Source organism: Hordeum vulgare, chromosome 1H, assembly GCF_904849725.1.
Source record: "Hordeum vulgare subsp. vulgare chromosome 1H, MorexV3_pseudomolecules_assembly, whole genome shotgun sequence".
Taxonomy (NCBI): domain Eukaryota; kingdom Viridiplantae; phylum Streptophyta; class Magnoliopsida; order Poales; family Poaceae; genus Hordeum; species Hordeum vulgare.
In genome coordinates, this window is record NC_058518.1 from 91,916,319 (window position 1) to 91,988,407 (window position 72,089).

Consider the following 72,089-nt stretch of genomic DNA (forward strand, 5'->3'; position numbering starts at 1 on the left):
TCTCAATGAGATCTTAAGTCGACACAATGGAGGTGTCGCAAAGGAAGGGCTTGGGTTCAACCCAAGTACTGCCAAGAAAAGTACATCTCCTCTGAAGTGTACCACTCCTCTTAAGGAAATATTTGTACCAGAGGGACACACGGAGAAAGGTAAGGTTGTGAGTGGATCGGCCACTAGGGGTCCGTCTTCTCACAACAAGACAACCGAATTCATGTCGCCATCATATGTACTACGCAAATCAAAGGAAGGAAAGGTCTATGTTAAATTCGTTGGTCCCCGTAATGCATTTCGATTCTATGCTATTTGGGTCCCTAAGACTCTTGTAACTAATGTGAAAGGCCCCATGACAAAATGGGTACCTCAAACCAAGTCTTAATTCTTTACAGTCTATTTTCTCCGGTGGAGCAAAATGGGTGATCGACAGTGGATGCACCAATCATATGACCGGAGATAGTAACTTGCTCTATGACTTCATGCAAGCCATTCGACCATACATGAGCATTGTATTTGGTGGAGGGTCGAAAGGGCAGGTAATTGGGTTGGGCAAGGTGGCAATCACTAATGACATGTCTATTGCAAATGTCATGCTTGTTCAATCTCTTTAATATCATTTACTTTCAGTTTGCCAATTGGCTTCCGTCGGTTATGACACACTATTTGGACTAACGGATGTGAAAGTCTTTAAGAGAGACACTCTTGAAGTGGCTTTTGTTGCAGAGTTGGATGGCAACCTTTACACGGTTGATTTCTCGAAAGAGAGCACTTTCCATACAACTTGTCTAATGGCCAAGGCCGACATGGGATGGATGTGGCATCGCCGGCTCGCCCATGTTGGCATGAAAAATCTTCAAAATCTCTTAAACGGTAATCACATCCTTGGACTAAGAAATGTATCTTTTAAGAAAGATCGTGTGTGCAGTGCATGCATAGCTGGGAAGCAACATCAATCAAGACATCCACCCAAGATAGTTGTATCCACTTCGAGGCCGTTAGAGCTCCTTCATGTGGATCTATTCGGGCCTCCTTCATGGGCAAGTCTTGGAGGGAAAAAGTATGGCCTAGTCATTGTTGATGATTACTCAAGATATACATGGGTGTTCTTTCTCAAGTCCAAGGACGAGACAAAGGTCACTTTCATTGATTTTGCCAAACAAGCCCAGCGGAAGTTTGACAAGGACATTAAGGCAGTAAGAAGTGATAATGGCTCTGAGTTCAAGAACTACACCCTAGAAGAATTTCTGAGTGATGAGGGGATTGAACATCAGTACTCCGCACCCTACACTCCCCAACAAAATGGTGTGGCAGAAAGGAAGAACCGGACACTTGTGGAAATGGCAAGGTCCATGTTAGATGAATACAAGTCACCACATAGCTTTTGGGCTGAGGCCGTCAACACAGCATGTCATGCATCAAACCGGCTCTTCCTCCGATCAATATTGGAGAAAACTCCGTATGAGCTCCTAACTAGGAACAAGCCCAATGTTAAGTACTTTCGTGTGTTTGGATGCAAATGCTTCATCCTCAACAAACGGGAACGGTTAGGCAAATTTCAATCCAAAACAACTGAGGGGATTTTTGTTGGCTATGGATCAAACTCTCACGCCTACAGAGTCTACAACAAATCCACTGGATGTGTTATAGAAACCTGTGACGTGATGTTTGATGAATTTAACCGCTCCCATGGGGAGCAAGTTGATCTAAATGATGCAGGTGAAGAAGACTCCCCACAAGATATCTTAAACATGGGTGTAGGTGCACTTTTTCCTATGGAACAAAGACCCCATGATGATGATGAAGATGATGAGAACATCTCGCATCCTCAAGACGGTTCACTACCCATACCTCCACAAGATACTAGCACACCCATCATGCCAGTTGTTGAGGATCAAGTAGGAGATGACACTCAAGAACAAGTTGATCCTCAAGAGGTAGACCAAAGTATGGGTATGCTTGATGATGAACCTCAATAGGTGCAACGCGAAGAGGAATATCTTCCTCCGCACATAAATGATCCATATGTTGAGGACATTGATGATGGAAACGAAGTTGAACCTCGTGAAACCTTGACCTCCATCATGCCACGTGTGGCCGGTCGTGTTGATATTGATCAAATCCTCACAGGCGTATTGGAAGGTAGAGTGACTCGTAAACAATTAACAAACTTTTGTGCTCACTTTTCGTTTGTCTCTAGTACCGTGCCACACAGGGTTCAGGATGCACTATGTGACAACGACTGGTTACTTGCTATGCAAGAAGAGCTAAACAGTTTCACACGCAATGAAGTATGGTCATTGGTAGAACGACCAACTGAAGAACATAATGTTATTGGAACTAAATGGATCTTCAAGAACAAGGAAGATGAGAACGGGACTGTTCTATGCAACAAGGCAAGGTTAGTAGCACAGGGGTACTCCCAAGTTGAAGGTTTGGACTTTGGTGAAACTTTCGCCCCTGTTGCTCGTCTTGAGTCCATTCGCATTTTATTGGCCTATGCTGCTTTCAATGGTTTTACCTTGCGTCAAATGGATGTGAAAAGTGCTTTTCTTAACGGTCCTCTACAAGAAGAAGTATATGTATCACAACCACCTGTGTTTGTTGACCCTCATCACAAAGAACATGTATATAAACTTCACAAGGCACTTTATGGTCTTAAACAAGCACCCCATGCTTGGTACGATCATCTTAAGAAGTTCCTACTCGATGATGGCTTTGTGGAGGGGGTGATCGATCCCACTCTTTTTACTAAGAGGGAAAATGGTGATTTGATCTTATGCCAAATCTATGTAGATGACATCATTTTTGGTTCTCCTAACATCCATTTGTGCAAGAAATTTGCGGCCTCCATGACCAAGACCTTTGAGATGTCACTCAACACGGACTTGAAGTTCTTTCTTGGTTTTCAAATACAACAATTTCAAGAAGGGATTTTCTTGTCTCAAACTAAGTATCTCAAGGACATTCTTGAGAAATTTGATATGACAAATGCTAAACCAATGAAGACACCCATGCCCACCGATGTAGTTCTAAATGAAGACTCAAACGGTATTCCTTTTGACCCATCTACTTATCGCTCCATGATTGGTTCGCTACTTTACCTTTGCGCATCTAGACCGGACATCATGTTAAGTGTAGGAATATGTGCTAGATTTCAAGCTTCCCCTATGGAAAGCCATCACACGGCGGTTAAGCACATTCTTAGATACCTTGTTCACACCCCAAAGTTAGGCTTATGGTACCCTAAGGATGCAAAGTTTGATCTTATTGGGTATTCTGATGCGGATTGGGCTGGTGATAAAGTGGGATGGAAATCCACTTCCGGTGCATGTCAGTTTCTTGGACGCTCGTTGGTAAGTTGGTCCTCGAAGAAGCAGAACTGTGTTTCTCTCTCCACGGCCGAGGCCGAATATATTGCAGCCACAAGCTATGCTACTCAATTGCTATGGATGAGGCAAACACTAAAGGATTATGGTATCATGTATCAACACGTTCCTCTTCTCTGTGATAATGAAAGTGCCATAAATATCTCCGTAAACCCCATTGATCACCCTCGCACAAAACATATTGATATTAGGTATCATTTCTTGAGAGACCATGTGCAAAAGGGTGACATTGATATTACCCATGTGGGTACCGACATGCAGTTAGCCGACATTTTCACCAAGCCACTTAGCGTAGCTAGGTTCTGTCAACTTAGGCGTGAACTTGGTATCTTGGAGCTTGACAACATATCTTGAAATCTTGCACACATACATACACTCACATTATGGTTGTGTCTTGATGTGCGCATATATTTAGGGGGAGTGCGTCGTAATTCTATGTGTTTTTAAGCTTACAATGTACGCAAAGATCATTTCATGCATGTAATGCTTCTAGAAAACCAATGCTCATAGTTTGTTTTATATATATACCATGAAAGTCATCATCATCACAACAAAATTACCAGAACTGCCCCCCCCCCTCCTCTCTCTCTCTCGGACGACCGGCTCCTCTCGGACGTCCGGCGCCAGAAAACCCTCCGGACGTCCGACGCCTCTCGGACGTCCGGATCCAGAACACTCTCCGGACGTCCGAGGCCTCTCGGACGTCCGACGCCTCGGGGCCCCTATATAAAGCTAGGCGCGGGGCTGGGCCTTTAACCCTAATCCCCTGCGCCCCATTTTCCCCAGCCGCCGCCGCCAGCCCTGGGAGCAGCTCGAGGAGCTCCTCCCCACAGCCGCCCTCCTCAAGATCCAACCGATCTCTTCCGCGGATCCCCTACTCCTCCATCCGTACCCTTCACGGGATCCATCTTAGGTTGCTCCTCCGTCTCTTCTCGCGTGGATTTGATTTATCCCTTGTCTCTCCTTGTTCGTTCCTCATTTGGGGATTCTTCATCCGCGTAGGGCTCCATGGGCAAGACCAAGCACACCGCTCGGAAGAACGTGGCCGGCTCATCCTCTCGCATCCCTATGAACACGGGGTCGGAATCGGATGAGCCACACCGTCCCTTCAAACGGGCTGCCCGGCGTTCTCCGCCCCGGTGGTCGCCGTCTCCATCACCGTCTCATGATGCTGACCCCGACTTCGAGGAGGAGCTTGCAGCCAAGGAACTTCCTCAACCCGTCGCTCGCAGGTCCAAGCTCGGGTCTCGCCGGGCCTCCTACATGCCACAACCGCCTCCTGCCCAGCCTGAAGGTGAAGCTCGCCGCATCTCTTTAGAGCCCCCTGCCACGTTAGGTCGTGATATCACCAACTTTACCACTCTTGGGGCTGCTTCCTATTTTACTTTCCGCCGCGACGTAAATCAATACGAGGTCGGCAGTGATTCTACGGATTCACGTTTTCGCACAAACGTCCAGGCTGACGTCTTTTCCACGGTCATAGTTCCTAAGGGCTTATCTAATCATCTTTACATTGATATAGAGCATATTCGCAAGCACCCGGCGAAATATCCGGGTGCCATTGAGCTTATTGAGTCTTCAGGGCTTGCCGCCCCGTTTGCTTTTCATTGCGACTATAATGCTGTTGCCATCCACCAATTCTATGCCACATGTCATTTTGGCTCCGACAACACTGTCACCTGGATGACCTCTGATGTGCGCCTCAAAGCCACTTATGCTACTTTTGTTGCCGCTCTGGGTTTTCCCCATACTGGTCATAAAATTCATAAGGATGATCCTAACCATGCACCTAAGAATATTGAAGTGTGTGGACACCTCCTCAAACCACTCCGTGAGCTTGATGAGGATGAGCACCAGAAGGACCTTAACCAGGTATCCATCTGGCGCTCACCTTTCTTCATTATCTTTCAGTGTGTCATCCGCACCATCTATCCCAAGATGGGTGATAAGGGTTCTTGCAGTGGCTATTATATCGATATCATGTACCACTTGTTCGAGAACCCCAAGACCAAAATCAATGTGCCCCATTTCCTATGGCATGAGATTCGGCTTGCTAGCTTTCAGTTCAAGCGAGCCTTTCCTCATGCTCCTTTCATTCAGGCACTTATTAACCACATTGCTGATTTCTCTGTGGCTACCACTCACATCCATCGCAAGTGGACCATTCCCGCTCACATGGCGAATGATTTTCCTCCCAAGCACGCCCCTTCTTCCTCTACTACCACTCGCCGCACTGCTGCACGTGCCGCCACCCCTTCATCTAGCTACGCGTCTCTCGGTCGCATTTCCAAATTCCTTCGCAAAGCTCACTCTGCTTTGATGAAGGTCTTCTCCTTTCAGTGTGGTCAAACCCATGATGTGGTTTCCCGCTTAGTTTCCTCTCAAAATGCCCTCAAGGCTCGTCTGAGAGCCTCGGGCGATCTTACTGTGAGTGATGATGAGGCCCCTCCTGCTGCTCCTTCCATTGATTTTGGCTTCCCTTCTGATCCTGAGTGGTCTGAGTTCTTTGACGAGGCTGGGGGCAGTGGTTTGGCTGATGATGCTGATGATGATGATGAGCTCTGAGCTTGGTTGGTGTTATTGGTGGCTCCCTTTTTGGTCCTTGGTGACAAAGGGGGAGTAATGTATCGTAGTTAAAATTTTATTCTCGTCATTTTTAGTCTTTGGAGATTTAATGTAATGGATACAATTCATGTATGGCTACTTATGAATGGTTGTGATTTGCTATGATATCATCATAGACTATTATGTCTTGCTCTTTTATTTCTATGATGATCTATTATTCTTCCATGTTGATCCATTTGGAGCTTCGATTTTCTTATCATGCATATCCTAAGGGGGGAGCTCCGTACAAAAAAAATCTCCTAGACTATAATGTATGGTTAATATTTTTGAGACCTATGTATATGTTGTCATCAACTACCAAAAAGGGGGAGATTGAAAGTGCATTCTATGCCCCTAATTGTCTTTTGGTGTTAATGACAGCACATACATAGGAAACTAATCCTATTTGTTGAGTGTATCTCAGGACGGCGAGTGCTTTAGTAGATTAAGATTTCTGTGCCAAAGGCTGCCTGAAAAGATTGGTGAGTTATATTTCGAGAAGACTCGGGATTAAGAAGAGATGTTGTAGAATAGTCTTTTGAGTTTACTGATATTGAGTATAGGGATCCCGCACTATTAAGAGGGGATCACAGGCTTTGCGAGAAACATGCTCATACCACATCTCCACAATCATATCAAACATCACATATTTTCCACTCTCTACAATTCAACATATGTCCAATCTCCTCGGACATCCGGCTCCCTCCGGACGTCCGAGGGCCGGACGTCCGGCTGGCTTCGGAAATCCGCAGCCAGACACCAGTAGTTTGTAGACACTATATCTCGGAAATCCGGCTCCCTCCGGACGTCCGAGGGCCGGACATCCGGCCAAGCTCTGGAAATCCAGAGGTCAACACCAGTAGTTTGTGTCCACCATAGTTCGGAAATCTGGCTCCCTCCGGACGTCCGAGGGCCGGACATCCGGCCAAGCTCCGGAAATCCGGAGGTCAACACCAGTACTTTGTGTGCACTATATCTCGGAAATCCGGCCACCTCCGTGTTGGAATTATGCCCTAGAGGCAATAATAAATATAGTTATTATTATAATTCCTGTATCAAGATAATCGTTTATTATCCATGCTATAATTGTATTGAATGAAGACTCATTTACATGTGTGGATACATAGACATAACACTGTCCCTAGCAAGCCTCTAGTTGGCTAGCCAGTTGATCAAAGATAGTCAGTGTCTTCTGATTATGAACAAGGTGTTGTTGCTTGATAATTGGATCACGTCATTAGGAGAATCAAGTGATGGACTAGACCCAAACTAATAGACGTAGCATGTTGATCGTGTCATTTTGTTGCTACTGTTTTCTGCGTGTCAAGTATTTGTTCCTATGACCATGAGATCATATAACTCACTGACACCGGAGGAGTGCTTTGTGTGTATCAAACGTCGCAACGTAACTGGGTGACTATAAAGATGCTCTACAGGTATCTCCGAAGGTGTTAGTTGAGTTAGTATGGATCAAGACTGGGATTTGTCACTCCGTGTGACGGAGACGTATCTCGGGGCCCACTCGGTAATGCAACATCACACACACAAGCCTTGCAAGCAATGTGACTTAGTGTAAGTTGCGGGATCTTGTATTATGGAACGAGTAAAGAGACTTGCCGGTAAACGAGATTGAAATACGTATGCGGATACTGACGATCGAATCTCGGGCAAGTAACATACCGAAGGACAAAGGGAATGACATACGGGATTATATGAATCCTTGGCACTGAGGTTCAAACGATAAGATCTTCGTAGAATATGTAGGATCCAATATGGGCATCTAGGTCCCGCTATTGGATATTGACCGAGAAGTCTCTCGGGTCATGTCTACATAGTTCTCGAACCCGCAGGGTCTGCACACTTAAGGTTCGACGTTGTTTTATGCGTATTTGAGTTATATGGTTGGTTACCGAATGTTGTTCGGAGTCCCGGATGAGATCACGGACATCACGAGGGTTTCTGGAATGGTCCCGAAACGAAGATTGATATATAGGATGACCCCATTTGATTACCGGAAGGTTTTCGGAGTTACCGGGAATGGCGAATGGGTTCCGGGAGTTCACCGGGGGGGCAACCCACCCCGGGGAAGCTCATAGGCCTTGAGGGTGGCGCACCAGCCCTTAGTGGGCTGGTGGGACAGCCCAAAAGGGGCCCTATGTGCATTGGAAAAAAAATCAAAGAGAAAGAAAAAAAAGGAGGTGGGAAGGGAAGGAAGGACTCCCACCCACCAAACAAAGTCCAACTCGGTTTGGGGGGGGGAGACCTTCCCCCCTTGGCTCGGCCGACCCCCTTGGGGCTCCTTGAGCCCCAAGGCAAGGCCCCCCCTCTCCCACCTATATATACGGAGGTTTTAGGGCTGATTTGAGACGACTTTTCCATGGCAACCCGACCACATACCTCCACGGTTTTTCCTCTAAATCGCGTTTCTGCGGAGCTCGGGCGGAGCCCTGCTGAGACGAGATCATCACCAACCTCCGGAGCGCCGTCACACTGCCGAAGAACTCTTCTACCTCTCCGTCTCTCTTACTGGATCAAGAAGGCCGAGATCATCGTCGAGCTGTACGTGTGCTGAACGCGGAGGTGCCGTCCGTTCGGTACTAGATCGTGGGACTGATCGCGGGATTGTTCGCGGGGTGGATCGAGGGACGTGAGGACGTTCCACTACATCAACCGCGTTCTCTAACGCTTCTGCTGTACGGTCTACAAGGGTACGTAGATAACTCATCCCCTCTCATAGATGGACATCACCATGATAGGTCTTCGTGCGCGTAGGAAATTTTTTGTTTCCCATGCGACGTTCCCCAACAGTGGTATCAGAGCTAGGTTCATGCGTAGATGTCTTCTCGAGTAGAACACAAAAGTTTTTGTGGGCGGTGATGTGCGTTTTGCTGCCCTCCTTAGTCTTTTCTTGATTCCGCGGTATTGTTGGATTGAAGCGCTTGGACCGACATTACTCGTACCCTTACGAGAGACTGGTTTCATCGCTACGAGTAACCCCGTTGCTCAAAGATGACTGGCAAGTGTCGGTTTCTCCAACTTTAGTTGAATCGGATTTGACCGAGGAGGTCCTTGGATGAGGTTAAATAGCAACTCATATATCTCCGTTGTGGTGTTTGCGTAAGTAAGATGCGATCCTACTAGATACCCATGGTCACCACGTAAAACATGCAACAACAAAATTAGAAGACGTCTAACTTGTTTTTGCAGGGTATGCATGTGATGTGATATGGCCAACGATGTGATGTGATATATTGGATGTATGAGATGATCATGTTGTAATAGATAATATCGACTTGCACGTCGATGGTACGGCAATCGGCAGGAGCCATAGGGTTGTCTTTATACTAACGTTTGTGCTTGCAGATGCGTTTACTATTTTGCTAGGATGGAGCTTTAGTAGTAATAGCATGAGTAGCACGACAACCCCGATGGCGACACGTTGATGGAGATCATGGTGTGGCGCCGGTGACAAGAAGATCGTGTCGGTGCTTTGGTGATGGAGATCAAGAAGCACGTGATGATGGCCATATCATGTCACTTATGAATTGCATGTGATGTTAATCCTTTTATGCACCTTATTTTGCTTAGAACGACGGTAGCATTATGAGGTGATCTCTCACTAAAATTTCAAGACGAAATTGTGTTCTCCCCGACTGTGCACCGTTGCTACAGTTCGTCGTTTCGAGACACCACGTGATGATCGGGTGTGATAGACTCAACGTTCACATACAACGGGTGCAAAACAGTTGCGCACGCGGAACACTCGGGTTAAGCTTGACGAGCCTAGCATGTGCAGACATGGCCTCGGAACACATGAGAGCGAAAGGTCGATCATGAATCATATAGATGATATGATTAGCATAAGGATGCTTACCACTGAAACTATACTCAACTCACGTGATGATCGGACTTGAGCTGGTGTAAGTGGATCATGAACCACTCAAATGACTAGAGAGATGTACTTTTTGAGTGGGAGTTTAGCGAATAAATTGATTAAGTTAAACTCTAATTATCTTAAACATAGTCTAAGTCCACTTTGAATATATTTGTGTTGTAGATCATGGCTCACGCGACGGTCACCCTGAATTTTAATACGTTCCTAGAGAAAGTTAAGTTGAAAGATGATGGAAGCAACTTTGTAGACTAGGCTCGTAATCTTATGCTAATCTTAAAAGCTGGGAAGAAGGATTATGTCCTTAATGCTGCGCTAGGAGATGAACCACCCGCTACGGCAGATCAGGATGTTAAGAACGCTTGGTTAGCACGTAAGGAGGACTACTCAGTAGTTCAATGTGCAGTCTTGTATGGCTTAGAACCGGGACTTCAACGTCGCTTTGAGCGTCATGGAGCATTTGAGATGTTCCAGGAGTTGAAGTTTATCTTTCAGAAGAACGCCCGGATCGAGAGGTATGAGACCTCCGATAAATTCTATGCTTGCAAGATGGAGGAAAACTCGTCTGTCAGTGAACATGTGCTCAAAATGTCTGGGTACTCAAACCGTCTAGCTGAGCTGGGGATTGAACTCCCGCAAGAGGCCATCACTGACAGAATCCTTCAATCACTGCCGCCAAGCTATAAAGGCTTTGTGTTGAACTACAACATGCAAGGGATGAACAAGTCTCCCGGCGAGTTGTTTGCGATGCTGAAAGTCGCAGAGTCTGAACTCCGTAAAGAGCATAAAGTGTTGATGGTGAATAAGACCACTAGTTTCAAGAGAAACGACAAAGGCAAGAAGGGTAATTCAAAGAAGAGCGGCAAGCCTGTTGCCAATCCGACGAAGAAACCCAAAGCTGGACCTAAGCCTGAAACGGAGTGTTACTATTGCGAGGGTATGGGTCACTGGAAGCGCAATTACCCCAAGTATCTGGCAGATAAGAAGGCGGCCAAAGAAAAATCAGGTATATTTGATATACATGTTATTGATGTGTACTTGACCGGCTCTCGTAGTAGTGCCTGGGTATTCGATACCGGTTCTGTTGCTCATATTTGCAACTCGAAACAGGAACTGCGGAATAGACGAAGGCTGGCGAAAGATGAAGTGACGATGCGCGTAGGAAATGGTTCCAAGGTTGATGCAATCGCCGTCGGCACAGTTTCACTTCAGTTACCATGAGGATTAGTTATGAACTTAAATCATTGTTATTTAGTGTCTCCGTTGAGCATGAACATTATATCTGGATCTTGTTTATTGCGAGACGATTACTCTTTTAAGTCACAGAATAATGGTTGTTCTATTTCTATGAGTAACATCTTTTATGGTCATGCACCCAATGTGAGAGGATTGTTCATATTGAATCTTGATAGCGATACACACATACATAACATTGAGACCAAAAGAGTTAGAGTTAACAATGATAGCGCCATATTTTTGTGGCACTGTCGCTTAGGTCATATTGGTGTAAAGCGCATGAAGAAACTCCATGCTGATGGACTTTTGGAGTCACTTGACTTTGATTCACTTGACACGTGTGAACATGCCTCATGGGCAAGATGACTAAGACTCCGTTCTCCGGAACAATGGAGCGTGCAAGTGACTTGTTGGAAATCATACATACCGATGTGTGTGGTCCGATGAGCGTGGAGGCACGCGGCGGATATCGTTATTTTCTCACCTTCACTGACGATTTGAGTAGATATGGTTATGTCTACTTGATGAAGCACAAGTCTGAAACATTTGAAAAGTTCAAGCAATTTCAGAGTGAAGTTGAAAATCATCGTAACAAGAAGATCAAGTTCCTACGGTCTGATCGTGGGGGTGAATATCTGAGTTTCGAGTTTGGTACTCACTTAAGACAATGTGGAATTGTTTCACAGTTGACACCGCCTGGAACACCACAGCGTAATGGTGTGTCCGAACGTCGTAATCGTACTTTATTAGAAATGGTGCGATCTATGATGTCTCTTACCGATTTGCCATTATCGTTTTGGGGTTATGCATTAGAAACAGCTGCATTCACTTTAAATAGGGCACCATCAAAATCCGTTGAGACGACACCATACGAACTGTGGTATGGCAAAAGGCCAAAGCCGTCGTTTCTTAAAGTTTGGGGATGTGATGCTTATGTCAAAAAGCTTCAGCCTGAAAAGCTGGAACCCAAAGCGGAAAAGTGCGTCTTCGTAGGTTACCCAAAAGAGACAGTTGGGTACACCTTCTATCTCAAATCCGAGGGCAAAGTGTTTGTTGCTAAAAACGGAGCTTTTCTCGAGAAGGAGTTTCTCTCGAGAGAATTGAGTGAGAGGAAGATAGAACTTGACGAGGTTGTCAAACCTCTCATCCCTCTGGATGGTGGCGCAGGGCAAGGGGAAACCTCTGTCGTTGCGACGCCGGTTGAGGAGGAAGTTAATGATAATGATCATGAAACTCCGGTTCAAGTTTCTGTCGAACCACGCAGGTCGACGAGACCACGTGCTGCTCCAGAGTGGTACGGTAATCCCGTCTTATCAATCATGTTGTTGGACAACAATGAACCTGTAAATTATGAAGAAGCAATGGTGGGCCTAGATTCCAACAAATGGCTAGAAGCCATGAAGTCCGAGATAGGATCCATGTATGAGAACAAAGTGTGGACTTTGGAGGTACTACCTGAGGGACGCAAGGCTATTCAGAACAAATGGATCTTTAAGAGGAAGACGGACGCTGACGGTAATGTGACCGTTTATAAAGCTCGACTTGTGGCAAAGGGTTTTTCACAAGTTCAAGGAGTTGACTACGATGAGACATTCTCACCCGTAGCGATGCTTAAGTCCGTCAGAATCATGTTAGCAATAGCTGCATTTTTCGATTATGAAATCTGGCAGATGGATGTCAAAACGGCGTTCCTTAACGGTTTCCTTAAGGAAGAATTGTATATGATGCAACCCGAAGGTTTTGTCGATCCTAAGAATGCTAACAAGGTGTGCAAGCTCCAGCGATCCATTTATGGACTGGTGCAAGCATCTCGGAGTTGGAACAACCGCTTTGACGAGGTGATCAAAGCATTTGGGTTTATACAAGTGGTTGGAGAATCTTGTATTTACAAGAAAGTGAGTGGGAGCTCTGTGGCGTTTCTAATATTATATGTGGATGACATATTGTTGATTGGAAACAACGTAGAGTTTTTGGAGAGCATAAAGGATTACTTGAATAAAAGTTTCTCTATGAAGGACCTAGGAGAAGCTGCTTACATTCTAGGCATTAAGATCTATAGGGATAGATCAAAACGCCTGATAGGACTTTCACAAAGCACATACCTTGATAAAGTTTTGAAGAGGTTCAAAATGGAACAGTCCAAGAAGGGGTTCTTGCCAGTTTTATAAGGTACGAGATTGAGTAAAACTCAGTGCCCAGCAACTGATGAAGATAGAGAGCATATGCACTCCGTCCCCTATGCTTCAGCCATAGGTTCTATCATGTATGCAATGCTGTGCACTAGACCGGACGTTAGCCTGGCCATAAGTATGGCAGGCAGGTTCCAAAGTAATCTAGGAGTGGATCACTGGACAGCGGTCAAGAATATCCTGAAGTACCTGAAAAGGACTAAGGAGATGTTTCTCGTGTATGGAGGTGACGAACAGCTCGCCGTAAAAGGTTACGTCGATGCAAGCTTTGACACAGATCCGGACGACTCTAAGTCGCAAACCGGATACGTATTTATTCTTAATGGGGGTGCGGTAAGCTGGTGCAGTTCCAAGCAAAGCGTCGTAGCAGATTCTACATGTGAAGTGGAGTACATGGCTGCCTCGGAGGCGGCTAAGGAGGGTGTCTGGATGAAGCAGTTCATGACGGATCTTGGAGTGGTGCCAAGCACACTGAATCCAATGACCTTGTTCTGTGACAACACGGGTGCCATTGCCTTGGCAAAGGAACCACCGTTTCACAAGAAGTCCAGACACATCAAACGACGCTTCAACCTCATCCGCGACTACGTCGAAGGAGAGGACGTAAATATATGCAAAGTGCACACGGACCTGAATGTAGCAGACCCGCTGACTAAACCTCTTCCACGGCCAAAGCATGATCAACACCAGAACTGTATGGGTGTTAGATTTATTACAATGTAATTCGCATGATGATGTGAGGGCTAGATTATTGACTCTAGTGCAAGTGGGAGATTGTTGGAATTATGCCCTAGAGGCAATAATAAATATAGTTATTATTATAATTCCTGTATCAAGATAATCGTTTATTATCCATGCTATAATTGTATTGAATGAAGACTCATTTACATGTGTGGATACATAGACATAACACTGTCCCTAGCAAGCCTCTAGTTGGCTAGCCAGTTGATCAAAGATAGTCAGTGTCTTCTGATTATGAACAAGGTGTTGTTGCTTGATAACTGGATCACGTCATTAGGAGAATCACGTGATGGACTAGACCCAAACTAATAGACGTAGCATGTTGATAGTGTCATTTTGTTGCTACTGTTTTCTGCGTGTCAAGTATTTGTTCCTATGACCATGAGATCATATAACTCACTGACACCGGAGGAGTGCTTTGTGTGTATCAAACGTCGCAACGTAACTGGGTGACTATAAAGATGCTCTACAGGTATCTCCGAAGGTGTTAGTTGAGTTAGTATGGATCAAGACTGGGATTTGTCACTCCGTGTGACGGAGAGGTATCTCGGGGCCCACTCGGTAATGCAACATCACACACACAAGCCTTGCAAGCAATGTGACTTAGTGTAAGTTGCGGGATCTTGTATTACGGAACGAGTAAAGAGACTTGCCGGTAAACGAGATTGAAATAGGTATGCGGATACTGACGATCGAATCTCGGGCAAGTAAATACCGAAGGACAAAGGGAATGACATACGGGATTATATGAATCCTTGGCACTGAGGTTCAAACGATAAGATCTTCGTAGAATATGTAGGATCCAATATGGGCATCCAGGTTCCGCTATTGGATATTGACCGAGAAGTCTCTCGGGTCATGTCTACATAGTTCTCGAACCCGCAGGGTCTGCACACTTAAGGTTCGACGTTGTTTTATGCGTATTTGAGTTATATGGTTGGTTACCGAATGTTGTTCGGAGTCCCGGATGAGATCACGGACGTCACGAGGATTCCGGAATGGTCCGGAAACGAAGATTGATATATAGGATGACCTCATTTGATTACCGGAAGGTTTTCGGAGTTACCGGGAATGACGAATGGGTTCCGGGAATTCACCGGGGGGGCAACCCACCCCGGGGAAGCCCATAGGCCTTGAGGGTGGCGCACCAGCCCTTAGTGGGCTGGTGGGACAGCCCAAAAGGGGCCCTATGTGCATTGGAATAAAAATCAAAGAGAAAGAAAGAAAAAGGAGGTGGGAAGGGAAGGAAGGACTCCCACCCACCAAACCAAGTCCAACTCGGTTTGGGGGGGGAGACCTTCCCCCCTTGGCTCGGCCGACCCCCTTGGGGATCCTTGAGCCCCAAGGCAAGGCCCCCCTCTCCCACCTATATATATGGAGGTTTTAGGGCTGATTTGAGACGACTTTTCCACGGCAGCCCGACCACATACCTCCACGGTTTTTCCTCTAGATCGCGTTTCTACGGACATCGGGCGGAGCCCTGCTGAGACGAGATCATCACCAACCTCCGGAGTGCCGTCACGCTGCCGGAGAACTCTTCTACCTCTCCGTCTCTCTTGCTGGATCAAGAAGGCCGAGATCATCGTCGAGCTGTACGTGTGCTGAACGCGGAGGTGCCGTCCGTTCGGTACTAGATCGTGGGACTGATCGCGGGATTGTTCGCGGGGCGGATCGAGGGACGTGAGGACGTTCCACTACATCAACCGCGTTCTCTAACGCTTCTGCTGTACGGTCTACAAGGGTACGTACATAACTCATCCCCTCTCGTAGATGGACATCACCATGATAGGTCTTCATGCGCGTAGGAAATTTTTTGTTTCCCATGCGACGTTCCCCAACACTCCGGATGTCCGACCCCCGTCGGAAATCCGGAAGCCACCACCAGAAGAAATTATGTTGTATAACACGGACTTCCGGGCCACTCCGGACGTCGAGCTGCTGATGCATTCAAACATGTTCAGACACATCTACAGGCCTCGGACGTCCGGCCCCTGTCGGACGTCCAGTCATTCCTACAGGTCTAGGACGTCCGACAGAGGTCGGACGTCCGGCTCCTCACGGACGCCCGGACGTCCGGCAAGTTTCGGACGTCCGGACCCTGTGTGACTTATTGCACCTCCAACGGCTGGATTTCACTCCACACTATATATACTCTTCTCCCACCTCGTGAAAGGGTGTTCAACACAGCTAAGATACATCCAAGAACACCTTTCCTCTCACTCACTCTTGTCTACACTAAATCCTAGATCTCAAGAGCATTTGTGAGTCCTTTAGAGTGTTGTTCCAATCAAAAGAAAGATCGTCTCCCTCTCCTCCTTCCCACCAAAGTGATTTGTGATTTGAGCAAGTTTTGAGCAATCCCCGTGATCTTGTTACTCTTGGAGGTTGGAGACTCCTAGGATGTAGGAGTCTTCGGAGAGGAATCAAACCATTGTGATATCCCCCGAAAAGTTTGTGAAGGTTTGGAAGCCACCTCAAGGCTTACCACTAGTGGTTGAGAAACGCCTTCGTGGAGTTATCTCAAAGGGAGAATAGGGTGAGCCTTCGTGGCGTTGGTGTGCCTTCGTGGTAACATCCGCCCCTCTAACGGTGACGTAGCTTCCCTCCAAGGAAGTGAACATCGGGATACATCCTTGTCTCTCTCGGAGTTTCGGTTATTCCTAACCCTAACTCTCTACTTGTGTTAATCCTTATTACATACTTGTATTTGCTTATTGCTTACCGCTTGCCTTGCTTCACTCCTAATAGCTTACTCTTTGTCATAGCAATTATTAGGCTTACACTTATATTCCGCACTTTAGCCTAAAAATTGCTAAGTAATTGTTAAAATTTGGATTTGTACCTATTCACACCCCCCCCTCTAGGTCCATCTCGATCCTTTTCACTCGTCGAGACGGATTTAATGATGAAAACAGATTTTTAATTATATTTTTTTAATTAGGAGATAAAACATTTTTAAACCAAAAAACAAAAAAGATTCCTGATGAGAAAGAAACGGGTATGTGGACGAAGTGGTTAAATGCCCACACATCAACCCAGTCCTATGTGGCATAAAAACTACCTAAAAATATTAAGATTAGTACAAAGCACAAAAGGGCATAGATGCATGCGTGCGGACGGTTTGCATACGCGCACACGTGTGGGTGTTATTTTTTTCCAAAACCCTGCTGAGAAAGAAACGGTCGTGTGGATAAAATGATTAAATGCCCACACATCAGTCCAATCCTACGTGACACAAAAAACTGTCAAAAAATATCAAAATTAGTGCAAAGCATAAACAGACGTAGATCCATGCATGTAAACGATTTGCAAACGCTCATATGTGTGGGCGTTATCTTTTTCTCAAATCAATTAGATGCCCAAAGGCCTCATTCAACACCTGCGAGGGCCTGAAGCCATTCGGAGTGGACTGGATCAAAAACACTTTAAAAAAATTCCATACGTTGCACCTCCATTGGTATTGGACAGACTACAGTCGGTATTCTTGTTGCCCTTATACGTTAACAACACAGCCAATGAGCCAAAATACATGTACCGTACAGAGTGAAATAAAAATACCAGTGGTTGAGGTTAACATAGCAGCAAACTTAAACCGGCTACCAAGCTACGGTCAATCTACTTAAATTTTACTACACCAGCCACACATGGTTCAGATTAACATAGCAGCAAACTTAAAACCAGCTACCAAGCTACTTAATTTTAGCTACACCAGCCACCTGAATTGCACCAGATATTATCAACCAAACAGACACCATTCTAGGCAGAGACTCGTGTTGGCTGGGTTTCGCGCTGCTTCACATCTGGCCTCAACATCAGTGGCTCTCCTGTTTCCATTCAAAAGCTCAAAGTTACTAGCAGACAGGAAGGCTCAATGGATGGCTATAAAATGACTCCCGTTTATATTTAAACTGTCCACAAAACAAACTTTCTTGTTCAAATTGAACACTAACCAGGACGTAGTTCAGTGCTCCTAGTGCAAATTTGCTACCATCTATTGAACGGGATGCAATTACAAACCTAGTGGTGTTTGATACTTTGATTAATAGCCAATGAATAAGTCTACTGGAAACAAAACAAATCTCTCCCTAATAATAAAGCAAATTGGGTTTCTGGTCGTCCGTCTAAAAATTACCCTTAAAGTTGTCCGAAATTACCCGCTATGCCACCTATAAGTCAGAAAAAACGATTCGCTTTTATGTAAAGTCGCTTTGTCAAAGTGTGTTCTATTACGTAGCGAACCACTACTGGTCAACAAAGTTTTTGTATCCTGCTGGCTAGAGAACGCCCCTGGTAACCGGGACACCCGGGTTCAATCCCAACCTTTTCATTGTTTTTGTTTATTTTATTTTTCTTTTCTTGTTTACCTTTTCTTCTATCAGGCTGATTCAAATCAAAGATAGGAATTAAGAAGAGAAGATGAAATTGACAATTTTTGGAAGAGGCCAACTATCTACAATGGGATGCCAGATCATATAGCAGATTTTTTTAACGAAAATATCCTATACCAGTAACTAAGACTGTGAACAAAAAAGATTACTCCGATGGCCTCTAGATTAGTTCATCTTAATTTTTTCCAGTCGCGTACGACAATGCGCGTGCATGCCCGACGACGCCCGACGTACACAAACTCGACCAGATATGCATACGCAGTGGTTGACGGATTTTAAATCTATTTTCTGCTCTCATGCGACATATGGCCACTGGTAGAAGATTGTTTGGCAGTGCGGCGAAAGAGGCAACATGGGAAGTGATTGATCCATCAAAGCAATATTTTCTTTTTTTCCATAATAATCGTAGTGATCTGGTATATGGTTGTCGCGTTCGTCCTCGACCTCATCCTTCACCCGTGCAAGAGGTGATGAGCACTAGCGGCGGAAGAGGGAGTTGTGCTGCATCTGATTTGGAAGGCCCAGCCGAGGTGAGATGTGAGGAGCATCATCGCTGATACTCCTCCCATACCGTAGCTAACGGGCGTCGGTGCATCCAGCAGGAGGCACATCTTGCGGAGTTAGTGGGCGCATCCGCCAGGCTGATTGTTGCGTGGTGCTGGGATGGACGCCTTGCCGATGGACCAGGAGGCTTCCTTGATGGTGAGTGCAAGGTGTTCTGGAATAAAAATTATAGGATAGTTAAAAGTGTACTTCTTTTATGAAAGACAACAAAAATAGAAGATAAGTTTGCATAGATAACAACTTCATACCATAAATGTTTTTCTTTGTTAAAGTTATTATAAATATCTCAGTAGGTGATAAGGCTTGATCAATGAATAATATCCAAATACGATCTTCTTTAGATCACAAGAATTATATGACGTTGTAATTAAAATGCTTTATCAATCAATCTATATGGCTACAATTCACTGATATAATTTGGATATGCAGTACCAGAGACCAACTAATTGAATTTAATGTTATTTTTCTGATGCAAGTCTGTTCATAATAATGCTTAAGCCAGATGCAATTATCAGATCTTTTTTGTCCTGTTATCAAGATGATCTTTTATCGTGTCAAACAGATGGTTATTTACTCGAGGAGAGAGAGGGAGGGAGGGAGAGAGAAACCTTCGGACCACATTCAAACATGTTTTCGTTGTGTGAGTACTCAGGTCATTGTCGGCAACACACATGTGATGCCATGTGAAACTAAATGACGTGGACCTATTAAGATCTTGAGTTGTGGTTATTGAGTTAAGAATGTGTGTTATTTTCTCTCCCGTTACAACGCACGGGCTTTTTTCTAGTATTAACAATAATAAGATCTAACGCAGAACATAACCATAGAAATAGCAAGATCTGTCTTTTCTGAAAAAATCGAACAATCCAGCTAAGAAGTTGGTACAGGACAGGACGGTGAGCATGTTCAAGCTAGCGTTACTACGGGGAGGGAGAAAACAGCATAACACTATTTAGTGACGAGTGTATGGTCCTTGGGAGTTGAGGTACAGTATTGCCCCGCGTGTTGGGGGCAAAACCGATAAATTTAACCCCTAGATCTAAAATATTTATATACTGGACTACGTTCGAAAAAAATTCATCCAACTGACCCTTTTGTCCGGTGCCTTAACCCCAACTGGACTACATTGTGTGACGTCTTAGCCGTAGACGTCACACCTCCGACCACGCTGACGCTGCAGGCCTCACCCCCACCGGTGTGACGCCTAAGCCTTGAACGTTGCACTTGCGGTAGTGTGACGTCGAGCGCTTAGGCGCCACACCCTTAGCGCTGGCCGGTGCCGGCTTCCACGACGCACAACACGAAGCTGGTGAGGCGGCTGAGCACGACGCAGGTGACGGGTGGCACGCCCTCTTGCTCCGCGAGCCGCCGCGCCAGGTCCACCAGCGGCGGGCCGCAACTCCTACGCGGCGACAGGTACAACCTCACCGTCTTGTGAGGGGCGGCCTTAACTTCAAGCTGTTGCTTGCACTCCTCAAGCTGCTGATGCTTCAAGCTGCTGCTTGCGCTCCTCCGCGATCTAAAATATTTATATACTGGACTACGTTCGAAAAAAATCATTCAACTGACCTTTTTGTATGGCGTCCGACAATGAAATATCACACTATAATGTGTGACGCCTAAGACAAAAATGCCACACATACTGCCATGCCGGCGTCTCCTGTCAAGGTCTGACCCCACTCCTACAGTGCCGGAGACGTTACACGATGTTCGTCCTCTTCATCAGCTTTCTTCATCATGTCCGTCCTTCTCGTCTCAGCCGCTTCCTTGGTCGTCGATGGTTGCAGCATCGTCAAGAAGACCTGCGCCAAGGGGCCGCAGCCAAGTTACTGCGACTCTGCGAGGAGCTCCTCAAGTTCAGCTCCACGTCAGATGCGCGCGCGCTAGCCCAGGCCGGCGTCGCCGCCGCCTCTAAGGCGGCCACCGAGGCTGCTACCGCCGCCAAAGCGGAGCGGGACAAACTCACCAACAACAAGACACAGTGGCGGTGCATGGACATAAGGGTGTAAGCGGCGCGGGCTGCCCGCCAATCCCGCAAGGCCGCCCCGCTAAACACGTCGTAAGTGGGATCCCGTGGCTGAACACAAAAGTCAAGCGGGTTTACGCGGATGTCCGGCGGTGCCCGCAATTTGCCCCGCGTCCATGTACATTTATACGTATGCGTCATTCATTCCGTGGCCGCAGCCGAGCTAGCTGCTCATGCTGAACGTTGGCCCCGATCTGGAAGACCTCATGGTGCAGTACGTGCAGTCTTTCTTTTAGGGGATGCAGTACTGCAGTCGGAAGATAGAAATAGTAAACACTCCCTTCGTTTCTAAATATAAATTTCATTAGAGGTTTTACTAGAAGATTACATACGGATGTATATAAATGTATTTTATAGTGTACATTTATTCATTTTACTTCGTATGTAGCTTTTAATGGACTTATAGTATTTAGGAATGGAGGGAGTATTCTGATGCACGTATGCATATTAGCTCGTATCGATCAGTCGGCGAGCAGGAAACTTGGATACATGCATTTAAGTGCATCCCGTCCTTCATGCGGCTCTACGCCTGTGTCCTAGCTAGCAAGAGTGTTGGTTTGCTACTGCTGCCTGGATGCATGCGTATAGATGGCGGGCTGGCGGCGTCGCGGCGGCCTGCGTATCCCGAATACGACGACGCGCGTCTCCCGCGTGGCCGCTCGCGGGTTAGAGCGCAGGATGCGGGCTGTCCGCAACCCGCCCCACTTGCATTCCTACATGGACAGCTGCGCGTCGGGGTTCGATGAGGCGACGAACAAGTTTAAGCCGGCCGCTGGCGGGAATGCTGCGGGAGTCGACGCGGGTCTCACGGACGTGCTCGACCTCATCGTGGTGGATGAAGATGTGGAGAAGTCCAAGGACTGGGAGTGGAACTGGAGCTGCAACGAGTGCAAGGCGAATCCTGTTGGAAATAAACCCAACGCCCGATATGATTGGTACGTGTCCATTGTTGCCGTGTAGGATTAGTATCCTATACCGATTCATCGTGTAACTAGGCAGGCTAGCTGCTATTTATACCCGTGCAATCCCTGTAAACCTGAACCGTGAGATAGATCAAAGCAATACAAAATAATAACGGTAGCCATTCAAAACTCAGTGTCTCTTAAGGTGTGTTTGGTTGGGGGGATATCCTCCCAGGGACAGGGATAACCACTTTTTTCTATGATTGCCATGCGTTTGGATCTGGAACGAGGAGGGTTAGAGTCAACCAGATGCTAGAAATATTCTCCAAAAAAAAGGATGTGGCCAACCGTCAAAAATGAGCGGGCGGTGGCAACCACTCTGGGGCGGCCGACGCGGCAGCGCGCGGGAGGCGACCGACTCGGGAGGGCGGCCGGCGCGGCCGGCGGCCGCCGAGGGAGGCACGGCCGGGGCGGGAGGCGGCCGGCACGGGAGGCGCGGCCGGCACGGGGGGAGGCGGCCGGCGCGGGTGGAGGCGGCGGAAGCCGGTGGCGGCCGGCGCGGGTGGCGCACGAGGAGGCCGACGCGGCAGGATTTCATCCTCCTAACCAAACAAAAAAAGATAACCCTACTCTTCCAACCAAACAAAAAAAAGGCTATCCCCAGCCAACTGGTTGAAGATACCCACAACCACCGTAACCTATCCCTCCAACCAAACACACCCTTATATTCTTGCGTGTGTGCGTTGCCTGCCGGCGACTCGATCTAGCTAGCATACGAAGCTAGCTACCTTTGCAAATCCATCCAGCTACTTGTATGTCTGGTTAGCTACGACTGTTACATACGATATGTGTCTCCTCGGAAAGTACTCGTAGAAGTTAGTACGTACGGGTCTAGGCCAACAGATCCCATCGTGCCGACAGGACTCGTCGCCAAGAACAAGGGATTCGACAAAATCATAAAGGTCCTGCCTGCCATCATCAAACAGGCAGTCGAGGGCAAGGACAATTCCGCCAAATCCTAGGAACTGAACGCTTCGTTATGACTTTCAACCTGATGCATCTATGGCCTTTACCTTGCATGTGATCCATCAATGTGTCAATGTAGGGCGTCTAAGTTCTAGGCATCACACACACTACCAAAAGAGCTATAGATAATAGAAAAAAGTTCATTTTGAATCCTGAATTTATAGAGGTTTGGCGAAATGAACCTTCAATTCAAAATCTCTGTCGATTGCACCCTAAACTATGCAATCCCGGTCTGAAAAGAACCCTGGGTTCGTTTGGCAAATCGGGATTGTTCATTTGACCGGGATTGGGCTACGCTGCGAGGGACACGCGCGAAAATGACGGGGCCAGCCCAGTCAAGCCCATCTCGCTCTCGGACTTCACAATATTTAAATATATTTTGAAATGCCACGTACTATTTTTACAATATTTAAATATATTTTAAAATTTTAGGTACTATTTTATAATATTTAAATAAGTTTTGAAATGCCATGTACTATCTTTATAGGGGCCTGCTACGCATCCACCGGTAGATGTTTATTAAACATCCATCACTTGGTAGGCCGTCCGATCTGCTCCGGCCAGGCACCCTATAATTTCTGAAACGATGGCTGAGTTGCAGAAACTTTTGCTTTGTTGCAAGAAATAAATTTTGAACCCGTTAATTCCTGAAACAATGGTCGAGTTTCAGAAACAATTTGCTTGTTGCAGGAAAAAAATTTCTTCGTCTTTCTGCAACATAGGTACTTTTGCGGAAAGATTTTTTTGTAACAAAGGTCATGTTTCAGGAATTTTTGCAACAAAAGGTTAGGTTGCAGAAATTTTTGCAATGTTCATGATACGGCTGGCGGCGACCGGATAGCCGGCCGGCGGCGCGGCTGGCATGATCGAGCGGCGGCATTGGATGGCTTTCTTGGAGCAGCACTTGCGACAATGGCGTATCGTGGCAAATCCTGGAGGGCCGTTGCAAGTTTGAAGATACTAGAAAGATGGAGAGAGGATGAGACGAAGCGGCGATCCGGGTGGTGAAGCATCAGGTGTAGATAAGGATAAAGCAAGCGCATTGTTCAGTTGGTATTATGGACACGTGTTGAACATACGAGCCGACGGACAGGAAACCCGTGATCAGCTGATAGAACGTGATCTTTTTCCATCTTTATAATATTTAAATATATTTTGAAATGCCACGTGCTATTTTTATAACATTTAAATATATTTTAAAATGACACATACTATTTTTATAATATTTAAATATGTTTTGAAATGGCATGTACTATTTTTATAATATTTAATTATATTTTAAAATACCACGTACTATTTTTATAATATTTAAATATATTTTGAAATGCCACGTACTATTTTTATAATATTTAAATATATTTTGAAATACCACGTACTAATTTTATAATATTTACATATATTTAAAATGCCACGTACTATTTTCATAATATTTAAGTATATTTTAAAATGACATTAGTGTCTATTTTTATAATATTTAAATATATTTAAATATTATAAAAATAGTACATGCCATTATAAAAATAGTACATGCCATTATAAAAATATTTTTATAGTGTCTATTATAAAAATAGTACATGCCATTATAAAAATAGTACATGCCATTATTTTTATAAAATTAGTGAGGAGAGGTCGATGGCGCCCATGGTCGCGCCTCCGGCGACGGTGACGCCTGCTCGGACTTGGCCGCCGCGCCGCCGAGGGAAGGAGGGGGGAAGCCCTAGGAGAAGCGGGAGTTGGACGGGGAGAGAGCGACATGGCATGTTTGGTTCGTGAGTAACTTTGTCACAACTAACCTTAGGCAAAGTATGGCTGCCACAAAAAGTATGGCTAACAAAATGAACACCATAAGTATGGTAAGATTGACAAAAAATTGAGTGTATGACATGTGGACCATATAACTAGAAAAATGTGGCAAGCCACAAGTGTGACAATGAACCAAACACATGCCTAAAGTATTGTGGCACGACTAAGATTAGGCGTGGCAACCTTAGGCTGGGAACCAAACAGCGCCATAGATTACGTGGTGACCGAACTTTGTTCGCGACGGAATGACACACTGCTCCTTTCAAAAAGTAAAAAGTGAACGTTCACATCATCGGCCCGAATGCAGTATGAACAAGGCAAGAAAAGTCAAAAAGGATGAGCATCCTGTCCTGCTCGCCCTTTCCTCACCCCCGGGCCCCGGCATTGATCTCAGGGCTTGGTGGTCCCTGCTTTCCGTCTCCATGAATTGTCACGTCCGTCGCTGCTTCGCCTGCCACCGTCCGTCCATGCCGCGTCAGCTCCCGACTTGCCCGTACTGTCGCCGCGTGCTTCTCTCTCTCTCTCTCTCTCCCCCCTTCCCCTCCCACTTCGCCCCATCGGACTTTCTTGGCGGCGGCGCCGGCTCTTGATCGGCGGCGGACATTGCCTCCTTCTCGGCGTGCACCGGTGAGTTCCACTGGCTATGTGCTCTGCTTCCTGTCCTATGGCATCCAGTTGAGCCAGCCTCTGTTGCATGATCTGCAAGCGACAGAGTTGGGATTTACAGCCAGAAACTGTAAATCTTGCTTCAACCTTTTGCAAGATGCGCTCAGTTTAGCAGATGAGCGTCATGATTGTCCAACAGCTCACCTGATCTTACTCTTCATTCCGCAACCAAGACATCACAGATTGGTTGCTTATTCTGGGACAGCACAGCACAGCACAGCACAGCCCATTAATTAATTGGTTGAGTGATGCATCGGGGTCGGAGCAATCCCAAACTAAGCTCGCCTTGCTCCCCGAAGGCCGTCCACAAGGTCATCTCCCGCTTCTCCCTCGACAAGAAGCAGCTCGTGCGGTCAATCGGTTTCGGGGGCTTGCTGGAGCTGCCACTGCACAGGAAGATTGGCCACAGGTTCTCCCTCTGGCTCCTCACCAAGGTAGTACCAGACAGCACTGTCGCTAGCCATCCTGCAGCAGCCGGCAAAGTAGCCGGCATGCCGTTCTACCCAAACGACGTCAGCAAAGTGTTCGGCGTACCTTCCGGAGGATGTCCGGTGCCCAAACTGGTTTCCGACGAGGCCAAGGCGATCCTGCGCGGGGCGCTCGGCTTGGGCGAAGGAGACGACAGCAGACCCAGAATCCTGCATGCCGCAAAGCATGTACTGAAGAGGAAATTTGGTCGGGAATGGCGGAGAAGGACCAGGCTGCATTCAAGATCGCGTTCGTGGTCTTCGTTGTGGAGAATCTGCTGGCTCCGAGGGAGACAGACTCTGTATCCCTGGACTACTTCATGGCCCTGCGGCGTCCCGATGAGATTCACACGTATGACTGGTCCGAGTTCGTCATCCGTGTCGTGCTGGACTCTGCCCGCCAAGTTCAGGCCGCTTTCGCTCAGGGGCGGCCCGTGGAGAATCTGTTTGGATGCATCCTTTTCTTACAGGTAGAGCCTTACACTTCTGGTTTTTCATATCAGGAGGACGGTAATAATGGTATCAGAATGCAGCCTTTGCTGATTGGTTTTTATGACTAGCAACTTGCAGATATACTATCTGGATAACTTGGATTTCGGTCATGAGAAGAATCTGTTGCATGACCACACACCACGATGCAAGGCGTATGACTACGACACGATTAAGAAGCTCGCCAAAGCGGATCGCACCAGTTCTCGTGTTGGTTGCTTACGGTCCTTTGGAAGAAAGTTGGTACGTTGAGTCAAACTGTCAATGAGATTATTATTTTTGTTTATCTCTGATAGGTGAGTGTTTATGGAATTATTGGTTCAAATGATTGCTTGACAGGCACGAGAGGCATCTGATGTTTGTTATGAGTGTTCTATCGCTCGATGCGGTTGCCATGTGAACGGTGTTGTGGTTGGTTCAGCTGACGGTGGAGATCAGGATGGCCACTCTGATGATATAGTCTTCACGGATGGTAGAGTTTACAATCAGGTACTGTATTAACTACCAAGAGGAAATCTGCTGGAGCTATGAGGTGTATATTCTCATGGACATTTTCATACATTCAGGTTCAGTGTATGAGAACAATCTTACAAAGAAGAATTGTTCGTCAAAACAGAAATGGGCATACTATTGTTTTCACAAAAGAATTATTATGCGCATTTTTAGTGTGTGCATATTAGTGTTACATGCTTTTATTAACGCTTTTAAGAACATGCTCTTATTTTTGTGATTTTGCAGAAAATTTTATGTGACGTGTGTGGAGATGTTGGTATGGAAGATCTGGTGATGTTCTGCGCTTGCGGTGCTACTGTGCATCAGTACGTTTCTCTATAATATAATCATATACTTCATCTATTCATTTGTAAATGATCTTAGACTGCACGCTGAAGTTTGAACAGTCTGAAATTTATCTTCATCATATCTATCACTAAAATAGATTTTGTAATACTGTAATTTTAATAATTTGCACTAACTTGAGAATTGCAAATCTAATGTTGAAGTAAAGTCCGAGAAAACTATGAAAATTCAAAACATCCTTTACTTCTGCAAAAAGAAAGAAATAACTTGAGAGTATATCTTTTACATCTTTATTTGACAAAACATAGATGTTCCAAGCCTCTCACTACTGATATCCATCTTTGGCCAAACTATGTGTTGTTAAGTGAGGACTCTACTCTCACTGGGAAGTTATTTTGGTGATAATTTCGTCAAACTATGTGTAACTCCATGGTAACTCAATTTACTTTGATCATGGCCGAACCAACCTTAGTAGTACTACATTAAAATGTGTTTTGACTATTTGGTCTTTAATCCTTGTTTGCTCATTATTGTCTGCTGCTTGATCGATGTGATCCATTGTTCTGCAGATATTGTTCGGACCCGGTTGTTCTTGATGCAACATTAGTACAATGGTCATGTGATGAATGTCAGGCAAAGCAAGACAATGCTGCTGCTGACAAATTATCAGAAGAGGTGCTGAACCGTAAGCGGCCAAGTCATTGTCTAACGGACTGCGCCACAAGGGATCAGTCAAGCAACAAAATTGCAGTGGCAACAAACGGTATCTCGAGAAAGGCCTATGTGCAAAAAGGAGATCGGGAAGAACATTTCGCGTAAGAAGTCCAGCTCATGTGTTTGCTGACGTTGACAGGTCAAATTCTTTGTACCCCAAGGGATTGTTTAGAGGAACATATGTCACATGTGTGCGTCTATTAGTGCACTTTTGTTTTCAGATTAAACCTTCTGGTTAAACAAGCTCACGTCTAAGAACATATGATCAGATTAAACCTTCTGGTTTCCTTGCTGCCTTTCAACTAGTACTAGAATCATGGCAGTAACGAGGTGGATATATGTCTCAAAAAGGTTTAGTGGTAGTATTTCTGAAATTTTTAGATGTTGACGAACTGGGTTGTGTCCCTCGACTTGTGCTCTTTCTTACGAAAGATATTACCTACTCCCTCCGTCCCATAATGTAAGACGTTGTTGCAAGTTTACATTATGGGATGGAGGGAGTACATGTTTTGAGTATCATGTACTATCAACTTTGGTTCAAAATTATTTGTGATTACCTATTGCTACTTCTATTTTGTTACTCTTTACATGATGGGACATATCTTCGGACGAATGTATTGTCATAAGGGAAGACAAACGTCCATGATGGGTTCTTTGTCACATGATAGCACTAGCAGAGTTGTCGGCGAATCATGGGAGCTAAAATATTAGAGGGTGTTTGTTTTCAGGGACTTATTGGTTTAGGAATTTAAAAAAGTCCCTATAAGTCCCACCTAAACCAAACACAAGGGACTTATTGGGACTTATTGTGGTGATTTGGGACTTATCAAATAAGACTCTCCGAGAGGAGCTTTTTAGGACTTATGCTCGTTCGGCCGCGTCGTTTCCTGCATCGATCCAGTGGCCGCCGCCCCACCACCCTACCCCGCGTCGCTCCCAGGCCCCAATCGCCGCCGCCCCGCATCGCTGGAGGCGCCGCCCCGTCGCCCCGTTTCTGCGGTTCGTCCCCCCGCCGCCCCGTCCCGTCGCCCCGTTTCTGCCTCGGTTCGTCCCCACGTCGCCGTTCGTTCCGTCGCCTGGTCCCATTCGTTTCCTGGTGATTCGTCAGCAGTTCGTTCCGTCGCCCGGTCCCGTTTGTTTCCTGGTGATTCGTCAGCAGTCGTTTCCCGCAACAGCACATGATTCATGAAATTTGTACATGTCTCCCAGGGTCAAATCCGTACATGAATTTCACTGATGATTCACTGAAACCTAGAAGAGTACCAATAGAGTCTGGGCATGATTGGGTTATGACAACACTACGCAACGAAACTGCATGTTACAACATGTTTAGAATGCACAGACCAGTGTTTGAGAAATTGCATAGTGTGCTTGTTGATTCCTATTGTTTGAAGTCCACTAAAAAAATGTCATCAGTTGAGTCTCTAGGCCAGTTTCTGCGGATAGTAGGTTCCCCTCAATCTGTAAGACAAGCAGAAAACAGATTTGTTAGGTCATTGGAGACAATTGTAAGGAAGTTTGATAAGGTTTTGGCATGTCTGATCAAGCTTGCAAAAGACATAATCAGGCCAATAGATCGTCAATTCAGGACTGTGCATTTAAAATTAAGATCTAGAAAGTATGCACCGTTTATGGATAATTGCATTGGTGCAATAGATGGTACACACATACAAGTTGTGGTACCAGTTGCCACTGCTGCCCAACATAGGAATAGACATAAGGAGAAGAGTCGGAATGTGATGTGTGTGTGTGACTTTGATATGAGATTCACATTTGTCCTATCTGGTTGGCCAGGATCAGTGCATGACATGAGGGTCTTCAATGATGCCCGATCCAGATTTGGTGACAAGTTTCCAAAACCTCCACCTAATAAGTTCTATCTTGTGGACTCAGGGTACCCAAATAGACCGGGTTATCTTGCACCATACAAGGGTTTAACCTATCATTTCCAGGAGTACCGTGATGGCACAATGCCTAGAAGAAAAAAGGAACACTTCAATTTCACCCATTCTTCACTTAGAAATGTCATCGAGAGGTGTTTTGGAGTCCTGAAGAACAAGTGGAGGATTTTGTTTCACTTGCCTAGTTATCCACAACAGAAACAAAGCAAAATAATTGTGGCTTGCATTGCACTGCACAATTTTATTAGACCAAGTCAACTCGCCGATATAGATTTCGACTTGTGTGATCAAGATGAAAATTATGTACCATTGTCTATGCCAACGACTACAACAAATGATTCAACAAATGAGATGGACAGTGCTGCTATGAATCAATTCAGAGCTTGGGTCGCTGATGGGTTATGATCCTTGAAACAACAATGATATGAAGAAGTGTTCTTCGCTTATGTAATTTCTGTTATCTCGGTTGTTATGTACTCTCTCTTATTTTGGTTCTTATGAACAAGTGTTAATTCGTTTGTATGAACAAGTGTTATGAACAATTGTTATTTCGGTTGTCACTATTCTGCAATTCATTTGTATGAACAAGGGTTATGTAAACAAGTGTGTTATTAGGTGCAACATGGACTTATAAGTTCCTGTAAACAAAAAGGTAGGGACTCGGGACTTATAAGTCTCTGTAAACAAACAGGTAGGAACTTATGACTTATAAGTTGGGACTTAAAAAAGTCCTAGGACTTATGAAACAAACAGGGCCTTAGTATTGTATATTCCCTTCATTCTTACGTTTTGCGCGCCGGCCAAATGCTTTGGACATCTTCTCGCATGCACGGGTATTCATCTCTCTCCTTCCTTATTTCAAAGAAGAAAAGGCATTGCAGTTCATTTATAGCGACGCCGGCCAAATGCTTCGGTCGTCTTCTCGCATGTGTGGGTATTCATCTCTCTCCTTCTTTATTTCAGAGAAGAAAAAGCATCGCAGCTCATTTATAGCGACGACAACTTTGGCCCACCGCCTCGTTGAGTGCCTCCGGATAGATCCGCGTTGTTCCTTCAAGCCAGCATGCCTCCCTTGTCAGATCTCGTCCGTCGGTCGTCATGAAGTCGATGGCCTTCCCTTCCCGTCAGCATGGGGGCGATCCCCTTTCCTATTTCCTCGCCTGTTTCTCCTCCGGTGAGCAGGCCGCCGCCTCCCACGCCACTTTCTCAACAAATTCGCCGCATCAGATGCCACCGGTGTTGGAGACGAAAAGCTATGACCAGAGACGACGATGTTGCAACCAACAACGAGAAAAGCTATGACCAGAGACGACGATGTTGCAACCAGCGACGAGAATGTGGGCCGGTCGTTGCGCAACATTTATAAGCTGCAACCGACGATTGAAAATGCTACAACCGGCATTGTCGAAAGCTTCAACAGGAGACGGTGGGAATCGAGGGCCACCCACTATGCAACCGCGGAAGTTGCAAGCGCTGATGAAAAAAGATTCAACCGGCTAGAAAAAAGCTTCAATCGGCTAGAAAAAAGCTTCAACCGGCGATATAAAAAGCTTCAACGGCGACAGCGAAACACAAAAAGGTGTAGAGACCTGCAGGCATCGGTACTGGCCAGCAGTACACACTGGGCAACAACCGCCCAGGAGGGGTACTTCCGCCGACAGGGGCGGTAGTACCGATGATAAGAGGTAGTACCGCTACCAGGAGCCATAGTACCGCTTGAGTCCTTCTGGGCAGAGAAGGGTAAGGACAGAGGATCCATTGAGGCGGAAACGATGGTGCGAGGAAAAGTGTGCGTGATGATTTCGCCCTGAGTTTTTTTGATGCGAACCCCCTCTTAATAGTATGATTTTTCCTACGAGTTAAGTCCACCGACAACGAAACGTAAGAGAAAACGTCGTCTTCATATCAATACACCGAGGGGCATAAATCGTCTTTATGCAAACAAAGAAAGTACTTGAAAGACTTAGTGCACACGATTAGTCTGCAAGAGTATTGACATCAATCACCAAAACCACTCGGGTAGAAATATGCCCTTACAATTGTGAATCTTGATTAGAGAAAGTTTTCAAAAATAATAATTATCCCTTGTATAAATACCATTGTATTATAAAAATAATATGCCAAGATTTGCCTTTCGGATAATTTGATTGCTTGTTGGTATGTGTGGTGCAAAAACAGAAATTTTGGCTGTAGTGCGTGAATTTATATTTTTTTTATTAGAACGTCGAAAGTTTCTGAAATTTTTACACAGTAATGCTATGCAACTTTTTTATTTCGTTCTATTTTTAAGCATTTTTAGGCTACATAAGTATGGTCAATGTTCACATTACTACAGACTGTCCTGTTTTTGACAGACTATGTTTCTGATGCATTGTTTTGCTCGTTTTGATGAAACTACCGATGGTATCGATGATATAAGGCATGGAAAAGTTATATTACAGTAGATATAATGCAAAAAAAATGAATGAATTTGCAACAATACTTAAGGTATTAATCTGCATTATTATACTAACAAATCTCATGAGTTTTGTGTTAAGTTTTGTCTGGATGAAGTGTTCAAAGTTCGAGGAGGTCTCGATACGAGGAGAGGCAAGAGTTCAAGATTTGGGATGCCCAAGGAACCCTAAGTAAATATCCAAGGAGATTCAAGCATCTAAGCTTGGGATTCCCCGGAAGGCATCCCATCTTTCTTCAACAAGTATCAGTATGTTTTCGTCTTCGTTTTATGCACATGATATGCGTAAATCTTGGAGCGACTTTTGTTTTTAGTTTTCATTTTTATTTTATGCACCATGCTAGTATGAGATAGTCCATGATTTAATTATAAAACGCCGATTGCACTTTACTTATATCTTTTGAGTATGGCTTTATAGAATGCTTCATGTGCTTCACTTATATCATTTGAAGCTTGGATTGCCTATTTCTCTACATATACAAAACCGTTATTTGTAGAATGCTCTTCTACTTCACTTTTATTAGAGTGTGGTCTTTTGTAAAAGTAATTAAACTCTCATGCTTCACTTATATCTATTTAGAGAATCAAAAGAAATTGATAATTTACATGGTTAGTTATAAAATCCTATATAAAACTTGTAGATCACTGAGTATGATATGTTTGATTCCTTGCAATAGTTTTGTGATATTAAGATAATGTTATGTGGGTGCACTAGTTGATGACTATGGATTAATAAGAATATTGATGTTAAGGTTTGTGATTCCCGAAGCATGCATGTATATTCTCTGGTTATGCAATGAAGCTGGCCCCGGAGCAGACATCAAGGCAGTGATGATTGCTTGGATGGGGACACGAAGAGTGGTGTGCTGAGCGCCTGACTCGGGCCATCCGTTAAATGTGTAGTGGGAATCAAAGCAACCAGGCTCCCTGTAGTCGATGACGTCAGTGGTGTGGTTGGTGCCAAGAACTATCGTGAATGCATCGTATCTCCGACGGTTGGATCATGATCAACTACGTCGATGTTAGGAGAGTATGGGAGGAGGAGGGGGAGCACTAAATCCTATTCCGCCCTTTTAGCGTCGAATAAGGCTACTAGCGCTCACTACATCGCTTGGTGGTCGGAGGATTCCGAGCTTTTAGCGTCGTGAAAAGGCCTATTGATGCTCACTACAATGCTTGGTGATTCAAGGATTCTGAGCTTTTAGCCATAGTTTAAAAAATCGAAACGGTGATCGAACCGACGAGGTCGTCGGTTTAGTTTTTACCGATCGGACTGTCGGTTCACCGGTTCGATGTCTAGTATTTTATAGCATAAATACTAACATTTTCTATACTAGTTTCGTACTAGATAGATGTAAAATCCAATTATTTATTTATTTGACAACAATGCTGGCTAGCCAATATGGTTATGGGTCAAAGGTGCAACTTACACACCTATATCCAACATCCTTAGTTTGAATTCCCTTTGACACGGGTCATCTTTTTATTTTTGTGTGCGATACCGGTTGAACTAGTTTTATACCCCCTGTTCATATAAAAGACCGACCGATTTACATGATTTTCTGGTTCAATTGTATGTCGGTCTTTTTAGCTTAAAAATTCCAAAGCGATGTCGGTCTGATTTTTTACAATCCGACCGCCAGTCCGATCTAATTTTTAAAACTATGCTTTTAGCGCCCTGAAAGGCCTACTAACGCTCACTAGATCTCTTGATGGCCTGGGCCACGAAGCGAGCAGCTCGCAAAAATCGTATTACAATGCAAAAAAAACCATCAAAAATAGGCTCTCCTGAGGAATTGAATTCAAGACATAACAATCATCTTCGTCTTGGGCTAACAACTTAAGACAGTGGATTCTAGCGCGAAAATTTAAGAACAGCATTATTAAACACAAAATTGCACAATATTGTTACAGTATCAGATAAATTTTTGAATTGCTTAAAAATATTTTGGGAAAACATGATTTTCGTTAGAAGACGTGAACAAACTTTGAAAGTAAACAGGTTTCAAAAAAAAGTTCATGAACATGAAAGAAAAGTTAGCCTACTCAAAAATGGTCCATGAGTTGGAAAAACTTCACAAACCTTAAACAAAGTTCATCAATCTTGAAAAAGATCATCGGTTTTGAAAAAAAAAGCATCAACTATTCTAAAAAGTTCAATAATTTGAAAAAACAAACTCATCCATTTTGATATTTTAAAGATTTTGAAAAAAATAGTTAACGAAATTCGAAAAAGTTCGGGCATATAGCAAAAAAAAAAAGAAAAGCAAAAACCCAAAAAAATCTTTCCAAAAAGAGAAAAAAGGAAAAAGGAAAATAAGTAAGAAATAAAAGGAAATGGGGATGATTATAATAAAGGATAGGATGTATAAAAATACATTAACTAAGTCTTTCCCGTTGGTTGCTGTGGTGCGTACTGAACGAGGAAATCGCGTGTTCGAATCCCACGCATGCTTGCAGTTTTGCCCCGGACGGACGGGAGTATTTCCTTTTCTGCACATCAGCCCATGCGGTATTTCACGGCCTCAACGGTCGTGGCGGGAGTTCGAGTGCGAGTCGGATTCGGTTATCGAAGTTTGTACGCGGTGGTATGCGTATATCATCCGATCGCAGTTTGTACGAGCACAACTCCATTCGCCTCCCTTCGAGCGATTTCAGTCTGCATTTGGCGAAGCGATCCATCCCGGCAAGTCGTTCCTTCCTTCTTTTCCATTATTTGCTTTTTTATTTTATTTAATAGTTTTTGCATTGTTTTATTGTTCATTTCGCCCGTGTTGCCATTGCTCGATCTTGGTCTGCCCTTCTTTGTCTCTGTGTCTGCCTTTTTTTTGCAGCGTAGTAGTGCGTCGATGGCTGGCCGGGTGGATCTGCCGCCGCTGCAGCCGACGACGACGTCTTCTTCATCTTGGATGACACGCTGCCTCGCCCTCACGCCTGCTCCTGCCGCGTACGCGCCTCGCGTGGAGCTGGACGCCAAGAAGCAGCAGCCTGGGCGTGCCTCGGTGAGCCAAAGCTGGATCAGAGACAAGACGCTCCGCCATGACGTGGCTTTGAACAGCCTCGGCCGCGGGCGCGGGGAGATGTCGAGGGAAAACTGGAAGAGGCCGGCGAGCCGCGCGCCATCCGTCCACCGGTGCGACAAGAAGCCAAGGCGTCCGGCTGAGATGGTGGCAGAGTCGGAGGCATCACTCCTCGCTGGTGTCGCTCCGTCGGTCGACCGGTCTGAGAAGAAGCCCGTGGCTAAGATGGAGGTGGACTCGGAGGCGTCGTTCTTCGCTGGCCCGACATTCATCGTGTCGCCGGACCCGAGCGAGCTGCTCATGCAGACCTTCCTCTACAAACACAAGCTAGCTAGAACAGCCGCTCCGATGCTCATTGATCAGCAAGACTGAAGTTGTTTCCGGTATGCAGCTAGCTGGACTATGCTCCAACCCAATGGATGCATGCAAGAATAGGTCGCTAGAGTGTTTTCGGTGCGTAGCAAATCCCCCCTTTCTCGCCAGCTCGGTGGACTACGAACCTCCCTTTATTGGCCATATACTTCCTTGGCACGCAGGAGTTCCCCTTCTCGCCCCCGCGTCGCTCCTCCGGGGCGGCACGGGCGGCCTCCGCTCCTGCGTGGGTTAGCATCGTCGCCTCGTACGAGGTGCGTGGAACAACGGGCTTGCGTACCCGTGATGCTGCACCACCGGTTGCGTGGGGTGCTCGGCGAGGTGGCTCCGAATGAAAACCTAGACGGCACGACGTCGTTCTTCTCCTTAAGGGTGTTGTGGAGCCTCTCCTGACCTAGCACCTTCGGATCATGGCGATCGATCAAAAGCCTAAGAATACGAAATGAGTCGAATGACGGCGTCGTTCTCTCACGTTGCTACCCCTTTGGGGGCGTTGCCTTGAGGGTAATCGGTCTTCTTCATGCTTTCCGAGAGCTGGACGCACACAACATCGTGGTCGGCAGGTGCCCGACTAGCGATGCAGATGGTTAGTGTGACTTCTTCTGTGATAACGATGGTGGCTTTGAGCGGAGTTAGTCTGCTGCTGAGTTTTGATAGTCGGTCTCATCTGACGTGTGAAGGGTTGTCGTGCCCCACCATGTTCTTCTGGAGTGAGAGCTACTGAGGGGGGGGGGGGTCCTTGCGGCAATGATGACGCGAGGCGGATGGTTGGTTCCGGCGTTGGCTCGACGCATGCTTAGTGCTTTTCTTCTGCAATGCTCGTCGATAAAATCGAGTCTGCCTGGTAGCTGGCGCGTGTAGTTTACTGTTTGGCATCAGTCGACGCAAGCCTCGCCATTTGCTCGCCGTGAGGTCTATATCGATGGTCGTCGATGATGGAGTCGGAGTCGTCCTTGTGAAAGTGTGACGGCGATGACACCGGGTGGTAACCTCAATTGTGTTCTCTCCTCGACGACGTGTGTGCTTTTTATGTGGGTTGGTAGGTCGTCATGTGTGTCTTGTATGAACGTGTTGTTACGGTTTTCGTCCGATTTTTGGACAATTCTTTTTTTTATTAATGAGATGAGGCACAAAATTTACCTCCGTTTTGGAAAAAAAGAAACTTTCTTGGCAATGTCCTCGATCTGTTCACGTGCACCTCGACGAGCAGGGATTGCTTCTTCTTGTTTGCCGATAGATTTGTAGTTCAAGGTGAATAGGATTTAGCAGCACATGACCATTACCATCGCGTTTGGAATGCCTACGGTTCAGTTGGTTTCCTCTTTTTATTTATTTTTCTCTTTGTGCAGTCAATTTCACGCATGACCTGACCAGCGATGGCGGCGGCTGTGGCCGGCATTGACCTTTTTGGAGGCATCGTTGCTTGTTATCTCATCCCTCCTGCGCGGATCTGGTCATTTCGGTCTCTCCGGGGGAAACCTTGATCTGTGATCGGACGATGATGACGCATTGGTGTCGTATTCCTTCTTGAGGGCTTCGTTTTGGGAGCTTGGTGTCGGTGACCGGGACCGGTGGACGGCGGTTGGTGGCGGGTGTGGCGTCCAGACTTCTGTGGCAACGATGAGGATGGGAGCGATGTCGGCAACGCGGCAATGGTTGCGGTAGTCGGCTCTTCTTCGGCGTGTCCATGGTTTTGCCTCGGTTTGTTTGTTGCTGTGGAGTCGAAGCTGCGGCGGAGGGGCCTGCGGTATACGATGACTGGTTGCAGATAGCCCGTTCGGCGATCCTTCGTAGTGCCAGCCGTGCCTGGTTTTGTCCTACAAAGTTCTCCGTCAGAGCCGGAGCTGCCTTGTTTGGCCGTAGGTCGACGTGTCGTCGATAAGGGTGGGCTTTGACCTGAGTGTGTCAGTCTATGGGAGTGGGCTAGGCCCTTGTTGTATCGGTTTTTGCCCAGTTTTCCGTTATTAACTGGGCAATTCTCTTCTTCTCATTTAATAGATGAGGCAATCTTTGCCTCCGTTTCAAAAAAAAAAATCACGCATGCAGTTTATGCATTTTTCTGTTGATTGTGGATGGAGTTGTGTGTATTAGGAAGTTTTAACCTTTCTGTGATGGGATTTATTCAGACCAATTAAGCTGCATTTATTCAACTCGTGCATTTGCTTGCACTAACTGTCAGTATTTCTGTGATGTGCTGTGTGTCAGTGTGTGCATGTTATATTTAGCTCCCTCGTTTATCTTTTCTAAGCACATAATTCCCCTTGCCATATCGATATATTTCTTCGCAGACAATATTTGCTAATGGAACTCTAAAATTTACAAAGCTGGCATTTTTGTATATATTGCTTAAGAACTGCATCGCTGTATGTAATGTGAATTTATTTTAAAAATACTTTGAAACCTATTTGAATTCATGTGCTCTACTGAAATTGCTGAAATATTTTGGCTGAAACGCACCGAAATAACCGAAATTCAATGAATTTCACCAAAATCTCACTGAAGTGAAAACTACAATGCAAACTGGAATTATGCAAGTGGAAGGTGAATTTTCCACAACTCCCGGTGCCAACTAAATATGATGCTATCATATATGATTCATGCCATGTTGGAAGTAGGATATGAATTGTTTGACAATATTGTTTTTTTGTGCTTATCGTAGGTAGAGGAGATACCAAGTAAATTTTTTGATGCTATGATAGGTTGGGGTTACGCCCTAAATGGAGGGGACAGAAGGCGAAGGAGGTGAAGAGTACCGGCTTCAAGACGTGGTACACGGAGACGGTTGCAAACAGAAATAGAGTAGGCATCTTGATCGGCAAGACCCTCAAGTATGGAGTTGTAGACGTCAAGAGACGTGGGGACCGGATTATCCGGAAGTGGTAGACGTCAAGCTGGTAGTTGGGGAATTAGTTCTCAACGTTATTAGCGCGTATGCCCCGCCAATAGGCCACAATGAGAACACCAAGAGGGAGTTCTCAAAAGGCATGGATGACATGGTTAGGAATGTACCGATTCGCGAGAGGCTCTTCATAGGAGGAGACCTCAATGGCCATGTGGGCACATGTAACACAGGTTTTGAAGGCGTGCATGGGATTTGTCTATCTTGCTTATAATTCTTGATGGCACTTATTTATACTTATTTTAATATAAGCGAATATGCTATCTTTGGTATACATACAAACACTTATTCTGAACTAATGCAACTAAATCAGCTATGCAACTATAGGAGTAACCTGTAAAACGTAATATGACCTCAAATATTTCGGGCCAACTTTCTTATATAGCATAGAAACTTCATAGGGAAACATTTTAACTAATTTTTTTAGGGTAAATACGCATACATACATTAATAAATATAATAAAAAGAAACATTATGTAGGTGAGGTCATCTTAACCTTCCATGTAATTCCATTGTGTGCTCTAAGAGGACGGTTAAGCTCGAGGGACAAAATGCTAAGGAAAAATTATACTTCAATTACATCACATAACGGATGCGACCTCTCTGCCCGGCTACGGAATCCAACAACCACATTTTACTTCGATGCCGCCTGGCTAGTGAAGTCTGGACATCCAAAAATGAAATCATCGGGTAAGGATGATGTATGATAACCACTGGACATAGCCAAAGCCTCCTCGATCAAATTTATGAATCATGAAAGAGAATCATAGCAAGCCTATGATCTAGACTAAACTTTTGAATCGCACAAGACAATAACAGAAAGCCTATAATTAATATCAATTCCCTCCAAAAGTACATGCAAGCTTCTATAATTTGGTAGAAGAAACCAAATACTAACCAAATTTAAATTTACAACGGGTTCATAAGATCATGATATACTAGGTAGCTTTATAGACCCACGAACCTCTTAATCATATTGTTGAATCATTGTATGCTACACAAATATTCTTCAAGGGACACGTTCTACAATCTGAAAGTAAATAGATATAAATATTCAACAAGATAGTTAACTCACATACTCCCTCCGTTCGGAAAAAGCTGTCCAAAGCTTAGTTCATTTTTAATTTTGCAAATACACCCTTTTGATTTTAAATCTCGTGCTAATCCCCCCTCCTCTGCTTCTTCTTCCTTCGCCCGTGGCTGGATCAAGTGGCCATCTTCGCCACCGTCGGCAGCCGCCGTAGATGCAGCGGGTGATCGCCGCCCACCTGCGCCACTCAGCCTGTCCACCGCTCAACCCGCAGGCGCCCCACCAGCCCGCCTGCTCTCCCCCGCCACCGTCCCCGCCGGCCCCAGGAGGAACGGACCCCCGACGACCGGTGCGCATCAGCGTCTGGACCCGCGTCTGCGGCCTCTCCTCGGAGTCGCCGTCGTCGTCGCAGATACGACACAGGTCCCCCGCCACTTCCTGTGTGGCGGAAAGTACAAGCGCCATCAGTTACGCTTGTACTGTTCTCCTTTGTTGGTGCGCATCAGCCTCTGCAGGAACGGACCTCCTCTGCTGCCAAGAAGGAGTGGGGGCAGCGTCGGGCGAGTGGGGGCAGCTTCGAGCGCCCCAGAGGAGGAGTGCATCCTCCCGCGCCGAAGGTACCACTCCTGGCGCCTGTTGGCTGTAGGTACTGTTGGCTGTAGGTACTGTTAATATTCAGGAATGAGCCTGCTTGAGTGTGCTCTGAGTAATTACTGTCGAAATCTCATGTGGCGTTTCATGTCATCTGGAATCGAAACTTGAAACCATATGTGTACACTGAATTTAGTAACCGAGCTTTGCCATTTTTGAAGTTAAATGTGCTGCTGCTTGTTATGGAGAGAATATTGAGGAATTTAGTAACCGAGCTTTGCCATATTCAGGAATGAGCTTGGCAGCAACATCATCATCTCTAAGCAAAATATGATAGATTCCCTTCAACGGCATTATATTCAACCGGCTAGTAACACCACAGTGTTTCTACTATTAACAACCGGCTAGTAACTGTTAGCAACCGGCTAGTAACTGTTAGAAATCCGCATAGGGATTATATCAGTTTCATGAGTTCATGCCAATTTTGCTGAATCTTAGCAGTTACTAGCTGAATCTTAGCAGTTACTAGCGTGATGTAATGAGTTACAGGGTCACATCTCTATATGGAGTAGACAAATGATGGAACCTATGTGGCCGTGCCTAGTATTTTCAGTTAGTGTATTTTCAATTAGTGCTGTATGTGATGGCTCATGTGATTAGCAATAGCTTCTTCTATGCGAGTTTATGAGAAACTTTCACTTTGCGTAGGTGTGGATCAGAAAGTTTGTGTACTTTGAATTGTGTTGGCCCCATTAAAGTTTATTTGTAGTATGATGACTACTTTGTGCTAGATTGCTTGTCACTTGGTTTAGCATGCATGGACATGGTGTTTATTTTGGTTCTATCAGGCTTAGTTGGCTTTCTATTACAATATTTTTCCTGTTGTACTTCTAATTGGTTTCAATTTTATGATGGCTTGTGATGGCTTGTGATGTTTTACATTTATCATTGATTATAGATAGAAGCAGAGGAACGACTATGGATTTGAACTTGATGGCTGAAGAGGAGGAACAAGCTCAACATGGTGATGCTATTGATTTGAACTTGATGGCTAAAGAGGATGAAGGAGCTCGAGATGGTCATGCTATTGATTTGAACTTGATGGCTGAAGAGGAGGAAGGAGCTCGAGAGGGTCATGCTATGGATACGAACTTGATGGTTGAAGAGGAGGAAGGAGCTCAAGATGGTCATGCTATTGATTTGAACTTGATGGCTGAAGAGGAGGAAGGAGCTCGAGATGGTCATGCTATTGATTTGAACTTGATGGCTGAAGAGGAGGAAGGAGCTCGAGATGGTCATGCTATTGATTTGAACTTGATGGCTGAAGAGGAGGAAGGAGCTCGAGATGGTCATGCTATTGATTTGAACTTGATGGCTGAAGAGGAGGAAGGAGCTCGAGAGGGTCATGCTATGGATACGAACTTGATGGTTGAAGAGGAGGAACAAGCTCGCGAGGAAGAAGCAGATTCACAAGGTAATGCAAAAAAGAAGGAGCTAACAGACAATGAGAGGTTTGGTTTTACTTTGCTCTGCGAGTAATCGAGCTCAGAGATGGGGAGGTTCATCTATATGACAAGGTGCTCGTCGCAACGCTGATGAATGTATGCGTAAGAACAGTTTCAAGAATATGAAATCTAGCGAAAGAACAACTTGACTTAGGCCAAGAAGTGAACGTTTCAAGCAAGAAGAAGGGGAATGTTGGTAGAAAGAGAAAAGAGCTAGATTTGGCGAGAACAACTACGATCCCACTGAAGAGAAGAAGGACAATCAGATCTCTTGCAAGGTGTTTGGGTGTTCCCCGCTCGACGCTACATGATAGGTTTCAGTTAAAAGAGCTGAAACGCATCACTAACACTATCAAGCCCTTCATCAAGCCAGCCAACAAGATAGCGAGACTAAAATTCTGCATATCCATGATGGACGAGCACTCGATATCAACCCCCTATCCTAGCTTCAAATCAATGAATAATATGGTTCATATAGACGAGAAATGGTATGACATGACCAGGGTTAAGAACACTTACTATGTACTGCCCGGAGAACCTGAACCTGAGCGCACCGTGTCAAACACTAACAGTATTGGGAAGGTCATGTTCTTGACCGCCGTGGCAAAGCCCCGGTACAATGATGAAGGACAGCTGACATTTGATGGAAAGATCGGAACTTGGGCGTTTGTTGTTGAGACAGAGGCACAACGGAACAATCAAAACAGAGATAGAGGAATGATTGAGGTGAAATCAGTGAAGGTAACCAGACATGTATGTAGAGAGTACCTGATCAATAAAGTAATCCCGGCAATCCAAGACAAGTGGCCCGACGATGACGAGGGCACCACAATCTTGATTCAACAGGACAATGCAAAGCCTCATGTTCTTCCTAATGATGAAGGTTTTCGAGAAGCAGTGGAACAAATAGATTTAGACATTCGATTGTTACAACAACCTCCAAACAGCCCCGAGTTCAATGTTTTAGACCTGTGCTTCCACCGATCTCTCCAATCCCTAACCGACTGCAGAGCGCCTATGAATATCCGGGAACTGATACAGGGTGTAGAGGAGGAGTTTGAGAACTATGACGCTCCTAAGTTGTTCAAGAGCTTCATCACACTCTGAGCAGTCATGGTAAGAGTCATGGAAGATCAAGGAGGAAATAGCTACAAAATGACTCATTTGCACAAAGATCGCTTACAAAATGCCGGAGAGGAAATAATCGGTGTGTATTGCAGTGCCGAGCTAATTACCGACACAGTGGCCATTCTTGAACAAGGATAATAGACTAAGGAAAGGGAAAGCAGTAGATAGGAAAATGAAAAGAAAGGATATGAAAAGAAAGGATAGGAATTCGTGTCATGTGTCATGTGTATGCCATGTGTGATATGTATGTCTTGTGTCATGTGTTCAATGAGATAAGATTGGAGTATGTCATGTGATTTATTTGGATTTATTTGAATTATTTGCATTTTTGAATTTATTTGAATTTATTTGGTTTTAATGAATTTATTTGGATTTATTTGAATTATTTGGTTTTTTCTGAATTTATTTGGATTTATTTGGTTTTTATGAATTTATTTGGATTTATTTGAATTATTTGGATTTTTATGAATTTATTTGAATTATTTAAATTAATTTGACAATAAAATCTTATGACAAGATATAAAGACAAAAACTCGAGTTGAGAGAAATAATATCTTTATTAAGAGTCACTACAAGATGTACAAGGTCATTACAAGGAGTTGGAAGAAGAGAAAATCTTCATAAGGGTCATTACAAGTTGTATAAGATCATTAGAATAAATTCTTCTCCTTCTTCTTCTTCTTCTTCTTCTTCGTCGTCTTCTTCTTCTTCATATTCTTCTTCTTCTTCTTCTTCTTCATATTCTTCATATTCTTCTTCTTCTTCTTCATATTCTTCTTATTCTTCTTCTTCTTCAATAGACATGATAGTTTCCTATTCTCCCAAAAATTCTGCAGTACACAAACAAAACGTTATCTTTTCAACCATTGCAGAAACTCCAATACCATGTGACTCCTATACCATTGCAACTAAACAGACACATAACATGCTACTGAATAGTGTATACTACCATGATACCATGTGACTTCATTTGAGCATTTCTACAGTCTACCTCAACAAGGAAATATATCACGGAACTATCACAATCAGGATTGATCACAATGCACCACTATAATCATTTTACAAGGGTTTTCTTGAACTAATTAATAACCATTGAAATAATACTGCAGGTCCTTTTTGAACTAACCGCAAGAAGGTGCTCCCCTTTGAAATTTTCAAGGTTGATAACATAATAGAGAGCGGTAAATCAACAAATCTCATGACATTTGTGTGTTCTAGACTTGCAATCTCCAATAATCATCTAACTACAGGTACAAACCACCTGTATAAAAAGCCACCTTTGATTGGATCATACCACTTCAAATTCAGAATGCTGTGCTATAATCACGAACTATTTTCTTGTACAACCATCCTGGGCATTGCGGATTAGCAAGTACTGCACACAGATAATCGATAGTGGGAGCTGGCGGGCCATGCTGAAGTTAGACAGAAGTGAAGCCATTTCTCAGAGCAATTGTTTTCTCTTTGTAAACATTGCTGTTGTTTTCAATATGGATGAAAACAGAGCTCCAACATACAAAATCCATTGAAAACAACATTTACACCGGCTCCCAAATATCTATCCATGCTAGTACAGAAGGACTATATCCAAAGCAGTTCTTGGAATATGCACCACCATGGTTACCAGCATACATGAACGAAGACCCTGAATGCTTGAGCGTAACCTGAAGAAAACAAAACATCTTAAGCAGGATAAACACTTTCTTTTAAGGCAGGAGGGCAAACACATCGAACAGTTAGCATAAGCTCTAATTTCAGAACAGTTAATTAGAATGGGGGGGGGATGACGAATTAGGTATACCTGCATGGTAGCTAATCCTTGCGACACCATCTCAATCATCCGGGTTCTTGACTGCAGTCACACAGACGACAGTTAATGTCTTGTTTAGTGAATGGGGATAAGAGACCCCTAATGAGCCAGAACCCGCTGTCACTGAAACATCTCCTGTATAGCCAACGAGGCACGCACCTCCTGGTCGGATTCCTCATTTTCGAACTTGGGGTAGAAGGTGGCCCGGATCCGCGCCTCGGCGAAGGCGCTGCTGCTGTCAGCTGAGAACTCGTTCAACAGAGCGGAGAGCTCGGCGCCGGCGCCGCCCTGCTCGGCGGCGACCCCGACGGTGTCCGTGTTGGGTGGCAAAGGGGTCGTCTTCTCCTCGATGCCCCCGGCAGCCATGGACGAGGGGGCGGGGGCGGGGGTGGGAGTGGCCGTCTGCTGCGCCTGCTTGCCCTGCGGAGGAGAGACGCGGTTAGGGCTTTAGGAGCCGGAGAGGAGGAGGGTCGGGAGGCGGCGCACGTGGTCGCGGCGTGGAGGCATTGCGAAGGGCGAGGGTGGGGATGGAAGCCGGCGGGGGAAGCGGCGCCGCCGGCGGGGCGCACGGCGTGTTCCGGCATGGTCCCACTGAACAAAAAATCTAGCCTTCCTCGCCGTGGTTCTCCGACGCGGGGGCAAGCGGGAGATCTCCGGCAAGGGGGCAATCTCCGATGCGGAGGCGAGCCATCATGAGGGACCCAACCTCCCCGTCGAGGCCCGGCTGTGGCTCGCCGCTGCTCCGGTACGCTGGCGCTGCTCCGGCACGGCCCCGTTGTTCCGCCTCGCCACAGATCGACACAAAAATCGACACTTGACGGAGGGGAACGAGGCTGTAGCGCGGAGTGGGCCGAAGCAAGGTGGCAGCGACGACGTGGGCGACAGGGAAGAGGGATGGGGAAGGAGGGGCATCACCGGTATGGAGCGGGGGTGTGGTCATCGTCGGGGTGGGGCGGGGGCGAGGGGTGTCGCCGGCGTCGCGAGAGAGGAAGGAGTTTGAGGAAAGGGAGCAAGACTGCGGGTTCTATCGGAGTTTCTACAAGGGGTTTTCTGCAAAAAAGCCACGGGGACAGCTTTTTCCGGACGGAGGGAGTATGAAATAGTACAAGGAAACTACATAGAGAAGGAAAATAACAGAGCTACAACTGCATGGACATACTGATAGATTGGTATCACTAAGATAAGAAATTCTTGCATACATCAAGATAATGTAGACAAGAGACAAATGATATGAGAGACAAGCTCACCACTACCCAATCCCAAACCTCCAATAAAGCACCAAAATTAGCACCATGGTTAGAAGTGTGATATGTGTAGACACATAGATCCTGCAAATACTAAATGCATTGTGAGGGACGGAAGTTTAACTTGGACACATAATAGGAAAAATAACCAGTCAAAAACTTAGAAGCAATAAACTACAACATTAGATACACTCACGGGCTAGGACAATACGAAGAGGAAATATCTTAGCATTCCCTAAATTTCTATCATCTATTTGAAAGCATCACACGACAAGATTGAATATACTCACAGTCAGAATGATACAAAATGCACAAAATGTTTCAAGATATCTCACATGCCCCCAATGGTTTTCATATTTTTTAGCAAGGATAATGTTACAAAATTGCTCATGGATTAACATGGGCACTAATGATAGACTGCCAACACCATGGTAGAGGGAATGAGAAGGAATTTACTCTCTATACACGCATGATCTATTAAATACATATGAACCAATTATAGAGAGAAATTTAAGACAGTGTTGTCAATCTTGAGTTCCTGCAAAAGAAAGCAAGTAGAAGACCTGATTAGCAGCAACACATGATTCCACCGGATGACATTATTAATATTGTAGGTGCAGTTTCTTAATAAATGATGACTATCATGAATATTGACCCAAGAGCATAACCATTTTCTTGGATAACAAAGTCACTATTTTTCTGGACAATGGCAGAATAAATCACTACACATGTAGTGACAATAAAGGATAAGCAACCACCAAATATAGTTAGATTTCAACAAACTGAAGGTATTATGTGCATTGGTTAATAACGAAATCCTAAATTTAAGGTTTTTAGTATATCATTCTCTCATCCTAGTATGTACTGCGATCATTTGATTTTGACCATGCCGCTGACACAAAATCCCTTTCTCCACTTAATGAGGGTGCCTAACGATATCAAAGTTTGGTGTACTCGGAAAGAAAAGTTGAATCCCAGTTCCCCATGCCTTCTGCGGGCCAGTGCGAATCATCTCCTTCAGTCTCAACAAATCTTTCCAACTGAGCCACAATGAAATCAAATAGTTACTGTATTTGTGCTTTTGAAAGTATGTAAAACTTGTAAAAATAAACAACAAATCTAATAGAGGGGCCTTAGGAGACTAATCAAATGCATTTACGGCGGAAGTCACAACTTTCACATAAAGTGGAATGGGAACCTCTTCATATTGTTGGATAACATGTTTCTTTTTTTGAAAAGGGGAATATATTAATATCAAGTATATATCAATTAAACCAAATCTCTGCACCAACTAAATGCAAATAAACATCCAGGTTGCACACAACCAAAAAAGAAAAGAAAAAGAAAAAGAAAAAACGCTGCCATGGAGATCAATCACCCGAAGTAGCAGCACTGTAACCACCACCAAAGACAACACCCGGACTAGAAATAAGGTTCTTCAAAAGCAACGCCTTCAGGAAGGAAACAATGCACAAACATTGTCGTTGCCCGATAAAAATCATAGGTTTTCACCCTGAAGAGAGAATGCATTCCCAAAACAATGGCTTCAACAAGGTCACTGCCAGGCACAACCAGTAAAGGCCAAGCCTTAGATTTTCACCCTGAAAATCATGCCTTGATACTCAAAGGAGCACCACCAAAAAAGAAGTCCTCCAATCCCGGCGCCCACTTGCGGAGGCTAATACTGCAAGTCACATATCACCAGGCTCATGGGAACTCATGACTGGTCTGGAGTGGAACATATTCCGCAAGCCAAGTCTGGAGAAATGCATGTGAAGCAAAGCCTTCATCGCATCCATTATCGATTTGCCTTGCATTAATAGGGATTTATTTGTGTGAGCGCATAAATAGTAGACTTGGAGAAAAGTTGGTGAGGCACAGTTTGATCTTAGAGCAATTCAGTGATTAACTGACTGCATATAGTATTCGTGTGGCTCTTACTATTAGTGACGGAATTAAATTTCTAATGATTGGGTGCTGAACATGCATGTGATAATAAAGAAAGGAAATAAATAGTGGGCTGTTTAGTTTATGTGGGATGTGGGAGGAGACAAAACAAAGATCACGCCATCACGTAGGACAGTTTGGTAGTGAAAAAGCATAGTCCATATGTCCACATTGATATTGAACAACATATCAAATATATTCAGTTCTAAAAGGAGAATAGAAGGATCTCTTGTGAAATCCGAAGGAACTTTTTATTCAAGTGGTAGACATTCAGGTACCACTTGAAACCCAACTGAGTTTTTTATCCCATGGACACTACGTCTTAAGGGCACATATATTTGAAGCAGTGTTGGATGCGGCCCTCAAGAATGAACGACCCCAACCTAGATAGAGCAACATTGCCAAATAGGGAGATTTAGAGTCGATCGATGAAGCTTACCAGGCAGTTCGCACACTGCCTTGAGCAAGCAGCTGGTGCGGTCCTACGCGCAGTTGCAGTCCGCACTGCCCAAGGCGCACGGGCAGTGACGGGCGCACCGCATGCAGGGCCATCAGCCCCACCAAGATGCAGTGTTAGGGATAGAGATGTCACTGTTGTTTGCCGGTCTGTCGCGCACCTATTCGAACGAACTAGTTATGTGAAGTGACGATGAAATTTGCATGGCAATATATCTCAGAATGGATATGGAAATGCCATGATAGGTAGGTATGATGGCTGTTTTGAGGAAGATATAATAAGGCTTGTGCGCAACAGAGCGTGTCATGTCATGGGGTTTGGATGGACCGGCAAAAGTTGCACCGATCCCGAGATGAGAATGGGCTATGCACGTTACCGAAGAGGCTAGCAAATATGAGGACGTGAGATTGCATATATTAATGGTGTCACATTTGTCAAAAACAAACTCGTATACCTAGTGCAAAGATTTATTAGTTTTATCACAAATCAATGTACTACTCGCATGCCCCGAGGGAGAGGGTTGTTAGGAGTTAACCATCGCGCGACTCCGACTCGAAACAAAACTAGGATTTCAACGAGGAATAGAAATGCTCACACATTATCACCATGCCCTTTTAATTTGTAGACGAACAAGAAGTTTAACATCTCTTAGTATCGACATCTATCTGAATTAATAAGTATGCACTCACACCTTTGTCATATCACCACATCAATATCATCAACCCACAATTTCCCTATACGTGCTACATGATGGTTTTAATTATCACTCATTGGACACCTATTATTTTTGGTCTAGTCTTATGACCCATGAAAATTGCCGTCACTATTTATTTAACTCTCAAAGAAGTATTAGTGAAGAACAAGAGAATAATATTTCTATAAAATCTACACACCACCGTTCTCAACAAGATATAAGTGAAGTACTAGAGCAACTACTAGGCTCAAAAGATATAAGTGAAGCACGTAGAGTATTCTAACAAATTATGATGATGGCGTGTCTCTCTCAAATAGGTGTGTCCAACAAACAATTATTGTGGCAAACTGAAAGTAAAAGTAAACAAAAGCAAAAAAAGATGCTCCAAGCAAAACTCATATCTTATGATGAATAAAAATGTAGCTCCAAGTGACATACCGATGGATTGAGACGAAAGAGGGGTGCCTTCCGGGGCATCCCCAAACTTTGACAATTGAGTCTTTCTATAATATTACCTTGGGGTGCCTTTGACATCCCCAAGATTAGGCTTTTGTTACTCCTCGTTACTTTGTCCATCGAGATTATATCCAAAACTTGAAAACTTCAATCACATAAAACTCAACAAAACATCGATAGATCCGCTAGAGCATCTCCAACAACCTTTGTACACTGGATTGCTAAAAACTTGTTATAGAAAGAGGAGAGAGAAGGTTTACAAAGCCAACATGTCTTTTTTGCTTTGGTAGCCTTTGTATATTGGATTGCTATATTTGCACAAAACCCACAATGACATGTGGGGATAGATTGTCATATACACATTGCACACTAGCATACGTACATGTATATGTAAACTAGCACAACTCGCGTCCACATACACATGCACACACGCGTACACTTACACACATGCAGCACACACACGTACACACACACATACACATGCAGCACACATGTGTACACGTACACAAAAAACACGTAAGCGTACACACGCGCACACACATGCACACACACAGTGCACACGCAGCACACACACTAGTACACGGACCCACCCGTCATTGAGACAAAGTGAGGCTTGCTAAAAATTTACAAAGTGGCCTTTGGCTTGGCAAATATGCAAAGTGTGGGTGCAAATATAGCAAGCTTTGTAAAAAACATTGTGGGGAACTGATACGTCTCCATCGTATCTACTTTTCCAAACTCTTTTGCCCTTGTTTTGGACTCTAATTTGCATGATTTGAATGGAACTAACCTGGACTGACGCTGTTTTCAGCAGAATTGCCTTGGTGTTGTTTTTGTGCAGAAATGAAAGTTCTCGGAACGTCCTAAAAATTTACGGAGAATATTTGTGGAAAATATGAAAAATACCTGTGCAAAGATCCACCGGAGGGGATGGGCCAGTGGGCCACAAGCCCTGTAGCCGCCGCCCCCTGGTGGCGGCTAGCAAGCTTTTGGGGTCCACGTGGCTCTGCCGCCCCCAAACTCAGCTCTATAAATTCACTTTCGTCCCAGAAAAAATAAGGAGAGAAGATTTCATCGCGTTTGCGATATGGAGGCGCCGCCACATCCTGTTCTTCATCTGGAGGGCAGATCTGGAGTCCGTTTTGGGCTCCGGAGAGGGGAAATCGTCGCCATCGTCATCATCAACCTTCTTCCCTCTCCAATTCCATGAAGCTCTTCATCGTTTGTGAGTAATCTATTCATAGGATCGCTGGGCGGTGATGAGCAGGATGGGATCTATCATGTAATCGAGTTAGTTTTGACAGGGATTGATCCCTAGTATCCACTATGTTCTGAGATTGATGTTGCTACTACTTTGCCATGCTTAATGCTTGTCACTAGGGCCCGAGTGCCATGATTTCAGATCTGAAATTATTATGTTGTCACCAATATATGTGTGTTTTAGATCCGATCTTGCAAGTTGTAGTTACCTACTATGTGTTATGACCCGGCAAACCCGGAGTGACAATAACCGGAACCACTCCCGGTGATGACCATAGTTTGAGGAGTTCATGTGTTCACCAAGTGCTAATGCGTTGGTCCGGTTCTTTATTAAAAGGAGAACCTTAGTATCCCGTAGTTTCCTTCTGGATCCCGCTGCCACGGGAAGGATGGACAATAGATGTCATGCAAGTTCTTTTCCCTAAGCACGTATGACGACACACGGAATGCATGCCTACATCACATTGACGAATGAGATCTAGCCACATATCTCTCCATGTTATAACTGTTGCATGATGAATGCCATCCAAAAAAATCACCGACCCATTGCCTACGAGTTTGTCCCACTGTTGCTGCTAATGTTATTTGTTTTGCTCTGCTGTTTTCATTACTGTTGCTGCTGCTGTTACTTGCTTTGCTCTGCTGCTACTTGCTACTGCTGTTACTTGTTACTGTTGCTACAACTGTCACTACTGTTGTTCCTTGCCACTACTGCTACTCGTTACACTGCTGCTACCTGCTACAATACTTTTTCTCGCACCGTTGCCGGGAAAGAATATTTCCTGTCCACAGGCAACTCCTGGCGCCATTGATACGATAGTTCGGAATAGTCTGCCTTGTCACCAGATCGTTTCTGGCACCGTTGTTATCATACTACTTTGCTGTTGACACTTTGCTTGCAGATACTAATCTTTCAGGTGTGGTTGAATCTGACACATTCAACTGCTAATACTTGAGAATATACTTTCACTTCCCGTCGTGCGAACCAACAAATTTGGGTTGAATACTCTACCCTCGAAAACTGCCTCGATCCCACGCGCTGGTGGGCTATTGCAAGACAATTTCTAATTGTTTAGCAATCGAGAACAACATTTTTCTAGCCATTGACAGGGATCTGCTAACAACATTTTTGTGGCGCCGTTTCTGGGGAAGCGATGGCTATATTTTTTGAGTCACTTGGGATTTATATCTGCTGATCACTATGAAGAATCTGAAAGATCCAAAAACCAGAGTTTTGCCCTCAACTACGAGGGGACGTAAGGAACTGCCATCTAGCTCTGCACTTGATTTACCTTCAGTTATGAGTAAGTTTGCGACATCACCTCCTGCTAGAAATCTCGATATGTCGCCTGTGCTTGATGATGCTTATGATGATACTATGCCTGTTACTGCTAGAGATGCTATTCCTGATACTGCTAGAGATGCTATGCCTGATACTGCTAGAGATGCTATGCCTGATACTGCTTTGCTTGATGATGCTATGCTTGATACTGCTAGAGATACTACTTTGCCTGATGTGCCACTAGGGGTATTCCTCGATGCTCATATTGCTAGAGTTACTGCCAATGCTAGTGATGCTTCTGAAACTGCCGATACTATTGAGATAGAACGTGCTTTTGCTCCTACTAGATCTAGCTCTCCTAGATATGAATTGCCTGATATACCTGAGGGTTATGTTATGGAGGGAGAGATAGCTGAGGATTTTCTTGCGTGTAAGGATGCCTATGACACTGATAAATTACTTCTCAAGTGGAAGGAAAAATCTCTGAAAGCTAGGATGAAATACGACCAGAAGTTTGCCACTTCACCTATCTTTATCACCGACAAGGATTATGAATTCTCTGTCGATCCTAAGATAATCTCTCTAGTCGAATCTGATCCTTTCCACGGTTATGAGTCTGAGACGGTCGTAGCCCATCTTACCAAACTACACGATATAGCCACCCTTTTCACTAGTGAGGAGAAGATCCGCTACTACCATATCCTTAAGCTGTTTCCTTTCTCTCTAAAGGATGACGCTAAAGCCTGTTTCACTTCTCTTGCTCCTGGATGTGAGAGTAGTCCTCGGGATATGGTCTATTACTTCCGTGAGAAATATTTCCCTGCCCATAAGAAGCAAGCTGCCTTGCAGGAAATATACAACTTTGCTCAACTCAAAGAAGAGAGTCTCCCACAAGCTTGGGGGAGGCTCATCCAGCTACAGAATGCTTTGCCTGATCACCCTCTTAAGAAGAATGAGATACTTGATATCTTCTATAACGGACTTACCGATGCCTCTAGAGACCACCTAGATAGTTGTGCCGGTTGTGTTTTTAGGGAACGAACTATCGAAGAAGCTGAGATCCTTCTGAATAACACCTTGATCAACGATAATGCTTGGACTATTCCCGAACCACCTCCTAAGCCAACTCCTAAGAAAAGAGGTATTCTATTCCTCAGTCCCGAAGATATGCAAGAAGCCAAGAAATCTATGCAAGAGAAAGGCATTAGATCTGAAGATGTCAAAAATCTACCACCTATCGAAGAGATCTATGGTCTGGATAACTTGATACAAGTAGTAGAAGTGAATTCTCTGCGTAGGTTTGATGAGAGTGATATTCCTTTTGACAAACCTGCTAGCCTATGCTTTGATGAATTTGACAACTTTGTTGCCAAACAACAGAGTTTCAATGATTATGTTAGCAGACATTTGGAACAAAGTACTCGTATGCTTAGCCATTTAAGTGCTTGTGTAAACAGAAATGTCAACGATCTGAAGGTTCTGAGTAAACATGCCTCTATGATTACTACTCAGGTAGAACAAGTACTTAAAGCTTTGAATGACTTGCTCAATGAATTAAATGACAACTCTGTCAGAGTCATTACTAGAGGAGGCAAAATGACTCAGCAATCTTTGTATCCTGAAGGCCATCCTAAGAGAATTGATCAAGATTCTCAAGGAAGTAATGCTGATACACCCAGTCATCCTAAGGAGAAGAAGAAGGATGATAGAAACCTACATGCTAGTTCACCAAATACTGTCACACCTTAAGAACCTAATGATATTTCTGCGTCTGATGTCACTACTGCTGTTCCTTGCCACTGCTGCTACTCGTTACACTGCTGCTACCTGCTACAATACTTCTTCTCGCACCGTTTCTGGGAAAGAATATTTCCCGTCCACGGGCAACTCCTGGCGCCATACGACAGTTAGGAATAGTCTGCCTTGTCACCAGATCATTTCTGGCACCGTTGTTATCATACTACTTTGCTGTTGACACTTTGCTTGCAGATACTAATCTTTCAAGTGTGGTTGAATCTGACACATTCAGCTGCTAATACTTGAGAATATACTTTCACTTCCCGTCGTGTGAACCAACAAATTTGGGTTTAATACTCTACCCTCGAAAACTGCCTCGATCCCACGCGCTGGTGGGCTATTGCAAGACAACTTCTAATTGTTGAGCAATCGAGAACACCATTTTTCTAGCCATTGCCAGGGATCTGCTAACTGGAACCACTCATACAAAGGCTGTTGGAGAAGGTTTTTTTGGCCAAAATTTGTAAAATAGAAAGTGAGTGCAAATATACAAAGGCTGTTGGAGATGCTCTTAGTATAAGCCACATATTAAATACTTTTAGGTACTGTTATACATTGATTCTTATTTTATTTTATCATAAGGTATTGTATTCCAACTTCTCCGCTTATACCCCCTGATACAATCCATAACATCATCAAAACAAGCAAACTTTGCAAGCAAAAATAGAATGTGTTTAAAACAAAAAGCTTGTAGTAATATATTTAATTTCCATACTTATGTAACTCCAAAATTCTGAAAAATTAGGATGGCCTAAGGAATTTGTATATCAGTACTTTGTAAAAAATGCAGCTTAAGAAGATGTTCGAGTAAAATCAGAGAAATTCTGCACTCGACGAAAAGTTTCTGTTTTTGCACCGTATTAATTCTACTCATCATATAAATCATCCCAAAATCTTTACTTGACACAAACACTAATTAAAACATAAAAACACAATAATTACAAGAGCAACAATCATGTTATCACAAACAACTAGAAAGTAAAAAAAATATAAAGATAACTATTGGGTTGCCTCCTAACAAGCGTATTGTTTTACGCCCCTAGCTAGGTATGTTGTATAGTTTCAAGTGTTGTCATCTTTGACATCAAGCTCCTTAATAACACAACTAAGTATAATAGGAACAGTAGGAATCTTGATAATACGGTCTTTTATCAGGTTTATAAAGTTGGTGTGAACACTAATCGTTTTAAGATATTCATTCCTATTGGTAGGAGGCGTACTAATGCTCTTAGGAATGTATATAAACTTTGAATTTTTCCTTCATGATGTACGAGCAATACTTTTAGATTGTGTGAAGGTAGAACCCACCTTGTCAATCACCTCCTCCATTTTATCAATTCTACTCAAACCTTGTTCTACCCTCTCATCAATAATAACATCCTTTTCCTTTAAAATTTTCAAAGTCATTCCTACTCGTGACCCAAATTGAGTGATATGATTTTGCACTTTTTTTATCTAACTCCTCAATTGGTTCAATAGTAATCATTTTCCTTTCAATAGCATCAAGCCTTTGCATGACATGTTCCAAGGTTAAATTGGTATCATTAGTTCTACTGGGTGGTGTTCCAACAAGATTTTCAATAGCATTATAGGCATCCAAAGTGTGACATATTAAAATTTTCCCACCGGTAATGGTGTCAAGGACAAACCTATACCAAGTTGTCACACCAACATAAAAATTATGAAGCAAGGTAGTGGTGGCTAACTTATTAATTGCTTTATTTTGAGCGTAGAAAATCATATACCATGCATCTTTCAAACTTTTCCCTCCCCTTTGTTTAAAATTGACAACATCATTACTAGGAGTAACGCGAACAAAGGAAGAACTAGCCATGACTTCACATAAGAAAACTAGTAACAAGCAAAGGTAAATATTTTGTGTTTTTATTTTTTATGAGGCAAACTAAATATACCAGCAAATAAAAAGAGGAACAAGTGAATGTAAATTTGTGTGAAGTTACTTGGTAGTTAGTGATGATATTCCCCGGTAACGGTGGTAAAAATCCTTCCTCATACTTGTGATCTGCGTTGGGTTTTGTGTAAAGAAGAATGGTTATCGCAGCACAATGTGGATAAGTATTTTCCTCAGTTATGAAACCAAGGTTTATGGAACCAATAGGAATATCAAGGTTTATCAAACTAATAGGAATATCAACCAAAACCGTCTTCAACGACTGCACACAAGAGAACAAACAACTTGCACCCAACACGAGCAAGAGGGTTTTCAATCCCCTTGCACCCAACTTGCACCCAACAAGTAAGGTGTCTATATAATTGTAGATAATTATAAGTTCCAAAATAAAATAAAAGCAAGTAAATGGCAGCAAGGTATTGAAGGTTTTGTAAATATATGGTGAATAGGTCGAGGGACCATAGTTTTCTCTAGTGGCATCTCTCATGAAAATAGCATACGGTGGGTAAACAAATTACTGTTGCGCAATTGATAGAAAAGCGGATATTTATGTGATGTTTACGGCAATGATCATGTATATATATTCACCACGTCCATAAACAAATAGGTCGACTCCTGCCTGCACCTATTATTTTGACATCACTTCAAGAGCACTTCTATGTTTGCCTCTCTAGGTATTAAGTTCCTGACAGACGAATAATGCTTGGAGAATGATGACATGATGTAGGGAAAGTAAACTCAACTAATATGAATAAACCCCATCGTTTTACCCTTAGTAGTAGCAACACAAAGACGTATCTTGTCCCCTTCCGTCACTGGGACATAGAAATTTTTCAGGTTGAACCTACTACAACGCACCTCTCTCAACGAAGAAATAGCAATCTAGTTGGTCAAACTATTTTCAATAGATTGGAGAGAATTACACAGCTATCATAATCATGCACATATGTAGCGACCCGACTCAAAACGAGTCAAGCCTCTGTGTATCTGTGCCATCCCTGGATCAGTATGCTGGCACACACAATACATATGTATATATCAAAGTGCAATCACATGTAAATAACGTAAAACTGATATATACCTCAAAATCTCAGCGGAAACAGTCAAGGGAGTGGGTACCCAATAAACACCAACGGCAGGTTGAGTGCAGACCGTAACCCTGAATCATACTCTTACTCATCGAAGAAAGTATATGCAACATAAGACGTTGCATCCGTGTAGGTCAGCATATTGAATATGCCGGCAAGTCACAAAAGAGGGGTGAAAACATCGTCTATACTACATGCATATATGGCATGTGGGGCTGTAATTTAAGTTTTGCGTAAACCAATTTTTTCCTACAACAAGTGAGAATTAAAAACAAAATTTACTACATTGTTGGTTGTTAATGAGAAGGTTCCACTAACCATTTCTCATACCCAAGTTATAAATATTACCCACATCAATAATATATGGTGTTGAGAATTCCAGATAGTTTCAGTTCCTTTGGCTCAAGTTGTCCATGACCATGGACACGACTAACCGATTAGGTTTGAGTACTCTGCAGAGTTTTGCACACGTTCCCCACAAGATTTGATCGCCTCCGTTGAAGTCCTCACACTTCAGGGTGTTTGAGAACCGGATGATCAAAACATGGTCTTTCAACGGGTTCCTCTGAGCCTCTATCGGTGCCCATCCAATCCTACCGTTCTTCTACATCTCGTAGGACCGCTCGTCCAGAGTCACCACGTTGTCCAACCAAGCCAGAGCCCATACTGACTTGTGGCTGTGCAGGTAAGCCTTGGGCCAAAGTAACAAAGGTTTAGGGGTGCCTATGATAGCATACTACTCAATAACCAAAGTTTCCAAGTACCTACTTGCATGCAATGGGTGAAGAAGGTTGAAACTAATGCAATAAAACCATAGGTAAAAATATGATCAATGTGAACTTGCCTGCTAAGGTTGATGGAGATAGATATCGCTCTCAAGAAATAACTTGATAGCACTATTCGTCGCTCTCCGATGAAATCTGAATAATCAAACATAGTATTCATATAAGCAATCATACTAGCATTCATCCTAGCAATCAATGTAACAAACAACAATAAAAATTGATGCAATAAAATCAATAAGAAAGATCAAGTAGAAATCCAAAGGAAAACTTCAAAGGAAACTATGGAGTCTTCTACTACAACAATCACTAAATAGTTTTTGTTCTAATTACACTTAACAGAGAATAGAACACTAGAATAGTAAAATAACAGAAAAGAAAATATAAAATTCACTAAGATAATAGAAAGTATTTTTCATAAAACTATATTATTTTGAAAGTATATTTTCAAATAGGATATCAAACTAGCAACGAAATCAATTAGCAAGTTATTAACGAACTAGAATTGATTTCATGCTATCAAATATAATAAAATTTTGTTGTTGTTGAAAACCTACTATTAACTAACAGGAAACAAAATATAACCTTTCACAAGTATAAAATAAAATAAATTAAAAAAATTATTGCAAAAGAAATAGCAAAAATCCTAAAAAGAACTAAAACAAAATCTGTTTTACATAAAATAACGAGTTAAAATATTTCAAAAATTCTGAAATTTTACCCACTTATAAATAAGATCACTAGTGATCAGTAGCCAAAAGAATCAATTAAAATCTATTTTTAAACTCCTGATATAATTAAACAAGATTTAAACCAAATCTGTTTAAATTCAAAATTTACATTTTCAAACATGGACAAATTATATATCTAGAGAAACTACATAATGTTTTTGATCCAATGCAAAAATAATCACCTCAATTGGAGTTATAGATCAAAAGTTATAAGCAATCTAAAAACATGTTCAAGTCTGTTTCAGCAATTAAAACAGAAAAGAATAAAAATAAAGAGTGACGTGGGAGATCCTGATTGGTTGTGGGGTGTGCACGTTTTAGGCTATCTAGAGGTCGGCCGCTATATAAGTTAAACCTTTCGGTTCTATAATCTGACTAACGGAAAACTGGTGGTTTATTCTAATAAACCGAAGGGGTAAGTAGATCTAATCTAAACCGTACAAAAAAGATCTAAAAGTGAGAGGGAAAAGGAGAGAGAGGAAGAGAAAAGAGCTCACCTGCTAACAGAGAAGCTCCGACAATGGCCGGCCGTGGTGGAGGCGGCGAGGTGGGGGCGTTCTGGTGGAGAAAACGGTGGCGGGGAAGGTGCAGGCGACGGAGGGAGGTGGCGGCGGAGATCCAGGGGCGTCAGGGCGGCTCCTCGGCGTCGGGGGCGCTCATGGCGAGCTCCTGGGACTCCTGTGAGCTTCGGTCCAGGCAGGGAAGTCCGGCGAGTGGGGCGGCGTGGTGTCGGGCGAGGAGGCGGGGATTTTTCTAGGGGAACGAAACAAGGAGACCATGGGGGTTCTTATAGGGGTGGTGGGAGGATCTAGGAGGGTAAGAATCCCGCGAATCCGGGATTGGAAGCTTCCTGTGGGGTGCCTACCATGACTAGGGAAGGAAAGAGCGTGAGGTGGAAGAAGGAGATCCTGGGCCAGGTCGTTTTCTCTTAATGGGCCCTATTTCTTTCCTAATTAACACACTCCGTTTCCTATTTATTAAAAACAGGAAATAAAACTCCGAAAAGGAATTAAATCCTTTTAAAAAAAGGTATTATATACCAAAATTCTCAGAATAAATTTCCCACCACGTGGGCATTTTATTTTTTGCAAAATAAAAACTTCATTTTTTTTAAAAAAATCCAATAAAAACCAAATTTTGCCTTTAAAATTTATGGCACTATTTTCTTTTGACTTTTATTTATTTTGGGGTGTCATGTTACCTCCATCTCTTCCTTGCTTGGCAAGCATATTGTCATGAAAAACTTTGGGGTTGAAATCTTGTGCCAAAAATAAATTCGAATCAAATACCGAAAGAAATTCAAATGCCACCTTGATTCAAATTCTTTATAGTTGAAGAAGTCATGCTATCTTCTCTCACTGATTTTAAATGGATGAATTTGAATTAACAGGAAAAGGGGAAAGTAATTTTATTCCCTCTCATTGAAAAGTTTTAGAAGTTTCAAATTTCACTCAAGTTTCAATCATTCAAACAAATAAACAATCAATCTAATAATTATATTAACATTCCAAAATTTGGGATGTTACAACATAAGAATCGTATTATAGTTGAGTGACGACTCAAATATTTATTATGAATAATCTGAACATAATCCCAAAATTAATCGGATCCCAACAAACGCACTACACAAAAGGATTACATCATGTGGATCAAAACAAAGATGTGATGATCATTGTACTGAAGATCAAGAGAGAGATTTCCATCTAGGTACTAGCCATGGACCTGTAGGTCTATGGTGAACTACTCACACATCATCATGGGGCAGGAAGGTTGATGAAAAGGCCCTCCGTGATCGATCCCCCTCCGACAGGGTGCCAAAATGAAGCTCTGCATGGCCGCCCGTCGGAACAGAGACCTGCGGGAGCGTAAAAAGTGTTTCGTGACTGCTTCTAGGGTTTTTGGAATATATGATGCTTTTCTTGGAAATATGCCCTAGAGGCAATAATAAATTAGTTATTATCATATTTTCTTGTTCATGATAATCGTTTATTATCCATGCTATAATTGTATTGATTGGAAACTCAAATACATGTGTGGATACATAGACAACATCGTGTCCCTAGTGAGCCTCTACTAGACTAGCTCGTTGATCAAAGATGGAGAAGGTTTCCTAACCGTAAGACATGAATTATCATTTGATAACGGGGTCACATTGTTAGGAGAATGATGTGATGGACAAGAACCAACTAACAACATAACATCTGATCGTATTAGTTTATTTCTACTGCTTTATCCATGTCAATGTATTTGTTCCTATAACCATGAGATCATGCAACTCTGCGACACCGATGGAATGACTTGCGTGTATCAAATGTCACAACATAGCTGGGTGACTATAAAGATGCTCTACAGGTATCTCCGAGGGTGTCTATGGAGTTTGCATGGATCAAGACTGGGATTTGTCACTCCGTATGACGGGGAGGTATCTTGAGGCCCACTCGGTAATTCAACATCACAATAAGCTTGAAAGCAATGTGGCTAAGAAATTAGTCATGGGATATTGTATTATGGAACGAGTAAAGAGACTTGCCGGTAACGAGATTGAACTAGGCATGGAGATACCGACGATCGAATCTTGGGCAAGTAACATACCGCCAAACAAAGGGAACCGCATAGGGGATTGATTGAATCCTTGGCATCATGGTTCGACTGATGAAAATCTTCATGGAACATGTATGAAAAAATATGGGCATCCAGGTCCCACAATTGATTATTGGCCGTATAGGTGTCTCAGTCATGTCTACATGATTCTCGAACCCGTAGGGTCCGCACGCTTAACGTTCGGTGATGCTAGATTGGGTACTATTGGGATATGTACGTTGGTGACCGAATGTTATTCGGAGTCATGTATGAGATCCCGGACGTCACAAGGAGCTCCATAATGGTCTAGAAGTGAAGATTTATATATGAGAAGTCATATTTTGTCTAAGAGAAAAGTTTCGGGTTTTATCGGTATTGTACCGGGAAGCTTCTCGAAGGTTCCAGAATGTTCCATAAGGTTTCGGAGGAGTTTGGAAGGGTCCCTCCAGCCCCTAGAACATGGATGATCTATAAATGGGCGTCCATGCCTTGTTGTGCCAGCCCCCAAGGTCCCATGCGGCTAGGGGTAGGAAACCCCAAAGGGGAAGGCACCTAGGAGGTGCCTTGGGGAGGGAGGACTCCTCCCTCTTGGTCGCCGCTCCTCCCTTCGAGTAGGGGTTAGGGCTGCGCCCCCCTACTGCCCCTTTCCTCCTATAAATAGTGGAGGGGAGGGGAAGGCTGAACACAACAAGTCCTCTCCCTTGAGGCAACTCTTGGTAACCCACAAGTGTAGGGGATCGCAACAGTTTTCGAGGGTAGAGTATTCAACCCAAATTTATTGATTCAACACAAGGGGAGCCAAAGAATATTCTCGAGTATTAGCAGTTGAGTTGTCAATTCAACCACACCTGAAAGACTTAGTATCCGTAGCAGAGTTTTAGTAGCAAAGTAGTATGATAGTAACGATAGCGGCGGTAACAGTAGCAATAGTGATTTGTATAGCAAGTGTGACAACAGTAGCGGTAATGTAACTTAGCAAGGACCAGTATAGGAAAAGCTCGTAGGCATTGGATTGGTGATGGATAATTATGTCGGATGACATTCATCATGTAACAGTTATAACATAGGGTGATATGTAACTAGCTCCAGTTCGTCAATGTAATGTAGGCATGTATTCCGTATTTAGTCATACGTGCTTATGGAAAAGAACTTGCATGACATCTTTTGTCCATCCCTCCCGTGGCAGCGGGGTCCTAATGGAAACTAAGGGATATTAAGGTCTCATTTTAATAGAGAACCAGAACAAAGCATTTGCACATAGTGAATACATGAACTCCTCATACTATGGGCATCTCCGGGAGTGGTTCCGGCTATTGTCACTCCGGGGTTGCTGGGTCATAACACATAGTAGCATACTACAACTTGCAAGATAGGATCAAGAGCACACATATATTGATGAAAACATAATAGGTTCAGATCTGAAATCATGGCACTCGGGCCCTAGTGACAAGCATTAAGCATAGAAAAGTAGTAGCAACATCAATCTTAGAATATAGTGGATACTAGGGATCAAACCCCATCAAAACTAACTCGATTACATGATAGATCTCATCCAACCCATCACCGTCCAGTAAGCCTACGATGAGATTACTCACGAACGATGGGGAGCATCATGGAATTTGGCGATGGAGGATGGTTAATGATGCCGACGGCGTCGATTTCCCCTCTCCGGAGCACAGAACGGACTACGGATCTGCCCTCCCGAGGAAGAACAGGCGGTGGTGGCGGCTTCGTATCGTGAAACGCGACGAACTCTTCTCTCCTAATTTCTCCTGGGCGAGAGAGACTTTATAGAGTTGGAGTTGGAGGCTGCGGAGCTACATGGGCCCCACGAGCCTGCCAGGCGCGCCCTAGGGGGGGCGCCTCATGGGCTCGTGGGCTCCTAGCTCCATGTCTTCGAGTAATTATTGCGCAAATATTTTTTATATATTCCACAAAAAATCCTCGTAAATTTCCAGGTCATTCCGAGAACTTTTATTTCTGCACAAAAACAACACCATGGCAATTCTGCTGAAAACAACGTCAGTCCGGGTTAGTTCCATTCAAATCATGCAAATTAGAGTCTAAAACAAGGGCAAAAGAGTTTGGAAAAGTAGATACGATGGAGACGTATCAACTCCCTCAAGCTTACAGCCTTGCTTGTCCTCAAGCAATTCAGTTGACAAACTGAAAGAGACAAAAGAAAAACTTTTACGAACTCTGTTTGATCTTGTTGTTGTAATTATATCTAACTCATATTCGGATTTTCAGCAAGATCATAAGCTAACCACATAAGCAATAATATTTAGGTCTCATGGTGTACTCATATCAATGGCATAATCAACTAGCGAGCAATAATAATAAGTTTCAAACGTCGGCACTTCAATCAAAATAATTATGATATAGTATGAACATATGGTATCTCGCTAGCCCTTTCTGAGACCGCAAAACATAATTGCAGAGCACCTTCAAAGACCAAGGGCTGACTGAACATTGTAATTCATGGCAAAGAAGATCTAGTCACAGTCATACTCAATATCAATTAATAGCAAAGCATAAAAATGATGGAGGTGCTCTCTAATTGGTGCCTTTTATAAGAAGAAGATGACTCAACAGTAATGTAAATAGATAGGCCCTTCACAGAGGGAAGCATTGATTTGCAGAGGTGCTAGAGCTCAAGCTTTTTAAAACAGATATAAATAATTTTGGGTGGCATGCTTTCATTGTCAACGCGATGAGTTTTCACCATCTTCCATGCCACACATATTACAGGCGGTTCCCAAATAGAAAAGTAAAGTTTTGACTCCCCCACCACCGATCAATCACACTTCATGACTAGCCGAATCCTCGGGTGCCGTCCATACCAACAACAATCCAGGGGGAGTTTTGTTTGCAATTATATTTTCAATTTGATTTGGGCATGGAACTGGGCATTCCGATTACCGGCCCCTTTCTCGTGAGTGATAGTGACTAAACACGTATCGAGGATAACACGCCTAGCATGGAAGATACTGACCGCCCCTTGTCACCACATGAGTGGTTCGGGCATACAAAACAGATTATTATTTGAAGATTTAGAGAGTGGCACATGCAAATTTACTTGGAATGGGAGGTAGATACCGCATATAGGTAGGTATGGTGGACTCATATGGAACAACTTTGTGTTTATGGAAGTGGATGCACAAGCAGTATTCATGCTTAGTACAATTTAAGGCTAGCAAAAGACTGGGAAGCGACCAACTAGAGAGCGACAATAGTCATCAATATGCATTGAAATTAACCAATGTTGAGTGCAAGCATGAGTAGGATATAAATCACCCTAAACATGAATATCGTAGATGCTATGTTGATTTTGTTTCAACTACATGCGTGAACATGTGCCAAGTCAAGCCACTTGAATCATTCAAAGGAGGATACCATCCTATCATACTACATCATAATCATTTTGAAATTCATGTTGACATCCAAGACAAACCATTATAAGCTCCTAGCTAATTAAGCATGGCATCAGAAACTATGATCTCTAAGTTGTCATTGCAAACATGTTTCTCTCATAACAATGCTGAATTAGGAACGATGAGCTAGTCATATTTACAAAAACAAAATAGGTCGAGTCCATACGAGCTTTTCCAGGCTCAGTCACTTTATCATATATCGTCATTATTGCCTTTCACTTGCATGACCCAAAGATGTGAATAATAAGAAGAGTGTTCGTGCATTGGACTAAGCTGGAATCTGCAAGCAAACTCAGAGGAGAAGACAAAGTAATATGGCTCTTTGACAGATAAACAATAATGCATATGAGAGCCACTAATCATTTTAATCATGGTCTTCTACCTTGACCCAAAGAAAAAGAAAACTATTTACACGGGAAAGCTCCCAACAAGCAAAAGAAGAATGGGAAATCTTTTTTGGGTTTTCTTTTTAATCACCACTAAGCCAGCTGGAAAGTAAACTTACAACTAAATTTTTTTATTGTTCTCATTTTTAAACAAACACACGAGAATAAAGCGAGAAAAATAAATAAACTAGCATGGATGATACAATGGAAAAGTGTGAACACCGACTGTCAAAGTGAATGTGTGAGCATGAATATAAAGTCGGTGAGAAACACGTACTCCCCCAAGCTTAGGCTTTTGGCCTAAGTTGCTCTACTCTCAAGGCTGGTCCGGGCGATATCCAAAATCATAATGGGGGTTGTACTGGAACGCGGCAGCTACGGCCTGAATAGCTGCCTCACGGAGGCGAGCAACCTTCACCTCCCTCTCAATTTCCTCTGCCTCTCCTATGGTTATGTAATATCTCTGTTTTCCCTGAAAGTCAAAGAAGGCAGGAGCAGGAAGGGTAATATGGAAAACACGTTGTCGGTTAAATATTAACTGGTATAGGAGGGATTCATTATCCCTCTCAAGGAACTGATAACATATCATAGCGGCGCCATCAAGGAAAGCTGTATGGAGCGGGGGATCTCCTGTGCGGATGGGTATTCCAAGAAAATTTGCTATACGAGTGGCATAGATCCCACCAAAGAAACCCCCTTCATTAGGATTATTATTTAGCCTCCTCGCAATTATAGCTCCCATGTTGAAACTTCTATCACCCGTTACTGCGCTCTTAAGAATACTAAGGTCAGGTGCACATAGGTGACTATGCGCATGCTTGCCGTTAATGCATCTACCTATGAAGAGGGCAAATTAATGTAAGGCAGGAAAATGAATGCTCCCCATGGTAGCGTGCGTAATATCTCTAGTTTCTCCAACAGTTATACTAGAAATAAAATCTCTAACCGAAGACTTAGGAGGGTCATTGGGACTACCCCAATCAGGTATCTTGCATATTCTATTAAAATCCTCTAAATCCATAGTATACGATTTGTCATAAAGATCAAACAGTATGGATGTGTCATGGCCAGCTGAAAATTTGAATCTACGAACAAAAGAGGCAGTGAGTGTAGTATACTGTTCACATTTATTGGAGATGAATTCTTCGAGCCCGGCGTTGCGAGCAAATGTATCAAACTCGTCCTTGAAACCTGCATCAATCATGAATTCATCGAAAGGCCATTCACGTGGTTGCACCGGTGCGTTCCTCGGCTGATAAGGATCGGGCTCCCGAATCGCGAGACGGGGACCCCTTTTTCTCGAGGAACCACCATGATAGTTTTTCTTGAACATCTTCCTTTTTCTGAAATAATTCTGAAATTTTCAGTGACTCAAATAAAAGTGAACAAGGCTTAACAAAACTCAAAGCAACTACTCCTACAAGTGCCTAGAGGCCATATCATGCATCAAAACTACTTGGGACCAACTAAAATTAACATGCAAAGCTCAAGAACAGGGTCACCAAGGCAGAAATAATATGCAACGAATAAAGCACTAGAACAAAAACTAATTGGACCAATGGAGGAGTCACATATCAAGGAACAATTCCCCAAAACAGTTTGGTGAATGGGGCTTTGCACAAGGAGATCAAAAAATGCAGCAAAATGAGCAAGACCACGGGTTTGAGCTGTGTAATGATTTTTTCTGGAGGTAGACGAAGGAGATGGGTACTGGAATAAGTGGAGGGGGGCCACGTGGGACCCATGAGCCTGCCAGGCACGCCTAGGGGGTGGTCGCGCCTCCTGGGCTCGTGGCCCACTGGTGCATCCCCCTGACTAGTTATCTATCTTCGAAATTTTTAAATATTCCAGAAAAAATCATACTTGAATTTTAGGGCATTTGGAGAACTTTTATTTTCAGGTCATTTTTCTATGGTACGGAAAAAACAGAAAACGGGAAAATAAAGCTATAATTATTATTTTTCTACTAAACAACAGAAAGTAAAAGTTGGGAATAGAAGGTTGTGACTTCTAGATTCATCCATCTCATGGTGAGCAAAAGAAATTCGTCAATGAGGTTGATCAAGTCTCCTTGACAAACTTTTTTCGAATCACATAAAACCGGAGAATTTTCGAATAATCACTAGGTTATCTCAACTAGGATGTGCATATCCCTAATAAGTATATCATATTTCATCTTGACAGTAGGAATAGGGCATTCAAAGCTTCCAACAATAATTGATGAAGATTTTTCAATAGCATTTATGCAATGAACTCGATAATGTTTCTTCGGAAAGTGCACCGTGTGCTCATTACCATTAAAATGGAAAGTGACAAATTGCCTTTGCTGCAATCAATAACAACCCCTGCAGTGTTTAAAAAGGGTCTTCCAAGGATGACCGCCATGGCATCATCCTCGGGAATATGAAGAATAATAAAGTTCGTTAAGATAGTAACGTTCACAACCACAACAGGCACATCCTTGCAAATGCCGATAGGGAAAGTAGTTGATTTGTCGGCCATTTGCAAAGAAATTTCAGTGATTATCCAATTCAAGTCTACGATATAAAGAGAGAGGCATAACACTAACACCGGCTCCAAGATCACATAAAGCAGTTCTAACGTAATTTCTTTAATGGAGCGAGGTATAGTGGGCACTCCGGGATCACCTAGTTTCTTAGGAGTCCCACCTTTGAAAGTGTAATTAGCAAGCATGGTGGAAATCTCAACATCAGGTATCTTTATTTTATTAGTCACAATATCTTTCATGTACTTAGCATAAGGAGACATTTTAAGCATATCAGTCAAACGCATTTGCAAAAAGACAGGTCTAATCATTTCAACAAAGCACTCAAAATCCTCATCATCCTTTTTCTTGGATGGTTTGGGAGGAAAGGGCATGGGTTTCTGAACCCATGGTTCTCTTTCTTTACCATGCTTCCTAGCAATAAGATCATTCCTATTATATCTCTTATTCTTAGGTTGTGGGTTATCAAGTTCAACAGCATGTTCAATCTCCACATCATTATCATTACTAGGTTGAGCATCAACATGAACACCATTATCAATATTATCACTAGGCTCATGTTCATGACCAGATTGTGTTTCAACATCAGAAATAGAGACATCATTTGGATTCTCAGGTGTGACAGCAACATGTTTACTAGCATGGAAGTCCCTATCATATTTCTTTTTCTTCCTATCACCAGGATGACTAGGTGCATCTGTATTAACTCCTTGAGAATCTTGTTCAATTATCTTAGGATGGCCCTCAGGATACAAAGGTTCCTGAGTCATTCTACCACCTCAAGTGACAACTCTAACATAATTGTCATTAAATTCATTGAGTAATTCATTTTAAGCCTTAAGTACTTGTTCTACTTGAGTAGTGACCATAGAAGCTTGTTTACCAATAAGCTTAAGATCATTGACATTTCTATCCACACAAGCACTTATATGATTAATCATACGAGCATTTTGTTGCAGTTGTCTGCTAACATAATCATTAAAACTTTGTTGTTTGGCAATAAAGTTGTCAAATTCATCTAAGCATAAGCTAGCAAGTTTATCATAAGGAATATCACTCTCATTGAATCTACGAAGAGAATTTACCTCTACTACCTGTGTCGGGTTATCAAGACCATGTATTTCTTCAATAGGTGGTAGATTCTTAACATCTTTAGATTTAATACCTTTCTCTTGCATAGATTTCTTGGCTTCTTGCATATCTTGAGGACTGAGGAATAGAATACCTCTTTTCTTTGGAGTTGGCTTCGGAGGTGGTTCGGGAATAGTCCAAGCATTATCATTACTCAAGATATTATTCAATAGAATTTCAGCTTGTTCCACAGTTCTTTCCCTGAAAGCACAACCAACACAACTATCTAGGTGGTCCCTAGAAGCATCGGTTAGTCCATTATAAAAGATAGCAATTATTTCATTTTTCTCAAGAGGCTGATCAGGCAAAGCATTTAGTAACTGGACAAGCCTCCCGCAAGCTTGTGGGAGACTCTCTTCTTCAATCTGCACAAAGTTATATATATCCTGCAAGGCAGCTGTTTCTTATGGGCAGGAAAATATTTCTCAGAGATGTAGTAAATCATATCCTGGGGACTACGCACACAACCAGGAGGAAGAGAAGTAAACCAAGTTTTAGCATCACACTTTAGTGAGAAAGGAAACAACTTAAGGATATAGTAATTGCGAATTTTTTCCTCATTCGTGAATAGGGTGGCTATATCATTCAATGTAGTAAGATGTGCTACAACCGTTTCAGATTCATAACCATGAAAAGTATCAGATTCAACCAAAGTGATTAACTCAGGATCGACAGAGAATTCATAATCCTTATTAGTAACCAAGATGGGTGAAGTAGCAAACTTAGGATCATTTTTCATTCTCGCATTCAGAGATTTTTCTTTCCACTTGCGTAATAAATTCTCAAGATCATAGCTATCCTTACAAGCAAGAAAGTCTTCAGCTACCTCTCCCTCCATAACATAACCCTTAGGTATATTAGGCAATTCATATCTAGGAGATCTAGGTCTAACAGGTGAAATAACAGGTTCCAATTCAATAATGTCATCAGTTTCAGAAGTATCATCAGATTCAGCAGTAACTCTAGCAATTTGTGGATCAAGAAATTCACCTAGTGGCATATCACTATCAAGCAAAGCATCATCATAAGTATCATGGATAGCAGAAGTAGCATCATCAAGAACAAGCGACATATCAGAATTACTAGTAGGTGGCGGTGTCACAAATTTACTCATAACTGAAGGTGAATAAAGTGGAGAGCTAGATGGCAGTTCCTTACCTGTCCTCGTAGTTGAGGGCAAGACTTTATTTTTTGCATATATCGGATTCCTCATAGTGATCAATAGATATAAATCCCAAGTGACTCAGAGAATAGAGCTATGCTCCCCGGCAACGGCGACAGAAAAAGGTCTTGATAACCCACACGTATAGGGCATCGCAACAGTTTTCGAGGGTAGAGTATTCAATGCAAATTTATTGATTCGACACAAGGGAAGCCAAAGAATATTCTCGAGTATTAGCAGTTGAGTTTTCAATTCAACCACACCTGAAAGACTTAGTATCTGCAGCAGAGTTTTAGTAGCAAAGTAGTATGATAGTAACGATAGCGGCGGTAACAGTAGCAATAGTGATTTGTATAGCAAGTGTGATAGCAGTAGCGATAATGTAACTTAGCAAGGACCAGTATAGGAAAAGCTCGTAGGCATTGGATCGGTGATGGATAATTATGTCGGATGACATTCATCATGTAACAGTTATAACATAGGGTGACATGTAACTAGCTCCAGTTCGTCAATGTAATGTAGGCATGTATTCCGTATTTAGTCATACGTGCTTATGGAAAAGAACTTGCATGACATCTTTTGTCCATCCCTCCCATGGCAGCGGGGTCCTAATGGAAACTAAGGGATATTAAGGTCTCCTTTTAATAGAGAACCGGAACAAAGCATTAGCACATAGTGAATACATGAACTCCTCATACTATGGTCATCTCCGGGAGTGGTTCCGGCTATTGTCACTCCGGGGTTGCCGGGTCATAACATATAGTAGGTGACTACAACTTGCAAGATAGGATCAAGAACACACATATATTGATGAAAACATAATAGGTTCAGATCTGAAATCATGGCACTCGGGCCCTAGTGACAAGCATTAAGCATAGCAAAGTAGTAGCAACATCAATCTTAGAACATAGTGGATACTAGGGATCAAACCCCATCAAAACTAACTCGATTACATGATAGATCTCATCCAACCCATCACCGTCCAGTAAGCCTATGATGAGATTACTCACGAACGATGGAGAGCAGCATGGAATTGGTAATGCATGAAGGATGGTTGATGATGACGACGACATCGATGTCCCCTCTCTGGAGCCCAGAATGGACTCCAGATCTGCCCTCCCGAGGAAGAACAGTCGGTGGCGGCGGCTTCGTATCGTGAAATGCGATGAACTCTTCTCTCCTAATTTTTCCTGGGCGAGAGAGACTTTATAGAGTTGGAGTTGGAGGCTGCGGAGCTACATGGGCCCCACGAGCCTGCCAGGAGCGCCCTAGGGGGGGCCTCATGGGCTCGTGAGCTCCTGGCTCCGTGTCTTCGGGTAATTCTTGTGCCAGTATTTTTTTATATATTCCACAAAAAATCCTCGTAAATTTCCAGGTCATTCTGAGCACTTTTATTTCTGCACAAAAACAACACCATGGCAATTCTGCTGAAAACCGCGTCAGTCCGGGTTAGTTCCATTAAAATCATGAAAATTAGAGTCTAAAACAAGGGCAAAAGAGTTTGGAAAAGTAGATACGATGGAGACGTATCAGCAACCCTCTCCCACCCGTTTCTCTCGGTCTTCCTCGTTCGCAGTTCCGGAGGCGCTTGGCGAAGCCGTGCTGGGATTGCTGCACCACCATCTCCACCATGCCGTCATGCTGGTTGAGATACCCTCTACTTCTCCTTCCTATCTTGCTGGATCAACAATGAGGAGATGTCATCGAGCCGCACGTGTGCTGAACGCGGAGGTGTCGTTCGTTCGGCGCTAGATCGGTACGTATCGCGATTGGATCATGAAGACATACAACTACATCAACCGCATTATATACGCTTTTGCTTCGCGATCTACAATGGTATGTAGATGCACTGCCCCTCTCATAGATGTTGATCTCCATAGATTGATCTTGGTGAGCATAGGAATTTTTTTTGTTTCCCATGCGATGTTCCCAACAGTTGCATCATGAGCATGGTCTATGCATAGATAACATGCACTAGTAGAACACAAAAGAGTTTGTGTGCGTTGATGTTCTGATTTCTTACTTCCTTAGTCTTATTTTGATTCAGCGGTATTGTGGGATGAAGCATCCCAGAACGACCTTACTCGTCAACATATGAGAGACCGGTTCCATCGACTGTCATGGAACTTGTTTCATACAGGCTGGCGGGTGTTTGTCTCTCCCACTTTAGTTGAATCGGATTCGATAGAGGTGGTCCTTGTAGAAGGTTAAATTGCAACTTGAATATCACCATTGTGGCTTTGCGTAGATAAGAACGGGTCTTGCTAGTTAGCCATAACAGCAATGTAAAACATGCAACAACAAGTAGATGACGTCTAACTTGTTTTTGTAGGGTATGTTGTGATATGATATGGCCAATGACATGATGAGATATATGTGATGTATGAGATGATTGTGTTTTTTATAGAACTATCACACCTTGCATGTCAATGAGTACGGCAACCTACAGGAGCCATAGGGTTGTCTTTAATTATTTGTGCCTTTTGCTTTACTTGATCACTATGAGTTAGCAATAGTGGTAGAAGCATAGTTGGCGCGACAACCTCAATGGCGACACGATGATGGAGATCATGGTGTCATACCGGTGACGATGGAGATCATGCCGGTGCTTTGGAGATGGAGATCAAAAGCACAAGATGGTGAT

At 43.6% G+C, this 72,089-nt stretch overlaps 1 protein-coding gene and 3 pseudogenes across 2 annotated transcripts; 3 read left to right on the plus strand and 1 right to left on the minus strand.

The window, feature by feature from the left end:
* The first annotated feature begins 20,731 nt into the window (after positions 1-20,731).
* Positions 20,732-22,944, plus strand: LOC123407632 (annotated as a pseudogene).
* A 2,440-nt stretch (positions 22,945-25,384) lies between these two features.
* Positions 25,385-28,277, plus strand: LOC123425914 (annotated as a pseudogene). The gene is made up of 5 exons (XR_006621952.1): positions 25,385-26,354; positions 26,455-26,616; positions 26,713-26,862; positions 27,112-27,191; positions 27,741-28,277. The product of XR_006621952.1 is annotated as an uncharacterized LOC123425914 (transcript).
* Positions 28,278-35,090: 6,813 nt separating this feature from the next.
* Positions 35,091-35,620, plus strand: LOC123407641 (annotated as a pseudogene).
* An 8,704-nt stretch (positions 35,621-44,324) lies between these two features.
* LOC123397108 lies at positions 44,325-45,536 on the minus strand. The gene is made up of 5 exons (XM_045091786.1): positions 45,303-45,536; positions 45,083-45,187; positions 44,756-45,016; positions 44,588-44,638; positions 44,325-44,450 (listed from the first exon to the last, which is right to left on the minus strand). The coding sequence occupies exons 1-5, from the start codon at positions 45,534-45,536 to the stop codon at positions 44,325-44,327; spliced, it is 777 nt and encodes a 258-aa protein (XP_044947721.1).
* Between the last annotated feature and the right edge of the window lie 26,553 nt (positions 45,537-72,089).

What these genes read in the sequence shown, in the direction of transcription:
- LOC123397108 (XM_045091786.1), bottom strand. Translation starts at nt 45,536, where the DNA reads ATGACCACACCCCCGCTCCATACCGGTGATGCCCCTCCTTCCCCATCC. An exon ending in TGCCTCCACGCCGCGACCAC is followed by an intron (nt 45,017 to 45,082) that starts GTGCGCCGCCTC and finishes TCTCCTCCGCAG; the next exon opens with GGCAAGCAGGCGCAGCAGAC. An exon ending in AAGGATTAGCTACCATGCAG is followed by an intron (nt 44,451 to 44,587) that starts GTATACCTAATT and finishes TGTTTTCTTCAG; the next exon opens with GTTACGCTCAAGCATTCAGG.